Source organism: Ochotona princeps, chromosome 6 (assembly GCF_030435755.1).
Source record: "Ochotona princeps isolate mOchPri1 chromosome 6, mOchPri1.hap1, whole genome shotgun sequence".
Lineage (NCBI taxonomy): Eukaryota > Metazoa > Chordata > Mammalia > Lagomorpha > Ochotonidae > Ochotona > Ochotona princeps.
Window position 1 is genome coordinate 66,184,814 of NC_080837.1, and position 72,089 is coordinate 66,256,902.

The 72,089-nt window shown below is 37.4% G+C and overlaps 1 pseudogene; it reads left to right on the forward strand.

Moving 5' to 3' along the window:
* The first annotated feature begins 26,776 nt into the window (after nucleotides 1-26,776).
* Nucleotides 26,777-27,295, forward strand: LOC101528313 (dihydrofolate reductase-like; annotated as a pseudogene).
* The last annotated feature ends 44,794 nt before the right edge of the window (nucleotides 27,296-72,089 follow it).

Consider the following 72,089-nt stretch of genomic DNA (forward strand, 5'->3'; position numbering starts at 1 on the left):
GATGTCATCCTCCCTAGGTTTTCATTTCACTCTGTCACCTATTAGTTGTGCCATCTTTAACTTGTCATATCCTTTGGCTTCAAGTTCTATTACATGCATAATTGAATAATAAGGTCTCTGATATTTAGGGTATCACATATATAAACACACCCTTTAGCACTTTGTCAGATAAATAGTGGTGGTTTAGTGCATACTAGCTCAAAATGGAAAGTGAACATAAATTTTTACCCCAAATATGCTCTTATAATTAACCTGAAGATTTTAAAAAAATTCTATCACTTTATGTGAAGAGCAGAATTACAGAGATATGGAGAGACACAAAGAGATCTTTCATCCACTGGTTCACTCTGAAAATGGCTGCAATGACCAGTGCTGGGTCAGTAAGATACCAGGAGTCAGGAGCTTCTTCCAGGCTTCCCGCATGGGTGCAATAGTCCAAGGATTTTAGCCATTCTTTACTGCTTTCCCAGGCAATAAGCAGGGGGTTGAGTTGGAAGTGGATCAGCCAGGACATGAACAGGCACCCAGCATCCTATATGGGATATAGGAGGCTTAGCCTACTAAGCCATGACACTGGTCCCAATTCACCTGAATTTAAACCAATAGCCAATTTATATCACTATTCTAAAGATGTATCAGTGTAATATTGTCTGTATTTAAAACCACAATAGGCACATTTTATGAAGTATCTAAGATTATAACATTTAAATTTCTTTTTTATCCATTAAAACCTTTTATTGTTTTTTTTAAACTTATATTTCCTGACTTTCATGTTTTATTTGTAAGACACAGAGTCAGAGAGACAGGCAAACACCACCAATCTTCCATTCACTTTTCAAATGCCAACAGCAGGAAATGACACACTCCAAAACGAGAATCTTGGAAACCCACTGTAGTCTCTCACATGGGTAGCAAAGACCTAGTATTTGAGCCATCACCTGTTGACTCCCATTGTGCACATTAGAAAGAAGCTGGGATTAAAAGTCAGAGCCAGGGCATTACTGATATAAGCAAGTGTGTGAAGCATCAGCTTAACTACTATGCCAAACATTCCAACATCTTGATTTTTAAATATAGTAAGGACAAGGAAATATGGTTGAGATTTTATTCTGAATAGTTTTTAGTTTGTTCACAAAAATTCTGACTTAAAGGCATCAGTGTCAGATACGAAGCAGCTGTGCGAAAAATGACAATGAGAAAGACACTCTGTGTGACAGAGTGTCTTTATCACATTTGAACCACATGCTTCAGGCCGTGATCAACACAGCTGTCCATCCTCCTCACATTCAGTGTGGCATGAAGTAAGGAGAGTCCGATCTTTCTGACATGCCATGTTTCATTTACAGCATGAAATATTTTTTTCTGAAGTCAACCAGTAGACAATGGTATAGAAACTTAGTGTGCTATTTTTCAGCAATAACTATCACAGCTGCTATTGGTCTAAAAAATCATCAATGGCTGGTGCACATCAAAGCATGAACTCCACAATGGGGGAAGGTCTTTTTGACAATAATGAGGCTTGTAGTGTTAGCGTCTAGAAACAAAAACCAGGGAAAGCAGTATGAAGGTGTTGTTTTGTGCAGTGGGTGTGAAGATGTCCTTGTGCAATGATAGACAGCCAAAAGGGAAAATGAAACCCAGAGCACTGATTTCTAGTGTTGACAAAAGATGGATCTCTAAAAGTGACTTTGAAGAGTTAGTTCCAGAGTGGAGGGAAACCAGATTCCTGGAGATTGTGCCTGTCTCTGCAACAATGAAACCTCTGTGTAAATGGGGAAAATGTTAAAAACAATAATTACCCCATGTTTATAACTGCTATACAGTTATATACAGAGCTCAATTTTTAAAATCACAATGCTGAATTATCCATTGTAAATAAATAAAACTATAAGTAGACAAAATGGAGAACATTTCAGCAGTACATAATTATCACTAGGCAACTTACTTTCGCCCCAAGATAGTTGATCGTATACAAAGCAACTAATTTAAAAGTATGATGATGGTTACCAGGACAAGAAAGGGCACAAAATGCTTAACTAACAGTTCCTTCCTAAATGATACCCAGATAGGAATAAGAGGTTTGAGAATCTAATGCACAGTAAATAATGTCCTTGCATTACATATTTCTCTATTAAAAAGACAAACTTGCAGATAGAATTTGAGATGTTTTCAACATAAAAAGTTTGATGTTTGAAGCCAGATGCATTTACCCTGACTGGACATTATTTCATATATCAAAACAGTATACAACATGTGCAATTTTATGTTACTTAAAAATCTTAGTAAAAATATTTTACTGTGATCTTAAAAAATTGTTAATCTGCTCAGAGCCCCACTCATACCTCCCTGGCACACCTAAACTAATCTGAATGACTCTCCATATTGCACTGCACAACCTGACCTGGTCCAGAGCTTAATCTGCCTCACTAAGTTCACACCAATCTTCCCCTGGCTCAATCGGCTCCAGCCCAGAACATGCACAGCTGTCGGTTGGTTCAGAATGTTCTTTGACCAGTTACTCACTTTCAGATCTCTGCTCTAACATCTCCTCCCAAAGGTCCTTCCTAACAACCCCATTGAAAACTTTACCCTTCCACCAACTTCTGTTGCTTTTTCTCTCACCTCTATTTGATCCTATAATACCACAGCCAGAACAGGACTCACCTGAAGCCAGGAGCTTCTTCCAAGTCCCCTAGTTGGGTGCAGGGGTCAAAGCACTTAGGCCTTCCTCTGGTGCTTTCCCAGACATATTAGCAGGGAGCTGGATCAGAAGTGAAGCAGCCAGGATGCAAGCTGGTGCCCTTATGGTATACCAGCCGTGCAGACAGAGGATTCACATACTACACCACTACAAGACTTGTTTACTTGGGGCAATATCTCTAAAATTCACATATGCTTATTTTCCGCAAACTCCTAGGGCACATTATAAATTGTATATGGCTAATTAGGTTCATTATGAATGTTCTCTCTGAATACAGTGGGGCTTGGGTAGCCTGGCCTGGGTCCCGGGGCCCACCTACGAGGTGGGTGTCGAGTTCATGAGCCCTGGGAGCAGGGAATTTGGCAGGACTCAAGTTGCCTGGTCTGGATTCTGAGGCCCACCTGCAAGGAGGCTGCTGGGTTCATGAGCCCTGGGGGCAGGGGATATGGTGGGCCTCAGGTTGGCTGGCCCAGGCTCTGGAGTCTGCTTGCAAGGGGGGTGCCAGGTATGTGAGCGCCAGGGACAGGGGATCCAGCAGGGTTCAAGTTGCCTGGCCTGGGTCCTCAGTCCTGGTCCCCACCTACAAGGGAAGGGGGGAATGCCGATTCCATGAGCCCCAGAGGTGGATGATCCAGTGGGGCTCAGGTCACCTGGCCTGGGTCCTTGGGCCCACCAGTGAGGTGGGTGCTGGGTTTGTAAGTCCTGGGGTTGGGGGTCCGGTGGGAATTGGGTCACCTGACCTAAGTCCTGGGGCCCACCTGAGAGGTGGGTGCCAGGTTCGTGAGCCCTGGGTGCAGCGGATCTGGCAGGGCTCGGTTCACCTGGCCCTGGTCCTCGGGCCTGCCTGTGAGTAAAAAGGCAGAGCAGTGGACACAAACCCTGATGCACAATAAGAATATGGCAGCCCATTTGGTACCATAGCAGAGGAAGAAGAACAGAGCAAATTGGACAACTATCCCAGCAAACAATGACAGCAAAAATCTGGATGAATGGAGAATTAAGGTCGACTATGTCAGCCAATAGACTTTGGGAAGACTTCCTTATCCTTGGATCAGCAAAATTGACAACATTTCAGAATTATCAAAACCACTTGGTCAAAACCTTCAGAACATGCACCACATCTGGACACTGGGTTGACATCAAGTGGCAGTTCCCCATCCTTGGGTATTGGGACATTTGGGAGGCTGGGTGTGGCTTCCACTTTTCCACCTCTCCCTTCCTCCAGAGTAAAAAAAAAAAAATAGGGAACTTGGAAACAATGATTTCACCCACTTTTAACTAACCCTTGATTTTTCCACCCTGGCCAAATATATAATCATCACCAAATATAAATTTTTTTGAAAAAGAAAAGAAATAAAGGGAACCATAAAAAAAAGTGGGGAGGGGAAAGCAAAGAAAGTTCTTCCTGAGTTGCAGCCTCTGTCATAAAGTAAAGCCAATGTAAGTGACATTTAAAAGTTTCTGGCCAGGTTAAGCATTCGGATGGAAACTGTTAGACTGCAGCTTCGAACATCAACATCCCATATCAGAGTGCCAGTTCAAGTTCCAGCTAACTCACTTCCAATCCAGCTTTCTGCTCATTGATCTTGGAAGGCAGAGGAAAGTGCCTGAGCCATCCACGTGTCAGCCTGGCCCAGACACATTATCAAGATTTAGGGAAGTGAATCAGTGCAAAGAAGATTCTTACCTCTTTTTCTCTTTCCCTCACCTCATAACCCCCTTCCTCCCCTCTGCTGCTGGCTCCGCCTTCCAAAGAAATAAATATAGAGAGAACTTTAAAAGGAAAAGTTTATGCCCACAAGAAGTCCTTAGTATTGACTAGCAACATTACAATTAACGCTCAGTGTACTGGTTCAATCAGGAAAGCTGATAGTCATTTCTGCTCTACATGGTACTAAATGAAGGAAAGGGTCATGGCGTATGCTTTCTGATGTGCTGAGTGATACACAGGCTTTCCTAAGTTACTAAATTGGAAAGGTTACATGTTTAGTGAGTCAACACTGCCAGGTCACACAGGAGGAGAAGGGACAAATTTAACATATGTTACACCAGCAAGGGACGGGACAAGATGAATTTATTCCAGCACACCTCAGTAATTAAAGTGAGACATACAGTAATATCTTTAAATATCTATTATCAACTGGACAACCATAAAAAGAATGATTTTTTAAATTCTCAGGTTACTCACTATAAGTGGATTTAGTAATACTTTCACCACAATGGTTTAAGGTAACCGCTGGCTAATATATTTTGACTAATATGTTGACAGGGTAGAAAATCAAATCCTAGAAGACCACTAGTTAATGCACTTCTTTCTAGAATTTTCAGGGCTGATTAGAAGAAAATCTTCTTCAAAGGAAGCCATTATGACCAAAGTCAGGTGACAAATGGTTGTTCCTGTATATTCTTCACCTCTAAGAATAAGCCATGTATTTTCTGACAAGAAACATCGTTTCTTCTGTACACAAATTAACTAGAAAAGACAAAAGGAACTCTGAGCCCCACAGCTGTCATTTACTCCTGTGTATCTAGGATGAGCAAATCACATTTCTGTAATTAAAACGTTGATGTTTGTGTTCTGATAAGCAAATTTCTTCTGCTCTACAATTCAAATCATTGTTCCAATTTTTAAAACATGCAAGATGGATTAAATATTAAAATAGAAAAGGCCCCTGGGTGGATCCTCCACAGTTGGGTCTGGACCCTTGCAGAAGGGTTGTCAGTAGCTGGATTTGCACCATCAGCTTCCCCTCAGCTGAGGGTTCTGAGTTTGTTCCCCACAGAGAATGCAAACCAAAGGGGCATCCTGAAAACGGACAATATACTAGACACTAAAGCTGCTAGTACCTTGAGCTAAGACCTTCTACTCTCCAGAACACTAAGAAATCCTTTCTGGAATTTAGAATTTCCCCCAACCTGTGTGATTTTATTACAGCAACATGAATGGACTATAATACTATTGCCCATGTGTCAGCCCAACCCCTCAGAGCCTCACTTTTCTCACTCATAAAATAAAAATGAAAACAACATCCATTCCTCCTTCTTTCACATTATTGCTATTACGGTGATTAATAACGAATGACTCATAAAAATGTACGCATGAATATAAAGCATCAGTAAACTGCTTTGTCCCACCTTTTCCTTCTTTCATAACACCCAACTCTGAAGTAGCACCTATTAAATGACATCTTTCTACCAAACATATATGTAAAGAAAGGAAAACAAAAACAAGGGATCTTGAGTCATAAGTGAATCATAGCTAACAGGAAAGGGGGCAGCATACAACAACTCAAAGTAATATCCTGAGATGATGGAAATGGAGGGAAATCCTGAAAGCACAATCACAAATACACTGTTTTACATCTTGACCTTTGTTTTGGTCAGCTAGTTTTTACATTTTTTTTTCAGTATAAAATGGTACACTTCAATATCTTAATAATCTGCAAGGGCTGCCTGATACTTCATTGAATCAGTGCATGAAAATGAATTATTAGCTACCTTTTTGACAGATAGCAAGGTAGTTCCAAAGCTGCACCATGTCTTAGTTTGTTCTCAGTTGTAGCAACAGAAAACATAAAATTGAGTAATTGTGGAGAACAAGCCTTCATTTTCATTCATTGTTCTGGAGGACAGGAAGTTCAAATTCGGGCACCGACAACCACCCAGCTTGTGGTAAAGGCCTCCTAACATTGACACACATGGTGGAAAAGCTGAAAAAGGATGTAGATATGAGCAAAAGGAAGACAAACGAGGCCACACCTTTGAAATGGTTAACCCTCTCCAATGATGAGAACATCTATGACAGCAGATCACCAGAACACCAAATGCCTCTTAAAAACTTTGCAGTGTCGGTATTACAGCAGGAATCAAGGTTTAACATGAGTGCTTTGGGGAAAAAACATAGATGCAATCCACAGCAAATTAGGAGTCCTTCCATTAAGATTGCAATCTATATTTTACCCTAGACCATGCACTACAATCTGGACAACCAGAACCCCTATCTTAAACCTAACTGAACAAAGCTCTTTTTACTGGTTCTGCTGCAATGCGTCACAGCCGTATACCACGAGCAGGAAGGAAGCCCAGAATCAAGGAATATGCCCATGTACAATGTAGTCAGGATTATCTGAGGGCCAAAATCTGGGGGACTCCCTGTCCGAGAACCCTACACTTCTTTATAGGAAGTGAAAGAGCCTCCTCAAACACACACACACACACACACACACACGACTCATGCATGTAAATCTATATCAAGGGAAACAAAAAAATAAGTAATTATTTTTAATTAATTCATTTATTTAAAAGCCAGAGTTATGGAGAGAGAGAGAGACAACAAATCTCCCATCCACTGAATAACTACCAGGATGGCTTAAACAGTCAGGTCTGTGTCAATCTGAAGCCAGGGGCTAGGAGCTTCTTCCAAGTCTCCCATATGAGTTACAGGGCCCAAACACTTGGGCCATCTCCTACCACCATTCCCAGGCCATGAGTACGCAGCCAGAGTAGCTGAGATGCAGAGCAGTTTCCAAACAGGATGCAGGCATTTCAGGTTGTGACTGTTCTCACCATGCCACAGCCAGCCATCTGAACTAGCTTAAGTGGGTCTGTCCTTTCTGTGGTTAAGAGAAAAGCCAGGGTTGCAGAGTGGCCAAGGAGAATTGTGAACGAGGATCTGTGGTTGAACAGAGTTGTGATGTTCCCTCTGATGCAGGATTATATTAGGATATGAGAAGAAAAGGTACAAATGAAAACTGACAGCTTCTCTTTATACTGTTGTCTTGTGCCCTATAAATTTTGAAGTTCATCTACTTGCACTAATGAGATCTTGGATTTTTTTTCCTTGCTGTCATTTGCTTTAAAATTTCTTTTTCAGCTTTGTCCCTCATAAAGTTCTTTAAAAATCCTGTTATTTGCTTTTATGCATTTCATATTTTACATCCTGATTGACTGCCACATTTTTTCTACTCTACTATTTTATTGCTTTATCTATTTTAAAATCAAATTAATAGTCACTAATCTATTCTGTTTTTGTCATTTTGAAAATGTCATGAATTCATATCACACACGACCTTTTGAGACTGGCTATTTTCATTCAGCAAAATGGCTTTGAAATCCAGCCAACCAGTAGCAGTAATTTCTGCCTTCTTATTGCTGGGTAGTATTCCATGTTACTTGTGCACAATTAATTTGTTTCCTCAATTTCCTACTGAAGGAAGTATGTATGTATGTACGTATTTATTTATTTATTTATTTATCTTTTCAGTTTCTGACTATTGTAAATAAAGCTTTCAAGAACACCCACGGGCAGGGCCTTCTGCAGACTATAGAAGTAACATGAGAGACTTCTACAATCATGTTAAGTGGAGTGACGATTTCAAGAACATACACATAGAATAAAACGGCTTACAACTATCCCCGTGCATTGGGCCAACATCAGTATCACAGTTCTCTTATCTTACTAGAGGTATGTGAGATGTAACTATTGGCATGAACTTTGTGATATGTACATGGGATGTGAAGGGTACATGGGACTTCTTGGAGCATTCTTTGAAACATCCATGCATATATAATTATCAAATTTAAAACATTTTTGGGCCCAGCATGGTAGCCTAGTTGCTAAAATCCTTCCTTGAATGTGCCAGGATCCCACACGGGCGCCGGTTCTAATCCCGGCAGCCCCGCTTCCCATTCAGCTCCCTGTTTGTGACCTGGAAAGCAGTCAAAGATGGCCCAAAGCCTTGGGATCCTGCACCCGCATGGGAGACCCGGAATATGCTCCTGGCTCCTGGCATTGGATTGGCTCAGCTCCGGCCATTGTAGCCACTTGGGGGAGTGAATCATCTTATGGAAGATCTTCCTCTCTGTGTCTCCTCTTCTCTGTATACCTGACTTTCCAATATAAAATAAATAAATCTTTTTTTTAAAAAAAGTTGTGTTTAATTTTATTTTTTAGCTACAGTGGTGATGATTTGGTGGCAAATGTTTTGTTGATGGTAAAATTTTCAGACTTTTCAGTGTTTTCATAACATGGAAATAATACTGCCTATTTTCTCACTGGCAGGCTTTGGAGGAATTTAATTGAGAAATTAACTTAGCCAGGTACGTCGTTCTCAGGGGGACTAGTTGACTACCCTCTCCATTTCCTCTGTGCTTAGATTCTCTGTCTTTCAGAGATAAATTTTGCCTAGAAAGCAGTGAGTTACATTAAGCTTTTCAAATAAATCCATCAGCTGTAAGGCGTCACAGAATGATTTCCAAGATTTTGACCTCAAAGAGGCTTTTATCAAGGACAAAATACATGATAAAATTTTACAAATATCCTATTGTTGTCCAAAAAAACCAAATTACCTTATTTTAAGCTATATAAACACACACATACACACACATATATATAAATATGAGGTGTCAATCAGTAAATTTCTAAGAAACTCACCCACTCACAGTGACCTATTTCTGTTGCAGTAACTTCAATAACAATAAACTAAGTGATATTGCCAAAAGAAATAAAGACTTCTGCTACAAATGTGCTTTCTTTTCTTTCTTTTTTTTTTAATCTCTTCCAGTTCAATAATTACTTATCTTGGTCATAGTTTCAATCTATAACTTAATGCCAAAAGATAAGTACTACAAAATCTTCAGTGTGAAATGTAATCTCTTGTAATATTATGTATTTTTAAAACAAAGCTTATTATGTGTATTTGAAGCTTACAACATAACATTAGAGGGCATATTCAAATGCTTAAAAGTAAAATGCTTACTTGTTAAAACAGATGGAAATATCTCTCATAGAATACACCTCTGCAGAAATGAAGAGAAAAAGCAAACATACAGAGATAGACAAAACAATGATTCCCACACCTGGGTGAGTTGATAAAAGGAAAGGGCAGAAGTGCCCCCAAAGAGTGGAAAGTCGAGCCTTGGCATGTTGGTTAAGCACTTCACCTGTGACACTGGCATCCCAGGCAGGCTGTAGTTCATGTCTCATTTGCCAATCCAGCTCCCTGCTAGTGTGCCTGGCAAAACGGTTGGGTCCCTGTGCCCATGTGACAGACCTGGGGGAAGTTCCTGGCCCCTGGTTTCAGACCAGCCCAGCTTCTGCTAGGCCACTGCAGCCATGTGGGGAGAGAGCCAGCTGATGGAAGTTCCCCATTTCCTCGGTCTCTCCCTCTTTTACTCCGCCTTTCAAATAAATCATTGTTTTTTTTTAAGTATCAGATATATAGGATGAACAAGTACCGAAATGTCAAGTACAACGTAACATAAACACTACAGTTAATAACAGGATTTTGCTAAAGTGACCTCTTCGCAACGCTTTCAACCTCCTGATAGCCTGACATCCTGGCCTCTGACTTCTGGCATCTATCTTAGTATAAAATTATTCTTTCAATATTTTCTACAACTAATTTTGTTTTGGATTTGATTATTTTATGTAGGACATAGTTAAGTTTTGAGAATTCTTAAATCTTATGGCTTTTGACTTTTCAAATTTTTATATTTACATATTCTTAACTTATAAGCAGCCATTCTTAGAGTCACAGCAAATACATAATTACTACAACACAATTATTTTTTTTTTTTATTCATTGGTTACATTGTATTATGTGATACAGTTTCGTTGGAACTGGGAATCACCCCACCCCTCCCCCCGCCCTCCCCCCATGTGGAATATTCCACCTTTTACAACACAATTCTTATCAGTTCTTATGTTCATATGGCACACAAATAGAACAGATTCCATGTAGCTCACACATACAATTCTAAAGATATAATGGTCCTCCCCATCCTGTTTTCCTCTCTTCCTTTTCCCTCGTTACACCTCCTACCATTCTCCTTCTGTTTCTCTCATCCCTGATTCTAGCTTCCTGCTAGTACAGACCATGGGGGCATAGGCATAGCTGCCACTCACATAGGGAGCTATGGATTGAATTTCAGGCTCCTGGCTTCATTCACCATGCAGGCACTTGGGGAGCAAGTCAGAGGATGGGAGCACTCACTTACTCACTCCTTCAGGCTCTCTCTCTCCTTCCCTCCCTTTCTGCAATGTACTGCACCGCTTAGAACTCCAGACTGCATAATCATTCCATTTAATAGTAAATGCTACCGTGCCACACATTCTCCCCTCCAAGTTCCACTACAGCTCCACTGGACAATCACATGTGGATTCAGTTTCACCCAATACGTCCACATCCAAGTCTGAACGGTGGCCTTCCTGCTCCAGAGCCTTTGCCTTCCTGGAAGCCTGTTATCAGACGACTTGCCAGACAGGGCAGCTAGCACCCTCAGAGCAATCCCCAATAAGCGGACCCTATGGATACTGCCCTGTGCCCTGCTCTTCAAGTGGGCAATTCTGAGAGGTAATCAGTGTGTTTCTAAGAGCCATAAGCAGAATAAAGTACAACTTCTCACAGCAACTTTGACAACACATCTATACACATACTTGCTCTTCTCCTGCCCTCCCTGCTCCCTAACCCCTATTTCTGGAATCACCTTTTAAATAATTTCTTTACACCAAAATCCTCATTTCATAGTCTTCCCTGAAAAATTAAGACAGCTATCTACATAACGTCAGAAAATATTTCCAAACTTCCTGGAAACCTATTCTTGTCTCAACTCTTTGGGATTTAGAATATTAGTCCATTGCCAACTCTGGATCAAATAGAATCAAATAACCAAAGACATATGCATCTGAGATTTACAGTTATATATGGCTTTGTGTTATACAAAAGGAAAATTGCTCATCTTTTTACAATTTTCATCAAAGGCAAAAAGTCCCCTTCATCTGGAATTTTCATAAAATTTTTGTAATTAGAGAAATAAGTGATCTAAAAATCAGCTCATCAAAGGAGAAGGGGATTTACCCTTAGTTCCTAATTACCTGAACTCGGTAGTCGGGGAGCTGGGCTGCATGAATAAGCTATATATACAAATAGCTGTAAGTCCCATTTGAATAATCATCGAAAGTTACATTTCCATATAATTATAACTAAAACTATAAATAAATACAGCCAATTGCAATTTTACCTAGTTTCCTTTCCTTTGAAAATGTACTTATGGTTGATATTTGCATACTTTGCACTGAAGTATAAGAAAAAGTTCCAAAATAACATTGTCAATTGTAACAAATATAAGCAGTGATTTACAACAAAGAATTTTGCTTTCAGCATCAGTATCACATGATGCTAAAACCATACATTTTATTGGCCATAACGAGTCTTGAACTTTGGGGGCCAGCATTGTGGTGCAGTGGGTAAAGTTACCACCTGCAATGCTAGTATTCCATGCAGGCGCCAGTTCAAGTGCTAGATGTTCCATTTCCAAAACAGTTCCCTGATAATGTCCTGGGAAACAGTGGAGGATGCCCATATGTTTAGGCCCCTGCCATCCATGTGAGGGATGAGTATGATCCTAGTCCCTGTCTTTGGACTGTCCCAAACCCTGGCCATTGTAGACATCTGGACAGTGAACTATGAGTCTGTTTGGCTCACTCACTAGCACCAACATTTAACAATGGTTATATGCAAAAAAATAAAATAGTTCACTATAATTTGAAACAAAACAACCTATTGATTTGATACTATCCATATAATCAACTTACACAAGCATGTTTTATTTTTTAAAGATTTAATTAATTAATTTGAAAGAGTTACAGAAAGACAGGGGTATACACACACACAGAGTTATCTTCCACTTATTACTTCATTCTCCAGATGGTCTCAATGACCAGGACTGGGCCAGGCCAAAGCAAGAAGCTCCATTCAAGTCTCCCTCCCAGTTGGCAGGGTCCCAAATCCTTGGACCATTCTTTGTTACTTTTCTTTACTATTTTTAGGCAGCTGAATTGGAAGCGAAATATCTGGGACTCAAACTGGTGCCCACAGAGGACTGCAGTGTCACAGGTCACAGATTAACCTGCTAATTATGACACAATGCTGGTCAATGTAAGCATATTTTAAAGCAATTAATTCATGCAGTGGCACATTTCATATTTCTTTTTTTTTTTTTCTTTTTGAGAGGGATGGAGAAAAAGAGAAAGAAAAAAAAAGTGTATGTGGGGGGGACATCCTATCTATCTCTTAAATGCTCCCAGTAGTTTGGCAAGGACTGAAGCTAGGAGTTAGCAATAAAATAAAATTCTCCCACATGGGTGGTGGGAACATAATTACTTGTGTTATCAACACTGCCTTCCAGGATTTTCCAGGGAAGATCCTCCAGGAAGGTGGAGTCAAGAATCAGAACTGGGTATCAAACTTGGATGCTCCAACACAGGACAAAGCATTTGTAACCACTGTGGTAAATGTCTTTTTCAGTGACATCTTTTTGAGTATCTTCAGTCTTCCAGACTGTTCAGCAGAAGGAAAGAGAAGATGTCCTTGACCATAACAGGCAGCCAAGGAGATACCAATATTTGGAAAGTAATTCCAATCCAGAATGGGCAGCTCTATTATAAAAGAAAAAAGAGGGAGCTACTGGAGTATGAAAGACAGTTGTACAACACAGATGGATACGATAAGAACAGTCTCTCAAAAGAAATTCTAATTGTCAAATAATTCAAATAAAAGCTTTTCTACTACAAAGCTGATTTCCCTCAAAGAGATCAAAAGAGACTATTTACCTGAAAATTTTCATGCAAGTTAGACTTGATAGCTTGACTTTCCCTGTGTTTAAATCAGCAAAGTGAAACAATGCTCTCAATATAAACTTGTCTTTGAATAGACTTCTTCTGAAACTGATTTATTGGCTATTATTATTTCTTTGTAAACAGCCTAAAAGAACAAAGTTTCTAATACTTGAGATTATTCAGGAGAAAATAACCCAAACACCTTCATTATTTGTACTTTGATAAAGGCAGAATACTGTGGTTAATCCTAATTAAAGCTTTTTTATTAATGTTCTAAAGGACAAAGAACAGGAAATAATGATCTAAGACAGAGACATTGTGTCTGCATCAATGCATTATCTTGGTTCTTTGGAAGACAAATGTTATATGACAGTCGAGTAATATTAGAAAAAATAGCATTAGCCCACTTAACTGTACTAATATTTAATATTTATTGAGTACTAACAATATATTAGAAAAACTGCTAAAAATATCAAGTTAGTCATGGTATACGGCCAAAACATGGTTATTTTATTCCTAATTACATTTGAGTTTCAGCCATTATTCTTATAAAATAATGATTCCTTTTTAAATTGCTGCCTATTAAACTTTTCACAGGCAACTTTAGACAAAGTGACTACTGCTTGTTCATGGCCCCAGGAAACACAGTATCAGATCAAATAATTAATATAAAGTTATTGACATTCATAAAATCTCAAAATAATCTATTTTTAAAAGCATTTCGAATGGATATGGGACAGAAGACCAAAACGGAAAATCAGTTTCATTTTAAAATAATGATAACAAATAATTTGAAATGCCAATTTTATGACAAGTACCACTTCTAATGATCAAAAAAAGTGACCTTAACAGGTTTAAATCTAACAAAGTAGGTACAAATTCTAAACATTAAAAATGGTGCTAAGGAAGACTTTAAAGATGAAATGAGTGGGGAGATAAACCATGTTTATAAGTCAAAGGATCACCGTATGATCAAGAACTCAATACTGCCAAACTGCTCTGCAAATTCAACAAAACCCAAACTAAATATCAGTGAGGTTCTGACAAAATAATTCTAAAATCTGTATGGGAATGTAAAGGACACATATGACAAATTGCAAAAGAAGAACAAAGTTCAGACTTTCAAGTCTGCTAAATTTAGATTATTCAACATACTGTAGTATTTTTGCATTAAAGATAAACAGAAAAAAGTAGAACACAATGGAGAGTCTAGAAATATGCCTCACATATGCATAATCAATCTTCTTGAAATTTGTAAAGAAAAAAAAGTCTTTCATCAAACAGCATTGGAAAAAACTGAATTACCATGAACAAACTACCAGCTTATTCACATCTTATACAAATTCTAACTCAAATGGGTTACATGCATAAATGTAAAAAATCTGCAATCATTTTCAAGAAAATATGAAGGATCTTAAAAATGTCATGAAAATGCATATTATGGAAAAATTTTCATGTATTCCAAAACTTTTCCACTAAAATAGATACATTCTTAGTCTATTTTTTCCATCAACTTTTTGAAGTATCCATGTATAGAAAAGACTGTGTAATACTGGAATTGTATTAACAGAACAGATTTCAAGTATTTCATAGGAACAGTTATAAAAGAAAATCATACTTCCCTCCTTACCCCACTCCCTCCCTCAAGCTTCATCCTTCCTTTCTTTCCCACCCCCTCTTTACTTTTTGGAAAAACATACTTTCAAATCTCTTTGTAACTGCAGGCTTAATTCACTACTAACCATAATATTCAACAAATAAAATTGAAAGACTGTAAGAGCATAAACAAGAGCATAAACAGGGACTAAATACAACAGTTACCGCACAATTGTTTTATTCCTATACATTATTATATTATTATATTAACTGCCATATGTTAGAGCAAACATATGATATTTATCTTTTTCGGACTGGTTTATTCACTAACAATAATGATTTCCAACTGTATCCATTTTGTAGCAGCAGAAAAAGAAAAATTATAGAAGAAAAACAAATAACTGGGTTTCATCAAAAACAAAGATTTTGAAAGACATCATTAAGAGAAGGAAAACCATAAAGCATAAAAAAATTCACAAATACTTTATACATTCAATATTTAGATATCTATGTATGAAATATTCTTAGATGACATGTTTTGTATCAGTTGTATGTTAACAAAACTGTTTTAATCTTAAAGAGTTTCACTTAATTAGGTAAATGATACTTCACTAAGTCACCTTCCACTTTTACAGTATGGGAAGTTCCCAGCATTAACCTGGAAAAAAAAAACCGTAAAGCAGCTTGCCAAAATCATTCTAAGCAGTGTTCAGATAATTCTTTGCATTATGAGGAATTTTACATACAGGAATAAAAATCTGGCTTGTCTTTATGAATTACTTCAGAGTTGCATTTATCCTGAAGTGAATATTAACTTGGAACAGCGCAATAAACACACCCAGTTTTTAACCACATTCTAGAACTTTCCCTTAACTCATTTTCTTCAGTAAATTTAGCTCAACATATCTGTTATAATTTCCACACAGTCATCCTTTCTCTTATCAATACTACATTTTAAGTATCGGCTTTACTTATCCTATCTGGTGAATAATAAAAGATTTCATTATGAAAAACAAGAGCTTCCATTGAGTCAGCAAAACCATTCTATTGCATCAATTATTATACCAACCAAAGGAAATACACATAATTTTAAATTGAAAAATCTTTTTTTAGTCAATCATGAGAAATACTAAGGTACCGACAGAGCACCAGTGAATTATAGAGCAAATTCAGCTACATTTAAATTATCAACATAGCTATAAATCTAATAAAACCAAAGGAAAAACCATGCAATAAATTTAGGAGACAACTTAAGTGTGATTTTCCAGATACAAAGAGCATACTTTAGATGCTCATACATAGAAAGAAACTTTTTACTAAAGGAAAAAGTTCCAATGTGAGTGTGGAATATTTAGCCAACTTTTATCTCTATACAGTTTCTAAGAAATGCAGCTTTTCTTTTTTTAATATGAATGTGATTGAACCATTTCACATGCTAAACATGATAAATCCTGAATATGCTTACTCAGTATAATTTGCAATATATTTACAATACTCAAATTATCACTCAGTATTGGTCTTCAAAAATAAAATGCAGGCAAGATGATTAAGAAAAAGAAGTTTGATAAATGTGGATTTTGATATGCATTTAAACCACCATTATAATAAAAATGTCAGTACATTCTCAAACAGCACCTATTATCAGTGCGGTGAGACAAGGAATTAGGCCAGCAGCTGTCATCACAGAAGTCAGACTGAGAAAATTCTGCCCACTCTCCCAAAAGCTGGATCAGTGAGGAAACAGAACTGCCTGGAGAGTGGGAGACCTCCCAGTCAGAACCTCAGACCCTGTTGGCCTTAAACTAAGGAATCTCTTTGTTCCACCTGTTCCCCAAATTAACCATCTCTGCTAAAGAGATGGAGCCTAAATACACTGTTGATATAGCTGCTAGGAACATGGTTTTTCTACCACACACAAGAGCCACCTACTACATGATAACTCACTGGTTTGGCCAGCCCTCTTCCCAGTCCAGCTGGGAAATGGGAGCCCATTACATTTGTTCTCTATGGAGATTCACATCTCCCTTGTAATGTCTTTTGTATTACCCCATGTGAAGAAATTTATAGCACAGTCAACAGGTCTGACTGAGTCTCACACACAAAGTGAATCTCAGTAGTTCATCCAATTATTATTAGCCTGAAAATCATTCCTGTCACTTCCTATTTGCCTTTAAATGTGTTAGCAAATAGGAAGTAGAGTTACAGCTAATACAGACAATGCTGTAACTGCATCTATACACAGAACCCAATCAGTCAGGACAGGCCCTTGTAGAGGATCTAAAGCACAAACTTTTGATGTGTGTGTTGGGGGAGGGGAAGACAGAGATGCACTCTAACATGTAGATGGTTGGCTAGTCTGTTACTCAACTGCAGATTCCAGTTTGGGGCATTTGATAGCACCCTTAACTTCCCAACAGAATGCAGTTACCAGAAATCCTAGGCAAAGCACAATTGCTTTGATAGGCGATAAACTGCTCAGAGCTCATCTTCACCTAGGGACCAGAGGTTGACATCAAATAAAATAGGCTGTATGGCAAATTCATGCCCTTAGAAAGTTAACACATCTCTGGCATTTCCTGGACTAATAAGTTATGAATCCCTAATTAAGGAAATATAGTAAAGCACCTATACCAGTGTCTTAGGAGAAAACCAGACCAAACTCCCTCCACTCCACCTCTCTTTTTGGCAAATAGAGCAAAACACAGTGCTCGCACAAAGGCTGCCATCCTTAGGCCGCTGCACCAGGATTGCCAAACCCAGACTTTCAGAAGAAGAAGGACCTAGCAATGCTAACTGCTGACCACAGGATATCTGTGCCATGCTTTGTGAAGAACATTGCTTTGTGGTTACCCAGACTAGATGGGTACAAAACCATATTCACGATCTCTTGGGTAAGGGCAGACAATTCCAGAAATAGGCTAAACACAGCCTAATCTAACATTGGATTGTGATCATTCTGGTTGTCGCTTCTCCTTAGGCTTGTTATGTCCAAGCTCTATTTCTTTGGAAAGGTGTTGCTAATGTACTCACCCATTTTGTTTCTAGCAGAATATAATCCACACATCCTCAGATAGTAATGTGGTAATCAGGCAGGGATTCTAGCCTATCCCACAGTACAATATTACCACCCCTTGGGATCATGTATGACGAGGGACTATCCAGAATCAGCTTATTCCCATATGGCAATTCAAATAAGCTATAAAAGGCAAACTTTCAAAAATACGTTCCCATAATATCATGGGTGACATCTCTCCATGGAAAAATGTCAGATTGTAAAGCATACTTTAGCACAACTGAGTATTTTGTGAGTATGAATGAAGGAAGCTTAGAAGGACACCTTGGAAGCCGATCAGCATCTGAACACCAAGTTTTGCTGTGTGAGATGGTTCTCAGTCTTGAAAGTTTAACAGAATTTTCCTCCACTTTGTGAAGGTGGGGTGAGAAGCTAATAAATCCAAAGACAGTGTGTTGATCAAAGCCATGGGAGGAATTCAAGGAATTCCATGTTCCCAAATTCCCAGGAATAATCTAGAAAACAAAGGAGAAAGGAGAAAATAGGGCAAGAAATAATCGTATCTATAAAAACTCCTAAATGTACACCTTTCTCACAGTTCTTTGCTAAACTGCAATCCTGGCCTGTCAGGTATTAACCTTGGCTAGCATGAACATTCCTAAAGAAATTGAAATGAGAAAGTTACTACACTACTTCATCCGATGTTGCTCCAAGACCAAAACTTAATTTATAAACACACTATCATAAGGCAGATAAGAAAAAGTGCATTGGGCCTGGCGGCGTGGCCTAGCAGCTAAAGTCCTCGCCTTGAAAGCCCCGGGATCCCATATGGGCACCGGTTCTAATCCCGGCTGCTCCACTTCCCATCCAGCTCCCTGCTTGTGGCCTGGGAAAGCAGTCGAGGACGGCCCAATGCATTAGGACCCTGCACCCGCGTGGGAGACCCGGAAGAGGTTCCAGGTTCCTGGCTCCGGATTGGCACACACCGGCCATTGCGGCTCACTTGGGGAGTGAATCATCGGACGGAAGATCTTCCTCTCTGTCTCTCCTCCTCTCTGTATATCTGACTTTGTAATAAAATGAATAAATCTTTTAAAAAAAAAAGAAAGAAAAAGTGCATTAACATTTCAAATCCAAATATATACAGTGAACACTTTATTTGAAACATTTGACAGACAAAAAATTGACAAAAAAATCAACGTTCATTTCAAAGAGTGGCAGCAAAAAAGAAAAAAAAATAGTCAATGTCAACATCATTAGAAATTCCCAGACCTCAGCTGAAGCTCCTTGCATTTATGTGATTTGCTTAACCCATCTATGTTGCTTTTCTGAAATTGGCAATAAAAATATCCTTGTACAATTTCTTTCCTCATTACAAGACCCATGTTCTTCTTGTGTACCCTGAGGTGTTCCAAATAACTATCAAATAATGTAAAATTCCCTGAAACAACAAGTAAGTACCAGTATATTAACACAACTGCTTCATTTTCAGTGGTAAACCTCGGCTCACAACCTCAAGAGCTACCAGGTGGCTATGGCAACCAAAAGGTGAATGGGAAGAAATTGCTAAAAGTTGTTATTCAAAAATATTACTCTCTGTAGACACCAACATTTTTTCTTTCATTTAGTAAATTAGGAAAAAAAATGCCAGTCAATTTTCCTTTGTGGAAAATGCTTACCCAAAAGCATTTAACCCTGAGCTAGCAACAACTGTATAACTTTTTTACAAAGATTTATTTCCCTGAAAGGCAGAGTTAAAGGGACAGAAAAACAGAGATCTTGTATTTGCTGTTTCACTCCCCAAATAGCCGCAAACTGCAGGGCTGGAAGAGGCTGAAGCCAGAGCCAGATGCTGGAGGCCAGGAGTTTCATAAAGTCCTGTCACATGGGTGCAGGGGTGCAAGTACTTATGTCATCCTCCACTGATTTCCCAGGCACATAACCAGTAAAGCAGCTGGAACTCAAACCAGTGCACATAAGGGATGCTGACATCCCAGACAGCAGCTTAATCCATGATGCCACAAACGCCAGCTCCAACATTTAAAATATGTCTTGCAGTTATCAAGGTCATCATCATCCTTTCTCCACCACTGACCCCTTTGGAAAATTCTCATGCATTCAATGAGAACTTTCAAGTTTGGAGCATAAAACAGGTTTTTCTGGGTTTTTGGTTTTTGTTTGTTTTTCACCAGGCGATGTTAAATTAGTTAAATTAGTTCACTTTCATAAAGACAAAATTTTTAAAAATCCAATCTGTAATGTTTATCTCCATAATTTTTCCTGAATATATAGATCCATTATAAAATACGATTTCAATACAGCTCACACTCACAAAAAAAACCCGTATACGACAAGCTGGAATTTAATATATAAATGCCTTTATTAACAATTCATACAGAATTAGGCATTAACAGTTGAAACTCAAAATAACCTACTGGAAAGTTCTTTAAAAGCCCTGGCATTTTTTTTAAGATTTATTTTATTTTTATTGCAAAGTCAGATACAGAGAGGAGATCTTCCATCCAATGATTCACTCCCCAAGTGACTGCAATGGCCGGTGCTGCACCGATCCGGAGCCAGGAGCCTCTTCCAGCACACATGGGTGCAGGGTCCCAAAGCTTTGGGCTGTCCTCGACTGCTTTCCCAGGCCACAAGCAGGGAGCTGGATGGGAAGTGGAGCTGCCGGGATTAGGACCGGCATACATATGGGATCCCGGCGCGTTTAAGGCAAGGACTTTAGCCACTAGGCCATGGCGCACTGGGTCCAAAGCCCTAGTATTTTATTATTCTACAAATCCCTGATTGTCTTATTTAAATTATTCAGTATGCAATATAAGTATTCTTTCAGTTTAGAAAAAATATAGGACCCAATATGTAGAGTGAAATGTTACAAGCAGAACACCCAGGTCAGTTTTCTGAGAACTCTCTGAAGTTACGTCTTTAGTCACTATTTAATTGAAAAATTAAATGTTTTGAAATAAAAATTAGTAATACATTATCAGCAAAACATTTATTAGGATCAGAAAGAAAACTGCAACAATGCTAATTACATCCATTCTTTAATGTTCTAAAACAACTTTACTTTAAAAACTATGCCTCACAGAGAATACTTCCCATTCCCCAGTCATTATTCTTGGATTTTTAATTGTTTTAATTGGTTTTAATTGCTTGTTTATTAATATTTGAAAGGCATAGACAAATATAAGGAAAGAGTTTTCATCCACTGGTTCATTCCCAAAGTGCCCACAAGAACTGAGACTGGGTCAAGCCAATGACAGAAGCCAGACACTTACTCTAAGGCTCCTGTGGGAACAGCACAGACCCATCTTCTGCCTCCAGGGGTACAGTAACAGGGACCTGGAAGAGGAACTGGAATAGACTTGACCTTTGGTATTCTGGTATGGAATGAAGGCCAAGCTAGCCAAGGTAGCATTATATGCACTGTGTCAAATGCATAACTGTCCTGGGTGATTTTAACGGAGAACTAGACTTTCATGTTCTCGCTAGGATGACTTCCTCTTTTAAAATCTATTCCAAGCATTTTATAGAGAAATATTTCCGACAGTTCCTAGAAAACTGGAATTAAAAGATAAGTCTATTTTGGTACAAAAAATTTTAAAATTCATGAACAGCTTTTCCATAAGACACATTTACATGAGTATTCTGAAGATGCTGCACGTGTGTCGATTTTTATAATTTCTGTATCAATATAAACCTAACTTGTAATTCTGTTTTCTATGAACTTTAGAAGTAATCTGAAGTAACTGGAAGAATATTGATTTGCTAACTTGTGCAAAGGCATACAAAATTTTCTGGAAAGTCTTGAGTAAGAATTTCATAACGTTATATAGAAGCTGACCTCTCCTAAGTTCAATGTTTGGTATGGAGACTTGAGGGGACTCGTGTGTGTGTGTGTGTGTGTGTGTGTGTGTGTGTGTGTGTGGTGTCCGTGAAGCTCTAGTTCTTTTCCCATTCTTTTAGTCCAAAGCAGGGAGGAAGAATGCACTATGGTTTCTTGCATAATGATTCTAGGAATCTCATCTAGAGGGAAGACTCACAGAGACTCTAAAAGCCATTCTTGAGAGGCAAGTGGTAAAGACAGAGGGACTCAAAAGCAGAGGTGAGCACTGAGCAGTAACTGGAGAACAGGTGCAGTAAGAAAACACAGCAGAAGCCGCCATAGAAGAGGGAATGGATGCCGCAGCAGTGGGTTTTCCACTTGGACTGACTTGATCTGGGTACCTGTTTTATCATCTGAGCCCTCTGACCTTCTGAGGCCTTCATGCAACAGTAGATCCTACATGCAACCACAGTGAAAAGAGTTATCCGTTATAGGGAAGAATACTGCAACAAATGTAAGGGACTTAAAATCTGGTCGTTCATATCTCAGGGTCAAAAGTCCACAGTGGAGACATTTAGATCCACACTCCAAGGAATTACATGGCTAAAATTAAGGTGCTTTTGCATTGCCTTTTTGTGTGGAGTCTCAAGAAAAACCTTCATCTAAGCTCATGAAGGTGGTTGTCAGAATTCAGTGGGGTTTGCCTTCAGGACTGATTCCTTGCTTCTGGCTGGTGTCAGATGGTGACTACCTTTCCCTATACACTTTGCTGTATGGTGCCCTTCATCCTAAATGCAATCTGTACCTCATCTCCTTAACACTATGTAACTTTCAACCTTCATCTTTTTGACATCCCTTTCCAGATCCAGGCATAAAAGGTTGATGTGATTAAGTCAGTTTCATGCAAATGATCATAAGATCACCTGTTTTGATAGCTTAATCATATCTTCTAAATCCTGCATAATCTATCCATAACGATACCTGCATTACTGTTTGACAAAAATTTTAGGAAAAAGTACTGAACTTCAAAGGCCAGAAATTTTTTTTTTAAAGATTTACTTTTTATTGTTGTTGTTGTAAAGTCAGATATACAGCAAGGAAGAGAGACAGAGAGGAAGATCTGTCTGTTGATTCACTCCCCAAGTAGCCACAATGGCTGGAGCTGTGCTGATCCGAAGTCAGGAGCCAGGAGCCTCTTCCAGGTCTCCCATGCAGGTTGCAGGGTCCCAAGGCTTTGGACCATCCTCGACCAAAGGCCAAAAATCTTAAGTGTTCTTCTTGTATAATTCTATCTACCATGGAGGAGGTGAAGGGCTGGCCTACGAAAAATATTACTGATGTTTTCAGCCCCATTGAATGTGTTTTTGTAAAAGCATTATTTATATCTTGGAATTTCTTTCACCTAAATTGGGAGCTACCAAATGTTGCCTTTTTTTTTTTTTGGATCATACCTAAAGCTGGTGGGAAGTAGGTATGAACAGCAGGAAAGGTCCAAGAACATATGTTAGAGTCAGAGGGGAGCAAGGAATATTATTTCTCTCTCCCTGACCAGCCTCTTTACCACCTGGGTGATCAAACCCAAGTGAGACCCAAGTCTCAGTGTCAGAAGTGCACCTTGGGAAAGTTCAAAGAAGCAGCAGGGTCCTTAACATTCTTTAGAAGCTAAGGAGGGATAAGAAAGACTAGAAGGTGCTTTGAAGGGTACTGTTGAATTCCACTTCCTGTAAGAGTACTCTAATCCCTCTGATCTGTGCAAACCAACAGGGTTTCACTGTGAAATTGTTGCTGTAAAAGAATCCTCCACTTTGACTGGAGGTTGAGAATCAGTTCTCCGAGACTTAATTTTCCCTATGAAACAAAGCAGCAAAATGTTGACGGTCTCTACACTACAACCATACCGTCCTGAGAACTCAACACACCCACCTCATTTACATGAAAGTAGGATTTGTAAGCAGTAATACGCTGAATTGCACAGGTGACGGTTGCTTTCACCTTATAAGCACACAATAAATCAGATTTTCAGTATTGTCTTTTCCTGGCTCTGGTTATGCCCAACTATTGCTTGTAATAATTATTCTAGCTCTTTCCATAATGCCAAGTGCATTTTCTGTGAACCGTAACAGCTAGTGTCCTTTAGGAATAAAGGGGACTGAATAAATTGAGGAAAGATACTCTTCGATCAGCATCAGGAGCACCAGGCAGCTCCTAAATTTATTCAATTCATACTTCGTTTTTAAGGAAGACAGAGATATTTATTTCTATCCTATAGGCAAACTCTGAATATAATGGACAAAATGTCAGCTAGAATGAAGAAAAATGAGGATATTCCCCAACAGAATAAATACATCTTTTGCAAAAATAAAGTTACCAAAGTCACTAAGCCCCAAGTGATTAACTGCTGTGAGACATAAGACAGCTGAAAACATTGTGCAAGAAAGTTGGGTAACTTAGGATTTATATTTAGATTGAAACTGCATTGGTAAAGATTGATAATCTTTCAAGAGTAGAAGCTCTACTTCTCAAATCCCTAGGTGTTACCTCAATTTTCCTAAAGGTGTTTTCAACATTTGGACAACTTTTCTCTGGTGAGGCCTTGAGAGGTTCCTTATTGAAAAATGCATGTGTTGAGCCCTAATACAAGGAAACAAATGGCTGTTCAATGTGCATACGGAGGAACGTTTGGGATTTCTGAACCACTGTTTTCACATCTGCCAAAGAATGGAGTTTTACTGTAGAATACTTCCTTGATTTCAACAATTTAGAATTTTCAAAATATAATTCTTTGCTATTAATCATGTGATGATATATAAATTTTTGTTGCCCTAAATAATACTGACAAAGTTCTATCCAAAAAACATTCCAATTTAAGCCAGAATTTATCTTGGCTATTCCAGCTCGATGTCTCTTCTCACTTTTTCTCAAAAATAACCTATACACTCTTCCTTGTTCAGTGTGAATCTTACTTTCAAAAAGCTTTCTCTTGAACTCCAAATATCCAACTAAGCTATTGAAAAAAATGTATTCCTTTCCTCTACAATACCTGTAGCTCCCTCTTGAGAAATTCCTGTAGTAAAAAATAATGATCAACAGAAGATACGACATTTTAATCCCTGAAATCTGTAAATGTTATCTTATTTGGGTAAAAGTTATGTATAGATATAATTCAATTAAGCAGTTTTAAAATCAGTGGAATCCATTTTTTAAGTGTTGATGTATTTACTTGAAAGGGTGACAGAAAGGAGGGATGGCAGGAGGGAGGGAGAAAAAATGTAGGGAGGGATGGAGGGAGAGGGAAAAAGAGAGAGAGAGGGAGGGAGAGAAAGAATCTTTTTTCTACCCATTGGCTCACTCATTAAATGCCCCCAACAAGTAGGGAAGAACTAATGCCAGGAATTTCAGTCACAACCTTCCTGTGAGTAGCAAAGGTCAAAGCATTTGGGCCTTCCCTTCTGCCTCTCAGCATTCACATTAACAGGAAACTATATCAGAGACAGAGTCAGAACTCAAACTCAGGGACTTCAGTACAGGTTGAAGGTTCCCAAGAGGCAACTGAAGCAGTGGATCAGACACCTGCCACAGATTAAAGATTTTGAAATAAAGAGATTGTCTTGGATTATCTTGTGGAATCAAAAGTAAATAGTATCACAAGTGTTTTGTTAAAAAAAATAAGTATTTGTGCACACACACACACACACACACGCAATGAGAGAATGAAGTCTCTCTGAGAGCCTTCAGAGGAAACAGCACACTCCGTTGCCAGACATGATTTCAGATTCTAGCCTCCACAACCAGAAGAGAATAAGCATCTGCTGGTTTAAGGCACCACTTTGTAGTAATTTGTTCACCATACGAGTTCATTAATTAACTCATTACCTTTTGCAGAGATTATCAAAGGCACCATGGAGCTGAGCTCAGCCCATCTTCAGCCTGTCTTGATCAGACATTCAAATTTCTGCACCTCCATAATTACAGAAAGCTAATTCTGTTAAAATCTGCTTTCCAAGTCTCATGGCCTTTGTAAGAAAACACAATCCTTCCTTTGCAAGATTATTCATGTTCTGTTGTTTCCAGGTACAATAGTGATGCAGTCCATAATTATTTTAAAAACCAAGGCATAAATGAATGTTTTTCCAGATCCTGACTCTTGCTAGCTTTATTCAACTTTTTAAAGGCAATTTATTTAACCTCCATTCACTTCTTAATAAAAAATAGATACTTTCATAGATTTGCTGAATGGATAAAAAAATTTTCAGGTATAACACAGTGACTAGTGGCGTCTAATCACCAAGTAAATAGCTGATTTTACTATTGGGATTCCTATCATTTATTTGCTTAACACATATTTCCTAAAACCTCTCAGAGCTAAACACTCCATTAGGAGCTGAGATTCTAAAACTAACTAACTAAATTCCTATGGTCATGGAATTTATATGGTATGGCCTGGATTTCTAAAAATGCCTTTAAATATATTTTGAGATAAATACTTGATTCCTCAATTTGTTATTTTTTTCGGTCAGAAATGTTCTAATGATACAGAGAATCCCTTGCATTTGTCCTTTTTATTTTCCATGTGTATGAAGTGCTCTCCTTTCCCCTATTTTTGCATATATTGTAATCTTTTCAAAAGTTTTCAGTGACACATGTGTAGTACAGGATGTATTTTCCAACTTTAAGTAGTATAAACATGTTGTTCCATTTATAATTGTTTCAATTCTGCTGGTTTAAGAGCAGGATTGTCCACTTAAGCTTTACAAAAGCTTTCTTTGTAACTATATACCTTTCCTATGTATCTCATTCAAAATTAGGCATTTTTAGTAATAGGAATGACTGCTTTTCTTATTTAGTGCTGTTAATCTTACACTTAATCATGGTTTTTGTCATCTCTGTTTTATTTAGGTTGCATCTGTCCAACACTGTTAGCTCAGTCAAGACATCTTGATTGTCAACCTGTCTTCAAATTTTTTACACGTGGGCCCATGAGGGATAAAAGTGTTTGATGCCACATTCATGATTCACCCACCGAACTCATTATCATGCATTGGCAAGAATGGAGGAGAACTGCTCTGGTCCTCACTCAGGAATGCATTCAAGTACTTCCAAAGAATATCCACAACCTCTTCTACAGAAGGTAGAGAAAACCTGGTGGTTATGCGTAGGAAGACTGGGTTATCTGTTCTCAAGAAGGATTGATCTTTACAGGAGAGAATCAATGCATTTCTCAGGAGAAAACTCCAGGAATTTGCCAAGTTTGAATGAGACCTTCAAAGTAACTGAGGGACCAGAATTAACAAATAGGCACAGTTCAGATAGTGGGCAGCTCTATTTATAAAGAAGCCATTAATCAGCCAGGCCATCTCAATGTATTTGTGACCAGGATCGTGAAAGTATTTAAAAGTGATGCAATTATCCCAGAAATTGATTTGGAGAAGTATAAATGCATCCCAGAATACTCAAATGTTCTTTATGATATCCAGGAGGAAAAAGGGCATCAAATACAAGTTTAAAGTGCATGAAAAGAATGATTAAGATATCAAGTTGTACCTACTCCTTCCAAACGCATGGATTTTGACATCAAAAATAAAAAATATTTTTAGTGACATTAGATGTATGGATGATTATTTCAAAGCAATGTTTTTTCATTTATTTTTATTGGAAAGGCAGATTTACAGAGGAGAGACAGAAAAAGACATTCCATCCACTGATTCACTCCCCAAATGGTCACAACAGCCAGAGCAGGAACTAGGAGGCTCTTTCAGTTCTTGCAAGTGGGCACAGGGTCTGAAAGGCTTTGGGCCATTTTCCACTGTTTCCCAGGCCATCCCCGAAGAGCTGAATGGTAAGTGGAGCAGCCAGGACAGGAACCAGCACCCATACGGGACGCCGGTGCTTGCAGGTAGAGGATTGGCCAATTAAGCCATCATGCCAACCCCTTAAGTAGTGTTTTTATTCTCTGTTTTCCTAAAATAGACTTCTTCTAATTGCATTTAGGAAACATTTCTTTCTCTGTTTGTCTCAGCTCTTCTCCTGAACAGCCAGGAGTCCTAGGCTAGTACATGCACAAGACAAGCCAAAGTAGGAGAGTCCTCTAGCACGTCCTCTAGCACGTGGCATAGGTACAAATCCACGGTTCAACTGATGATGTTCAGCAGCTTCTAAAAGGCCTTTCAAAGTAGGGAAGATCACCACGAAACCTGAGCCACACTACTTAGGTAGAACAGGACTCAGTCCGGCTTTGGACTGGCTGAGCCTTAGATTTTGTAGCCATTGGAAAAGTGAATCAGCAGATGGAAAACAGATCTCTCTTTCCTTCTCTCTCTCTGTCACTTTGCCTCTCAAGAACAAGTAATCAAATCTTAGAAAAAAGAATTAAAGTTGATTTCTTATAAATAGTATACAGAGAAATTTGATTTTAACTCCATTTATATATTATTGGAAATAATAAGTCCACTCACATATTTTTCCTTTTACTTCTCCCATCTATTTTTCTTAATCTCTTTGTAATATTGTTTGCCCTATATATTTTTCTCAATTTTTTAGTTTTTTTCTTTTTTAAATTTTTAGACTAAATTCTCCCTTGTTTAACATTCAAGTGCATTTTTCACACTATTAATTCACCTTTTATATGGGTTAGTGCAGCTGCTGTAAGACTCCATCTCTTTTGCAATTATTTTATTTTGACAAACTTTACAAAGTTGATTAGGGCACAAAGGGTCAAGGGCTACAGGAAAGCAGGTAAGGCCTTTGTTTGCACATTTTTTCCCTGTATCTGGGGCAAGGGGGAAGATAAAGGGAGAAACCCCACCCAACCTCCTACCCATCCCAGGTCCCCAAGGTGGGGCATGCTCCGAGGGCACTGCTCAAGTGGTTTTGATAGTTCCACAGTTCTGCATTGCTGCCAGTTTCGTCATTTCAAGCACGATGAAATCTCTCCAGAATCAGCTAGCTGACATAGTTCACCTTAGAGTCTCTGTTTGCCCAGATTTTCACTGCCAACACATGGATGGGGTAGTGGATTGATTTGTTCTGCCCTCCACCCTCTGTTGTGGTACCAGGTGTCCTCTGCAGGTTTGGATGGACTGTCATATCATCCATGTGCACCTGGATATGCTGTCCACTGTTCCATGTGAGCTTCTGAGGGGGCTCAGCTTTGACACATGCACTCCATGGTCAGTCCATGGAACCTGCACTTCTCTTCATGGTTGAGGTTCTGAGATCAGCAGTTCAGTTGGAGGGCTCTCCAAAGAAACTTCGCCCGAGGTGATCCCAGACCTGGTTCTTGTGTATGCATGTCAGCATAGCCTCCAGCACAGTCCATCGCCCAATCAGCTTATGTATATAGTGGTGGTTGCAATTGCTGGGTCAGTTCTGTTTCCAGCCCTGTATTCTACATGAAACAACGGATGCTGCAGCCCAGCCTTATTCTGCCCACCACACACTTGGCCCTCACACAAGCCAGTGGGAGCTGCAGCCTAGTCAGAGTGACCTGCAATAACCCCATCAGGCCAGCCCCCTGCGCTTGTTCCCGTGCTTGCCAGTATGTACAGCAGACTTGTCCAGACTGTCCCAAGAGACTCCATGTTAGAATGTGATATACAATTAATTATTAACTCATTATAGCTAACGCGATAGTTCCAGACAAAAGGTTCTGCTCTACCTAATAAGTTTGGAACCCATGATGAAATAATCACTGCACTTAACCCTATACCTTCACCTGAGTGTTAACATCAAATTGGCAGAGAGAGAGAGTACACAGAGGATGGTGCCTTAAAGTGGAACATTTAAGTAATGTACAGGAGAATCTGAGAAGTGGGATACAGTCACATTGTAACCTCACTTATCATCAGGAGTGACTCTCCTCTATTTAACAAGTCATCAACTGCATAGACCACAAGACTTCCCATGTCTATCACAGAAACACTATACACACACACACACACACACACACACACACATATTCTTTTCAGATTTTCAAAAGTACAGTTAGGAGCAAAACTGAAATAGCAACTGGTACATATGCCAGTTGCCTTTACCTGTTTTTATGTCATGTAATTCTACGTTCTGAGAAATCTAATGCATCATTCTGAATATTTGCCAGTTTGGTTCTCCGAAATGTCCACATCACCCAGAAAATAACTATTTACTCTTAACCAACTCTGCTTCCTCAAGAACTACATAATCCATGAAGCAAGGTCAAGGTCAAGAAGGCATAGATTTTTCCTGCAAAAGTGCTAAGCACTCTTACAGCATTGTTTCACATCATCTCAAAATGCCCACTACTCTATTTTCTCTTTTCTAAAGACTTCTTTATCAAAATATTGACAAATTTGCTAAGATCGAGCTTTCTGGTAGACATTAACAAGTATTGTGTACTATTTATTTGAGAAAGGGAAAGTTAATAAAAAAAAAAAGGAACCAAAAATGTGAAACATTCTAAGCTCATACAGTTTCTTTATCGTTCATTTCTCTCTACAGTCCCTGGAAGGAGAAAAGTCCTGGAATTAGCAAGCGCACATCATTCAATTCAGTGACCCACTGCTGAACAGGATCATAACTCTGCAGCAGTTCCCCTAGGGTTGAGGATTAGGCTGAGGGTTTGGTGACAAAGGTTAATTAAAGCACCTAAAGAAGAATTTGGAAGACAATTAGAATGCATCACCAAGCATCAGCACTACCTGGAGTTTCATGAGATTTTTTTCACAAGTGGTTTTTGCTAAATGGAGAATTCATTTCACGTCACTATAAATTATACTTAATTGCAGTTTTTTATTCCATAATTTACTGCATCCTTGTCTTCTCAAGGTTTCTATTTCAGCTCTACTTTTTGAGAGCATGACTTCCTTATATTTTTAAATATATTTTTGTTTTGAATTCTGAATTATATGATACAATTTCATATAGGTTGAGATTCCCCTCCAAACTTCCACCCCCCAATAGATTTTCCCCATTTTACTACAATAGTGTAGTCCTTGATAAGGAATCATAGTTCTATTAGTCTCTTATTTAAGTGTACCCCAACGTTGTTGGTACAGACAATGTCAGACAGTCCAGCCTCCCAGTCTCTACACACGTCCAACAGTTTCATTGGGAATCTCTCTTTCATTAGCTGCATGCCCATTCTTCTCTCTATCAAAGTCTAATATTGCCTAAGCCATAGGGATTTGAAATTTTTGGACAGAGTTCTATATTCTTCATTAAGAGTCAGCTTTTATTTCACTTTTAAAAAAATATTTGTTTTGTTTATTTGAAAGGCAGAGTTATAAATACAGAGAGAGGTCTTCCATTCACTGGGTCACTACCTAGATGACTGCAATGACAAGGGACAGGCCAGGTAAAGCCAGGAGTCAGGAATTATTTCCATGTCTTCAACATGAGTACCGAGGCCCAAGGACATGGACCATTCTCTGATGCATTTCCAGGGTCATTAGCAGTCAGAGAGTTTAATCTAAAGTGGGTAAGTTGGGACTTGGACCAGTGAAAATATAGGATGCCAGCAATACATGTGGCAGCTTTACCTGCAACACAACAGCAGTTCCCACTAGGTGTATTCATGGAGCTGCTCATCTTAGGCATTCATAGGAATATCAAAAAAAGCCCTCATCCTGGAAAACCTATTATAACACCTTAAAATAGTCCGTGGTGTCTCTTTAGTACAACCCTGTTATTTGAAATATGGTACAGGACAAGATTATCCTAAACTCCATAAAAAATGCTGATTATCAGCCATTCGGAAAAAAAGCTCATTATAGTATTTGATCTCCAAAATTTCACAGAATGCATTAAAGTATTTTGTCATAATTGGTAAAAAGAGATAATAAATTTTATTTTATTGCCATGCAAATAAAAATTGAATCTAGTGTTAAATGTATTCAACTCAATATATTAAGACTTAATGTTCTTTCAAGGATTTTCACTAATACAAGTATAAAATAATATAACAAATATGTTAAAAGAGAAAAAAAAGAATGCAAGTTCTGAACCACATCCTGTGACTTCTACATTGACATTTCAATTATTAGTTTATATACAACCAGGTTCTATACACATTAAAATGGCTATAGATTACTATTCAGCTGTCTCATGTTTATTTTAATTTTAGTATTTAGCAGTTTATAGTATTGAAGCATGATTTTGCTGAACCTGGCTGTTTTTCAGGTAGTCTAACTCTATAACTCTAATAAGACATATATCAGCAGTTTAGGTGCAGAACAGTTTTAGGAGGGGTGTGCAGAGAAATCTTCAATACCCCAGTGAGGAGTAACTAATCTTTGCGTCCAGTGCCTATAAAACTGTGTCACATAATGCAATGTAATCAATAAAAAAAAAAGAAAAAATAATATAACCAATATGGAGAACTTCAAAAAACACAAAATTTTTCTTAGTTATTTCTATTAGAAATTAGATCACAGATATATGTTTGCACTTATCAGAGGTTATCACATGACCAAAATGACAGTTTGACCTTGTTTATATATCCTAGTCTATGGGGAAACTGCAACCCATATTAAAAAAATTTCACCTCAAACTCCAGCAGCAGAAACTGGGCCAGGCTGAAACCAGGAGTCTGGAAATCCATTCAGTTCTCCCACCTGAAGGGCAACAACCCAACTACCTGATCCATCACCTGCAGTCCCTAAGAGCACACATTAACAGGAAGCTTGACTAGAGACACATGGAAACGTGAATCCAGGAACTCCAACACAAAAAACATGCATGCCAGCATCACATGCCTATTGGAGGTATAGGTATATATACCTGTGGGTACACATACACTTAATATATGCAAAACTACACCAACACATACATACAAATAAATACATACTATCTTGATCGGATCACCTGAAAAAAGGAGGTAATATGAATACCTGGAGTGTTGTGAAGATAAATGGAGAGTTCAATCTGTGCAGTATCTAATACATGCATGCTCAGCAAAATGAACAACTATTTTAACATCAATTATTCTTATTTTCTTACACATTTTTATTGTGTTACTCTAATTTTCACAGACAACATAGCTCGAGATAATCATACCATTTCTCCTTCCATTAGTAAGCACTTAGCCACATTACACTAAATATAAAATTGACCATTCTTTAAAATGTTTCACACATAACTCATGGGAAAGACATCAAAATTTTTCCCTGAATTTTTATCTTTGTTTTGAACAACAATCTCAGTGTTAAGGATCTGTCTTTTCTAAGGAATAAACTGGATAGAAATAAAATGAAACAGCAAAGAGATTCAGAAAGGAATAAGAAATGTTTAGTTCATCTGATCCTAAGTACCAGTTTCAGCAATTATAGAGACAGAAATAACAGAGTCAGAGATAGAGATTATATCGCAAAGTTTCCAAAACAACTCTACCTCAAGGTATAGAATTATATCATTATAACCTCCTTTTGTTTATTTTATATGTTTTAATATTCTTGTTATTGTCATAAGCCAACTGCAATCATATAATCAAAATTCTATTGATACAGCACAAATCAAAGGATGTGTTTGATTCATTCTAAAATTTAATTAGAAAAGTGTATTTATGACCTTTCTGTTGTAGAATGTTGAATGTTTTTCTTAACAAATGTCCCAGGCAAGAAATAATTATCACAAAATGTGAGAAGGATACACTAAGGTACAGAGCAATGAGGTTATTTATCAGCTAATAGGGTATTTCGCTGTTTGATATCATGTGCATTTTTTATCATTATGGAAATTTAATTTGCACCTTTGATTCCTTTGTGCTCACCTTAAACCCAGTTCAGCTATTAAGAGTTACCTTTTATCACAATAATTGTAGCTCTGATTTATTCCTGATCTTCAGACCATCAAAATAGTCAAGGAGATAGCTACCATTTAATGATCTGGAGAACACACAGCAGTTCAAGGCTCCCTTAGTACTCAAAAGCAGTTTAATTGTGCTTTCAATTGTGGTCACAGTCATTTGCAAGCACTTGGCTTGGTACTCAGTGTGGGTACACTCTGAGAAGTAGTGGCAGTTGCTCGGATATGCTAATTCTTCATCCTAATCATCTGACCATTCTTTCAGCTTAATAGCTCATGCAAATTATCATCTTATTCTACAGTAAAACCACAAAAGTAAGGAATAGCATTGTTCGTTAGAGTTTAATTTATGATCTGAGCCAGATTTCTATTTAAGGTAATTCCCTGGATCAGCTTAGTTTGGGTGACATGTTTTGATATTTTCATTCATTGTCTGACATGAACAATTTTTTTTTAAGATTTGAGTATTTTTTTCAAAAGGCAGTATTACAAAAAATATGAGAAAGGCAGAGAGAAGGTGCTTTACTGTCTGCTGGTTCATCCCCCAAATGACCACAATGGCTGGAGCTTGAACCGGTCAGAAGCAAGGAGCTAGGAACTTTCTCTGGGTTTCCCACATAGGTGCAGGGGCCTAAGCATTTTTGCCATCCTCTATTGCTCTCCTAGGTATGTTAGCAGGGAGCTGGATTGGAAGTGAAGCAGCTAGGACACAAATCAACTCCCATATGACATGCCTGAATGACTATGCTACTGCGTGGGTAAATTTTTATGAAGGGCACAAAGTGCAACACAAAAGTTAGAGAAAAAAAGTAATTCCATTAAGACTTCAAAGTTGTAATCTATGATATGATTTTACTAAGGCCATGATGATAGTATACAAGTGGTAATTGCCATGTCTACACAATATTACTAAGAAAAAATAGAATTCTCAGGTAGCATGGGAGTGTAAAGACTTATCCTTGGCCTGCTAGTGTCAGCAGCCCATATGGGCACCAATTCATGTCTAGGTTGTTCCACTTCTGATCCAGCTCTCTGCCTATGGTCTAGGAAAGCAGCAGAGGATGGCCTGTACCCATGTGGGAAACCAGGAAGTGGCTCCTGACTCCCAGCTTCAAATTGTCTCAGCAATGGCCATTGCAGCCAGTTGGGGAGTGAATCAGTGGATGGGAGACCTCTCTGTCTCTTCTTGGTCTGACAAAATCTGCCTTTCAAACAAAAACAAATAAATATCTTTTTAACACAAGAAAGGAAAATACAGAATTCTTAATCTCAATGCTGCACAAAGTATACTTTATGCCTCATTCAATAAATGTTATGGGAAATCAATCTTCAAAAATCAGGATGAAATAGAAGCTTGATTGAAAGCTAACTAGTTTCATTCAGTATTGGTAAATGTTTCATGCCAATGTAATCATTTCATTATGTCTGCTTTACTCACAGAAATCTATACTGTTCAAAAGAAACCAAGTATATTCTAACTGAAGTGAGTAAGACAAGTTCATTTTTTTTTTCATTTAAGTTTCCAAACTTATGGGAGGTAAGTAAATATTTGAACAGTTCAAGTGATTCTCCCAGTGCTACATGCTAAATGTAGACAGTAATACCAACTGATTTTTATTTGTTTATATAGAAAGACATGTACCTTTTTGCTGATTGTTATTTCTAATTGATCAATTTCTATTCTGTCTTAAATTAAGTCTAACTAGGACTTATTTTAAAATGCATCTTTTTGCACTGGCACATTTTACATTTAGAACACTTTAAATATTTTAGTTTAAAGCTCTCTTAAAGATTTGTGATCTTGTTAAAAGGACATCATTACACAGTAGCACTCTGTAATTTAGCCTCCAAAGGCATTAAGACATAAAATAATTATTGGGCACTCACTTCCAATCTCCAAGTGGAGACATTGCAGGAGTATGCTGAAGACCTGCAGAATGTGGGACTTCAATATAACCATCAGGCCTGAATTTTATCATCTTCAACTACCGAGGCAACATAGAATAGATAACCATGTCTATTAAACTGTCCTACTCCAAGCAGCATTCTTCATGAGAATCATCCCCCAAATAAGGAGCAGGTGAAAAAGCTTTCAAGGTAAAATAAGCTGTCAGAAGCAAATAATTGCCAGGCTTCTTCAGATTCATGATCATGTATGATGAGCAGACAGCTACTAGGAAGCAGCACAGCAACTTCTGTGTTGTTTTCCAATGTTTTTTGCAGGGGTGGGTCGGGGGACTGCTTTGTGACACTCTATTTTTAAACAATATTTCTTCTCAGCAATAATTTTAAAACATATTCATAATGAGATTATAATGGATATTCTGGAATGCTGAAACAGCAAGAAGACCCTTTAGAATGGGCAGCCTAATTCTTTAGCAAGTAAGAAAAATTCATGGCTGGTATTGTGGTGAAGCAAGTTAAGCTTCCCTTTGCAATACAGGCATCATATACTGTAATGCCAGCTGCTGCCCCAACAGTTCTTCACATACAGCTCCCTGCTAATGATTCTAAGAAAGTAGAAGGCTTAGGGCTCTGCCATCCATGGGTAAGACTTTGTAAACTCCAAGATCCTGGCTTCTGCTTGGTTCAGTCCTGGTTATTGTAGCCATTTAGGGAAATGAATCAGCAATTGGAAAATTTTCTCTCTTCTTTTCTTTGTTTCCCTCTCTGTGTGTCACTTTGTCTTTAAAATAAAGAAACAGAAAGAATTTTAAGAATGAAAAGGAGCACAAATCGGAGAATGTATTAAGCAGGAAAGGTAGCATAAGCAAGTTCTGCAAATCTTCCCTGAATTTAATTGTTTTTCTAATTCATGTGAATTCGGTCACATATTTCTTATTAACAAGGGGCTAAACTGTAGCCCATCTATTCCAGTAGACTGATTAATATTTTATACTGGAATTTATACCTGTTGTCACATAAGAATACACACATATACTGGAATTTATACCTGTTGTCACATAAGAATACACACATACTTCTAGATACATAATAAATATTACATTCCAGGAAAACTTTACCTTATACTTACATATAAACTTTCTGGCAATATCCAGGGTACTTACCCAATAAAACTTCCTACATACATGTAGAAGTAACTAAATTTATTACTATTAAGAACAAAATGTTTGAATAAACTTCACTATGCTGAACAAAAATATTAAGGGACTTAAGCCTTAACCAATAATTGTAATATTACACCAAGTAATCATGTGAAATGTCATATTTATTGTATGACATTGAAAAGAAGATCTTCTGTCCAAGTTATCTGATAAGCTCTGAAATTGTTATTTCATATTCTCTGGGTTCTAAACAATGCTGAAAAGACCAACTTTTTTCTGATAAAGTAGAATAATATTTTATATTGTTCTATTGCATTAAAGCGAATAAGGCATTACTCAATTTTATAATATAACAAAAAGTCATCTCTGGGGATACCTACATTTGTGTGGGGTAAGGAGAACATACAGAGGATTATCTCCTTTTCAAAAATCTTAAGGATGAAAAGAAAGTCTCTGAACAAATAACAATAATATGGAAAATTAAACCAAAAATCACCATATACAAGTCATTGCAATACCAAAACACAGTAATTCACATTTCCAAGTAACATTACCAGAGATTATATGCAAGGTAGAAAAAACATAATTAAAACATTCACAGCATTAACTACTGAAGCCACCACCTGCAATGCTGACCTACTATTTGGGTGGGGTTCCAACTGCTCCACTTCTGATCTAGTTCCCTGCTAATGCGCCTGGGAAAGAAATGGAAAAATGGCAGACATCCTTGGGCCCTAGTATTCACATGGGAGATCAAAATGAATCTCTTGACTCTTGGCTTTGGTCAGGCCAGCCCTGACCCTTGCAGCCATCTGGGGAGTGAATAAGCAGAAAGAAGATTCTCTCTCCCCTTCTCTCATTCTAACTCTTCTTTTAAATAAAGAAATTATAAAAAAAATAAGGAGGGGGGAAAAGAGAGAATCCACAAGTTAAATTTTATCAAATTTCTCCCTCCCAGGATAACACTCAACGTACTCCAGAATATCTTAGCATTAAACATACCATCTTTGAAAATATAAAGACCCTAGAATGGGAAAGCAAGCTATTACTATCATTTCCAGGATCTGTTTTCTTTTTCTCCCCCAAGATTTATGTATTTATTTGAAAGATAGAGTTACACAGCAAGTGACAGAGTAAAAAAAATATCTATCTACTGGTTCACTGCTCAAATGGTTGAAGTGGCTGGGACAAAGCCAGTAGCCTAAAACACTGCTGAGGGTCTCCCAAGTGGGTGGCAGATTCTAAAGTCCATTGCTTTAGAAAGAACCATAGCAGGAGTAGGAGTGGAGTGGCTGTTACTGGAATCAGCACACACACAGGATACCATCATCACAGAGGGTGACTTAACCTGCTGTGCCAGTGACCTCTCAAGGACCTAATTTTTACTTTGCAGTGTGAGATTCTCACAGTAAGTTCCATTGGATATGGCATACAGAATTCTTTCTGGAATCAGATCACGCAGAAAACCTAAATTAATATTTATTTTCTTATCAGAGAATAACAATTACAGAGCATTTCTCAGTCAATTCTTATATAGCAACTGAGAAATACTAGCAGTATTCAACTAATACTTAATAAGAACCTTCTACTCATCCACAAGATGGCCATTATGAGTTTAGAAATGTGCTATTGTATTTATTTATGGGAAAAGTGTTGACATTGTGAATACCCACCAAGATATCCTGTACCTTTTTATTATACTGGCTTTCTAAAGTAGTTATTAGCTACACGTCAATTGGCAAGTTTTTGGAAGAAATATAAAACAAAGCAAAGGAACCAAATGAGGTCTTGAAATAATAATATTTTAAAATCTAAAGCTAATTTAAAATTAGCAATCATTATTGAAGTAATTCACAAAACAGAAATTAAAACATAAATCATAGCACAATACATATAAATCAAAACATTCTGAAAATGCATTAAGTTTCTAAAGGTGATTTGTGTAGAAAATAAGGAGAGTAATTATTCTGCTTTTGAGTGAAAATGTATTGTAATCCATTCTTCCTGCAAGCTTCTAAACGGCACATTGAGTTGGTGCTACTATTTATCAATTAAAATGTCTGTTTCTAGGAATTTTTAACTGTTTTGGCAACAGTTAAATGTAGCACATATCGTTTCTTTGTTAGCTTAAATTAGTCTTTAACTTTATTTGTAATTAATTACATGAGCTCTTTAGAAGAGGGACTGTGCCTTTTCTACCCTGCTCTTCATATCTCATGTTATGTACAGTGGACACTTGGTAAATAGTTGCTGAATTAATGTATTCATTTTAATGTTTGATCAGTACAGTGCCAAACCACATAATAAACACAGAATGTAGGCTATACAGCAGAAAACACAATAGAATCTATGTGTTCAGAAAACAGCTTTCACTAAAGCAGCTGGTTAACATACTGAATTCTTAATATTAAAGGGATTCAAAAAGAGCCTTCACATACACTTGCACCTTGTATGTGAATGTTTAGGATGATGCCTTTGTTTTGGGATCAAAGCAAAATTGCCTTTGCATTATAATTACATTTGAAACAGCACTGCAAAGTTATCATCAAGGCACAGATCATGGCTAAAGTAGAACTTACAGTGATACCACTGCAAAAGCAACACACCATAGAGCACTCCCTTTGGAGATCAGCACAGTCCCTTGCCCCAGAGAAAGAGATTAGTGTCCTCTATAGCACACATCAAAGTATTCTATGAACTCTTTGAAAATCAAACATTGTTGAAATGTTTCCCACTACTCAATATCATCCAACCACAGACACATATTGTGGGGCTCAGGGGCAAAGAGGTCACTAAGTCAACAAGATGGCGACTAACAGTCAAAGTCCCTGGGTTACTTGTGGTGAGCAAGATGGTGGCCAAGGACAGAGCCCTGGGCTTGAACCAGGGCAGGGGTCAAGTCATTTCAAAGAAAGGCTGATTGGCCAGGGCCATTTTGCTCATCTGCCCCTGGCCTGTGGGAGGTAGCTTTTGCAGTTGTGCAGGTAACAATAGGCTCTTAGTTCTCCCCTCCTGGAATTCCTGGCTATATAAGAAACTGATTTCCCAGAGAAATCAGAACTGCTTAGAACTCTGTCCGTCTGTTTGTCTCTTGCTGTGTGCAGTTAGGCTGGATGGTAGGAGGCAGGCTCACCCCCTCCAGCAACGGGGTACTAGAGGAATCTGTGGGGGAGACCCTGCAATATATGGGAAATATTAAATCTCTTTGTCTAACTCTCTTCATTAAAAAATAATCTAACATGGACAGCACCATGGCATAGCATTCTAAGCCTCTGCCTATGGAGCTAGTACCCAGTCCAAATCCTAGCCATTCCACTTCTGTTTCAGCTACCTGATAATTGCCAGGGAAAGCTGTGGAGAATGGTTAAAGTATTGGGCACCCACACCCACAGGGGGAACTCAGAGGAAGCTCCAAGCTTATGGCTTCAGCTTGGCCCAACCCTGGTCATTGCAGCCATTTGTGGAACGAAATAATAGATGGAAATACTCGTTTTCTCTCTCTCGCTCGCTCTCTCTCACACACACACACAACCCTTTCTATCTATCTCCCTACCTCTCTCTCTGTGTAACCCTGCCTTTCAAATAGAAACACGTAAATCTTAAATAAAATTATCTTTACATATTTGTTAAATACAGAATTTAATGCTAGATAGGCAGCACTATAACAGTGGCTACGGAGAGTTCCCAAGAAGTTCAAAGCCTGACTTCTGCCTCAACAATTTTTAATTGTAACCAGAGAAATAAGATTTTTTTTTACATAAGATGATCATCTTATCAAATTATTTACTATGGAAGATTATGCTGAGAGTTTTTTCTTGTATGTATTCATTTCATTCTTAACAATAAGATGGATTCTATTATTGCCTTTCCACTAGAACATCTTTCTGGTAAATTAAATAATTTGGCCAAGACCACACACCTAGAAGTGATAAAATTCATCACAGTTCTGTCTGTTTCAAAAGATAATGCTAGGGAACAGAACTGTCCCTATAACACTGTGGATCAAAGTTGAGAACAAGAGCACACAGCTTAGGGACCCACTGAGACATGTCAAGAAACGATTTAGACAAGCATCGAGGGCACATTAATAAAACACTCTGAGTGCTGACTGACCAGAGAAATCCGATTGAATTATATACGAAATGGAAAGAAAACAAATAATTCTAGGAGAAGGAGCATGATATAAAACTTGGTTTAAAATCCTATCTTGATAACTGTAGTAAGCTTGGTAATACTTTCGAAAAGTTAAAAGAAATTTATGGAAATCAAAAGAAATTGCAAGAAAGGAATTAAATAGAGCTGAGCAATTAACCTGGAAAGGAACCAAAATAGTACAGAAATAGAAAGATTATAAATCCAAGGGATAATGTTTAAGAGGCACATTATACCATTTATGCTCTGGAGGGGAATGACAATATTATAGTGGAGGATTGAGTTGGAAACTTCAGAAGTTACTTTCCAACTTTAGGAGTTAAATATTTTAATGTTGATGTTCTCTTCAGGAAATTTCACATTTATTTTTACCAAAACCTCAAAGGAGTAAGTGGCCAAAACCAATTGGCAACTTATCAGACTAAATGCCCTTAGAATTATCATGTATTTTTCCATTATGATAGTCTTTAAAATGCTGCTTTTAGCACTAAATTATAAATTTAAAAAATCCCCCAAACATATGTGAGTCATTAAGGAAAGTGTGCTACATGCATATAACGAAATATTATGTATTCTCCAAACTGTTAAAGAATCAGTGCCAAAATAAAGTATTCAAAACATAATTAGGTAAAGCTGCTGCCTGTTATGGTCCAATTGTTTCAAGTTTGATCCAGCTCTCTCCTAATGGCCTAGGAAAAGAAGTGTAAGATGGCTCAAGGGTTTTGCCAATGTCATCCAAGCAGGAGATCCAGATGAAACTCTTGGCTCCTGCTCTTACCCTGGCCCTGTGCTGGCTTTGTTAATCTCTCTTTTTCTCTCTGTCTCTCTTTTTTTCTAGCTCTTTCAAACACTGTATCTTTTACTTCCAAAATAAATAAAAAATCTTAAAAAAAAATACATTACCTGAATGCAAGTCGTACTAATGTGTTTTAATATTGATATGACTTCATTTCTCACATGACTTCATCTTTAAATGATCATATAGAAGAAAATGTTGAAACATGCATAAATTTAAGAAGAACGTATATACATCAAAATGTTAAAACCAAATTCTCTTGGTATTGGCTTTTTGGGGTGCCTTAGTACTTTTTTTTTTAAAAAAACAAGATTTATTAATTTTTATTGTGAAGTCAGATGTACAGAGAGGAGGAGGAGAGACAGAGAATAAGATCTTCTGTCTCTTGATTCACTCCCCAAATGGCCTCACTGGCCAGAACTGTGCCAATCTGCCACTCAGAAGCCAGGAATCTCCTCCAGATCTCCCACACAGTTAGGGGTCCCAAGGCTTTGGATTGTCCTCAACTGCTTTCCCAGGCCACAAACACCAGCACATGCAATGTGAGAACTTTAGCCACTATGCTACCACACCAAGCCCGCCTTATTATTTATAATTTTTCAAAATTTTTGCAATGAACATATTTCTTTCAGAGTCAATTGTAAAGTATCATTTGGAATTTAAAGACTGAATCCAAGACTTTCTGTTTCATTTCTCAGACATTTATCAGGAAATAGTGATTTTAATGAGCTGTCAGAAGTGAAGAACATGACCCTAACTTCAATCAACCCTTAAAGACAGTCTGTCAAGAGAAACAATCTTTTAAACAGAACTTAAATAGTAGAAAGTGAAAAATAAACTCCCTTTGTGGTTAACTCACATGAGGTTGCATCCCTCTGCTTTGGAAATAGCAGAAACACCACACCCATTAAGCAAATTCAAAAAAGGAAACATGGTGATTTTAAGTTATGTTTTGTACAGTTTGGTAGTGTCCTGCTTCTATTTGCCAAATATTACATTAGCCACGAGTTTTTCAGCAGGCATCAGCCAGCCTTGCTTTTCCAAATGCAATGCAATGAGCATAGCCCACGTTATTTTAAAAAGTGACACTAAAACATTTACAAATGGAAAGAAGTGTACATGAGAGCACTTCTAAAAGTTTACAGACAATGAAACTGAAATACATTTACTTGGATGCAAAAAAAATCTTTGTCATACATGCACAGCTTTTTTTCATAACATAAATTCTCCGTAAGCTTTCTGAGGACTGACCACCTTTGTATATATCTCTGTGAGTACACATGTTAGGAGAAATAGGAGCTGTTCTACCTGCTATGACGAAGTATTGCTGGAATTACAAGTGTAAGAAGAATAATGACTAAAATTTTAATAGATTTTTAAATTGAGGACAGATGACACAGGCTTAGATAAAAATCTGAAGCCACAAACTGTAAGCTATAGTATACTGCAAAAACATAGGAGTCCCTCAACTTTAGATACAAAAAGAAGCTGTGGACATTTTTAGCAGCAGTAAGTTTGTGAGTAAGTTTGTGTTACTTGGCTGTTCTAGAAAAGTTCATGGTTGAAATGTCATTTGAACTGTAAGTGCAATAATATCCTCTACAAAGTCAGCAAAGACACATCATAACAAAGGAATGTTGAGTAGGCAAACACACAAGTTCATTGCTGTAGGCCTGTCCTCCATCCACATAAATCACAGGATCTTTCCACATTGGACTTTTGAACTATTGCAACCAGAGTGAGGTGCCTCCGAGCCCTCTTTTGCCTAGACCTTGACTTTGGCATCAGTATCTCTGGCTTGACTGGCTCAGTCTTAGCAAGAATTCTCTCAAGTCACAGGGTAGTAGCAATCTTTCCCAATTTGGCTTTTGTTCATGCTTGATATCTAATCAATGTCCTTGTTCTCTACCCTTGAGGTCCTCTAAGACAAAGTTCTAAGTGAGACGACTTAGAATGAACCCTTTTGCCCTTGATGCCTCCTGGTATTAATTTCCCATCTGCCAAACTCCTCACTCTTCTCAGTGATACAAATTTCCAACTACCTGTATTTTATTTGGAGTTGAACTCCAAATCTCTCTCACTATTATAGTTTTGTAACAGGCATCAATAAAATCTAGCTTACATTTTAACAAGTATCAGAAAAATATTTTCATTAATGGTTCCAAGGGAGAACTGGATATACCTTAATTGTCCCAGTATATACATTTTTAATTGCAGTAAATCAAGTTCTATTAATTGCTCAAGACTAGTGATTGGTTACTCAGTAAGTATTTCTTAAATCCTAAGAATATAAGAATATAAGAATATAAGAATATAAGAATATAAAGGGTCAAAACATCCACAAATTAGCCTACCACTTTGGTGTAAACTACAAGAAGACAAGAAACTCCTGGTTAGAAACAACAGATTTTTACTGTTTGTAGCACAGCAAGAAGCCTGGTCATGAGCACACTTGTACCAGTTCCCTTTTCCTACCAGCTTCATGGGGGTGACATGGACAGATTCAGATGAAAACCTGAAATTGCAAATGCAGTAAATTGTACTACAATAGTGAATACATGGAGATATCCAAGAAGGCTGAAGAGGGTACAGCCACAGTAACTTGAGCTGCTCTATACGGGACATGAGAACAAAGGAAAAGACTATGTTTCCAGAAGTCTGATAGAAATTTTCACAAAGTAGAAAGAAAAAGAAAAAACAAAAAGACAATGAGACACAAGGAGAGAAGTCACACCACTGCAGCCATCTTCATAGGGTTGCCTGCAGCTGGCTCTGAGCATATATGCTTTCATCTCAAGGTAGGAAATTTCAGCTGAATTCCAGCCGAATTCAATTGAGTTCCACAGTCACCCGCTGACTTCCATTCCGTCCTGGAGAGTTGACTGGGTTCTGAGTTGTGCCATGTAATCTTCCTTTGCTCCCCGTTCTCACCCGGACATACATTGTGCTTCTGTTCTGCTCCTACCTGCATGGTAGTCACAGTCAGGGAACATGTTCAGCAAAGATCCCTGGGTGATATGGATAATGATCCCACTAACCATGCAATATCAGAGCTGTAACAATTTGATCTACCAGGTGAACACAGGGAAGAACCTATCCACAATCCATCTCTCTGGACTCAGATCCTCCAGAGTAAAATCTCCTGTACATCTGTTGTCACCCTGTAGGACTAAAATAGGGTTCAGTTCACATCCTCTGGCCCTAGGACTAGCACTGTTGGTTATTAGAGTTCCTAGCACCAATTGGATTCATCCATATCACACAGTATACAGCCACAGAACTGGGTGCCACAAATCATGGCATCACTAGGGCTTATGAGTAGGATAACGTGGCAACCATCAAATAGCCATAACCATCAGACCTGAGCTGATCTGAAGCCAGGAGCCTTTTCTAGTTCTCCCTCATGGGTGCAGTGTCCCAAGGTTTTGGGTCATCTTTACTGCTTTCTCAAGTTATAAATAGGGAGCTGGATGAAAAGTGGAGCAGCTGAAACATGAAGCAGCCCACATGTGGGACCCCGGTGCTGGCAAGGTAAGGATTTAGCCACCTTGCTAGACCCTCTCCCTTAACTGTTAAACTGTATTAATGAACTCAGTGAGAATGCTAATAATTAATATTTCATTGTCTTGAGTTGTAGAAGCAAAAATTTTAAATGTGAGTGAATTTATAAAAGCAACTTACTTGAACAGACAAGAGTTCATTAACAAGAGTAGGTATAACATGTTGAAACATACTACTAACTTTTTCATTCTCTTTTTCTAAGTCTGTTTTCCAAATTTAGGATAATATATATTTTCTAGTAATTTATTTTAGAGAAGTCAAAAGTAGTAAGTTTGAAGCAATTACTATAAAAGCAGATTAATTATCCAATCTACATGCTTAAGTTTTAAAATCAAATCACTTAATTTGTATTTTTAGCATTGTTTTGACAGATCTGTAAATACCATCTTTAAAATTTCTAAATATTATGTAAATGCTTTTATTTAAATGTATGTGCTTTTTTTTCCTTTGTCTGAATTCAGTCATTGTAGAGGAACTAATTTTGTTCAGCACGTGTGGTCTTTGTTGTTTTCTTTTGATATCACGCTCTGGGAATTACAACGAGCTTAGCTGTCAAGTTTACAAGATTTTAACAACCACATATGCACATGTTATTAAAACAAAAATAAAAAAATATGCACCTGCCCCAGGCAAAACCAGTGATGTTTTAAAAATAAATTCTAATTGCATAATTTCTGGATTCATCTTAACATAAGAGAATGAAAGAGTGTAGAACACACTGTCTTTGCCAGAAACCATCAGGAACACTGGACATAAGCAAAATTTGCCAAAGTCCATCCTTCCCAGTTGTGGACTTTTAAATGCCCCTGTTGCTTCATGATACTAGGCCCCCAGCACTTCTTAGGAAGCTAGTGTCACCTCAAAAGCACAAACAGAAGTGTCAAGTGGGAGAATCAGTAAGCAAGGCATAAGAAATGCCTAAGTAAGAGACAGTTTGGTTCTAAAGATCCAATTTCAAGGTTTAAACATCCTTGGTGAGGCTGCGATGCACAGCTGCTTAGAACAGCCCAGGCTGTGAAGTTAGACTGCTCTGGGTTTGACTCTCCACTTGTTTTGCCACTATGGTCAGACATCGGAAAGCCACTTGATATTGCTTAGCACACTTTTTTCTATGCAAAATGGACATGGGGCTACTAATAGAATTCATTAACATAATATATAATATCACATATTTCAATATTTCACCAACATTAGCTATTGTAAAACTTGAGCCAACAATAATATGTCACTCATGTTTTCTGGTCAAGTTAGGGTCCAGGTAATCAAGTCCTTGCCTGTGAAACATGACATAGGACACCGGACATTCAGCTTCCGTATGCCACTAATCTAATGACGACTTAATCCACGCTATATTTGTGCTGAATTTAATCCAAGTAGGTCTGATACATCCTAAAATAGATTTTTTGAAGCTTTTCTTATGTAGGGTTCATGTGATTATCAACAACTCAGACTTCCTATTCGGTGTAAGGAAATAATAAGCGATGGTCAGAAAGAATTATGCTCAAGAATATTCACTGCAATGTTTTCTTTAAAATATTTATTTATTTATTTATTTATTTATTTATTTATTTATTTAAAAAGCAGAGAGAGAAAGAGAGATCTATCCACTAGTGCATTTCTCAAATGGCTGACCAGAAACCAAGAGTTGGGAGATTCTTCTGTGTCTCCCACATGGATAAAGGGGCTCAAGGATGTGGGCCATCTCCCTCTGCTTTCCCAGAGACTACGGCAGGGAGCTGGAAAGGAATCGGAACAGCCAGGGAGTTAACTGGCTCTGCCAGGGGATGGTAGGCATTGCAAGTGGTAGCTTTACTCACTATGCCACAGAAGTGGCCCCACTGAAGTGGTTTCTAATGTTTTCAGACAAGGAAGGCACAAGTAGAGATTGCTTAATAAATCATAAAACTTGAAAACATAGACATTTATCTGTTGTGGCATATTTTTAAAATGTTGTCTAAAATCAAAATATAAAAAGTTTATAGAAGCTAAAGCAAAGGGCAATGCATAGACTTACTTCATGTTTCATTCTGTACTGTTAACAGCTGTGTTGCAGTCTTTACACTTTGCAGCTGATCTACCTGTAATCAAACTCCAGAGCTAGTACTTACTGACTCTGTGAAATTACAAAGTCATCTTTGGAGTTCCACTGGTGCAATTGAAAGTATGCCCTACCTATATGACAAATTAACTCAATTTTTTGGAATTGATTTCTCTGATTTGCAAAATGAGTACAATAATAGGTTAACTTCATCAGGCAGTTGTGAGACATGAATTCATGAAACACATTTAAGGCAGTTTCTTACAGCATATACTAACCTTATAAGATTTTCAGTTATTTACAATTAAAAAAAATAGCAGAGAGAACACAGGATATTTCTGAGTTTGGAGAAAAAAATAAATTTAGTTTTTTTTTTTAAAAAATTGCTAACTCATGCAATTTGTTCAAAACATGCTACTTTCTGTACCTTTTAATTTTTAATTTAATTAACAAATTCAAACATGGTTTGTAGAGCTAATTATAAAGGAAGTGATTATTCTCTGTCCATTTTTAGGTCCTTATATACACATGGATTTCACACTTCTATACAAAATAAAATTTAATTCCATTTTGTGAAATTCTTCAATTATATATTCACTGCAAAAAGCAGCCATCAGTACCTGAATTAGATCTCTTTATTCAAATGAAGTAAAAATATTAACCCAGTTTGTATAGAAGGCATTGATTTAAAAATTTAAAGTCATATTCTTTTGGTTCCTTTTGTGTAAAAAAACAAAAAGTAGCAATGGGTTTGACGTGAGAGCCTAGTGGTTAAAGTCCCAGCCTTGCATGTTTCACATGCCAGTTTGTGTCAGAGTGGCCCCATTTCCCATCCAGTTCCCTGCTTGTGGCCTGGGAAAACAGTTGAAGATGGTCCAAAATCTAATGACCCTACACCCACATAGCAGACGCAGAAGAAGCTGCTGACTCCTGGCTTTGGATTGGCTCAGCTTCAGTAGTTGCAGTCTTTTGGGAAGTGAATCAGCAGACAGAAGATCTTTCTCTCAGTCTCTCCTTCTCTCTGCATATCTGATTTTCCAATAAAAATAAATAATTATTGTTTTAAAAATGTAGCAATCCTTGTTGGAGTTATTTCATCATTGCCTACTGGCTGGATATGCATGCCATTATTAAAGTATGTGAAATACATTTGCCATACACCAATATATCATTTCTAAAAATAATCAATATATTGTTTTCCTGAAAAACATGTACATTTCTCAAGGAAATAATACCTGGAATAGATGAAGAGTTAATTAAAAACCTTTATTTTACTGAAGCACAAAAGGTCTCAGCCAATACAAACTCTGACGAGAAGAGCAAAGATCAGATCATACAGCCTGGTTCAAGACATACTGCAGAGCTCTAGTAACAAAAGCAACATGATACTGGCATTACAACAAACAGGCCAAGAGATCAGAAGGTACAGGAACAAACCATAGAGAAAACATTACAAGACACTTGTGTGGCCAATGATTTCTTTTCTTTAAAAAGGCCTCAAAAGTACATGTAATAGAACCAAAATTAGACAGATAGGATTAAATCTAATTAAGAAGCTCCCATGGAGAAAAAGAACCAATCAAGAGTGAAGATATAACTGACAGACTGGGGAAAATACTTATAAACTATTCACCTGATGAAGCAGTAATATAGAGGGTACCTAAGGAATTAAAAAAAAGTCACTAACCAAAAAAGTAATCCAATTAGACAGTGGGCAAAAATTCTGAATACAATTCTCAAGAAACAATACAAACTGCCAAACAAATGCATGAAATGTTATGCAATATCATTAACTGGCAGGGAAATGCAGATCAAAACAACAATGAGATATCATTTCACTCTACAGAGAATGACTTACCAAAAAGTTTAAAAAATGCACATGAGGATTTGGATAAAAAAAATAAGCACACAACATTGATGACTATGCAAACTAGTATAGTCACAATGAACAACACACAATTTCTTCACAGAAATTAAAATTATATCAGCCTTGTTTCCTTGCTATTCCTTTTCTGGAAACATATTTTAAAAATGGAATCAACATATCAAAAAGACACCTGTACTACCCAAGTTAACTGAAGCACTACTCACAATAGCTTATACAGGGTAACACCCTAAGCGTTCATCGGTAAACAATGGAAAATGAAATTGTGGGCTACATACACAATTGGATGGTATTAAGCCATGAAAAAAGAAAGTCTATCATACGCAGCAAAATGGGTGCAATTGTGCCTCTTATTTTAAATAAGCCAAAACAAAAAGCTAAATACTGCATGTTCTCTCTCATGAAACTTTGAATAGTGATAACTGCAAGTTATTGAAGGGTAGGAGGTGAAACGAGGGAGGTTGCATGCAGACACCAAAGCAGTCAGCTAGAAGCAATAAGTTCCAGTGTTGCACAGCAGAGGGAGTAACTATAGGTCACAAGAATGTACCATATATTGGGAAGAAATCAAAAATGGGGGAGGAGTGTACAGACAGACCGGTAAAGGAAAGGAAATGGAGATGTTGATCTTCCTATGAGTTGTAGCATGCTAGTTTTCAAATTAATGATTTATTACACCAAAATTATGGCCGAAGCTTACTTTGTTCTGACATAATCAGCTACATGTGTACACAAAAGCAATTTTTAACACTGAGGAGCCGCTAATTCAATAAGCAAACAGTTCAGTATATACTCTTTAAGGGCTTTTTATGCACCAAACAGTCAGCTACACACTGATTCATCAGCTAGTCCTGTCTTAGTGAAATGTTTAGTCTAATTAAACACAGCAAAGTAAACAGGAAATTGAAATATGTTGGAACAAGCAACCTGACTACAGCAAGCTCAAAAGATTATAGGATGGATGACATATAACCCCAGCATTATCAGTCCAGAGGTAGCTATAGGAAGAAAGCCCTACCTGAATTGAGGTGGTTAAGGCTAATAGGGTAGGATTTAAGCCAAGTATACAATGGCAGACCTGCAATGAGACACAATTACATTAGAATTTCTTGGTTTGCTAAACCCCATAGAAGAGAGTGTTGGTCTAGAGAGTGTTGGTCTGGAAATTTTCCAAAGGGTTCAGATGGAAAGGAGTGTGAAAGAGATGAGACTGAGAGGGTAAACCACAGCGAAGTTCTTGAAGGGCATTGCCACCCATTTTACACATTTTGATCTTTATTTCAAAAGTAAATATGAACCCATAGAGTGATTTCGCAAATAAAATAGAAAAGGGTCATACTAGAAGTATAGAAGACATTTAATCCTTCATTATCTCCCTTACTTTTTACCTTAAACAATTACAGAAATTGAGAAAAGCTGCTGAATATCTTCTTCAGTAATATAAATATCTAGGAGAAATGATAATGAAATAGGAGGAGTATATATAATTTATCAATCCCAAATAGTCGTGTCAGAATAACAAGCATAAATTGGAACACATGGTCACCCCAAATTTAAATATTGTAACAAATTTAACAAGTCTCCTCCAAGCCCTTTTTTCAAATACATTTAAAATGCAAAAATGAAAACACAGGCTTTATTTTAATAATCAGCAAGACTATGCTCCCTGGTAAGGCTAGAGGATTATTATTCTCTGTAATTAATTATATCCTCTTTTCAGAATTAACCCTGTTTTGTTGGTTCCTTTATGGTTTCTATCTTCTTAAAATTCCTACATATTTTGTGCTATACTTGGGCTTGGAAATCTCCACTTTCCTTGCACTTATCCTGCCTCGGAATTTTTCTGATTATAATGTATCTCAGTTCCAATGCATCATTTCTCTAATGTAGAGTGATCACTGCCAATTATTCCCATCTTTGGGTTGCTGGTCACAGAATTATCTCACATTAGGTCGTAAAAGACAGGAACTATGCCAACCTTGAAGGATTAAGGTACATATTCCAGTATTTTCTAGATAACAGAACCATATTATGCTATTTCATTGCTGTTTTTCTGAATTCTGTAACATCTACAGGTGCTGTTACAGCTACACTGCCCAAGAGGAAAATGAAGAATTGAACATTGGTAGAAGTACTGGAATTCTAATTTATTTATGAATTATGCTTCATTATTTTTAATTACCAAATGAAGATGCTATTTCATAATGGTTAACTTATATTTATTTAAAAATAGCATGTCAACAATATACAGGACTTTTATTGCCAAAGCTGATTTAAAATACAAGTTTCTTTAGGTTATCAAAAGTTTCTAACGAAAAAGAATGGTTTAATTGCAAATTAAAAAGTTATGTTCACATTGAGGTATAAATTAGGTCAGCAGAAAGGAGATTTGTTTTTGCAAAAAACATGTAGTCATGGAACAAAATATTAGTTACATTAGGATTAAAACACCATTCCCCGAGATTGGCAGCAATTCAGAAGTGTTAAACTATCAAAACCACTTGAGCAGAACCCTCAGAGCATCCCCCTCATCAGGGACCTGGGATGGGTGGGAGACTGTGGGGCTTCTCCCTTTATCTCTCCATTACCCCAGATACAAGAAAAAAAATAATGTGGAAACAATGGTCTTACCTACTTTCCTGAAGCCCTTGACCCTTTGTGCTCAAATTGACTATATAAAAATTATCAAAATAAAATAATTACCAAAAAATATTGGGGAAAACACCATTCCCAATTTTGTTTAATTTCCAAATTAAATATATACCCACAGTCTGAAGTTCAGTGTCCATCAACACTGAAATGATAAATGCAAACGTCCTTCCAAGTTTAGCATCTTCTTCCAGTTCTCTGACCTGGTCACCTATGCTTTGCTTATTAAGTCTCTAACAGATCTCCTCTGAGTCTCAGTATACTGATTGCTTTATTGCTTGACATGGTTTGGGCTATGGGGTGTGTGTGTGTGTGTGTGCGCATATGTGTAACTCCATGCACCCACATATGTATGCCCATTCTGTCAGGTTTTCTATAGACAAACATAGGCATACTAGGACAAGCAGTTCTCTTAGCATAAACACTCTCCATTACTCATCCAGTTCAGTCCAAGTCTCAGAAGGATATAGGCCAGATTCTTCCTGCAGCTGTTAACATGGATGGCAACCCAAGGGAAAAGGTCAGTAATAGACAGTCACTGACCCAAACTCTGAGTTTATCTTATGTCCAAAGTGAAACTGAGCCACCCAAGGTCATTCTGGTAGCCCAATCCCCCATGTTCCTCACTAAAAAAAAAAAAAAAATGTAGCACTAGCCAGAAAGAAAAGTTGTTCATCAAGCTACCCTCATAAGAACTGGACTCAGTCATAGTCACAGAGCTCCTAGATAATTTCACAAGCATGACTCCCTGAGTTTCTGGTCAGATAGGATCAATTCCAGCTTGAGTTATCATATTAACTTATTTGGACTGCTATAACTAAATACCATAAATGGAATGGCTTAACAATAACAGAACCTTGTTAGAGTTCTGAAATCTGGAAAGGACAAGATCAGGGTGTTTAGAGGACTCAGCATCTGTTGGGCACCCAGAATGCCAAAAAAAGTGCGTGACTGCTAGGTCCTGACATGGTGGAAGGACCAAACATGCTCCCGGGAGTTTCTTTTACAAAAGTTCTATCACCCATTTTAAGGCTCCATTCTCATGATCTATTCATCTCCCAGTGGACTCGCACCTCCACACATTGATTACTGCCAACTTCAGCCAGTCCTGTCACCAGAGGAAAGTCTCAGAAAATGATATAGAAGGCATTCTTAAGTGCAGGGACACTCAGAGGCACAGAATGCCTCATTGTCCTAGGAAAGGCCAAGTACAGTTGTTTCAAAGAGGGAACAGTCTAACAAGCATCCAAGACACAAGGGTTCTAAGAGTTGGAGGCATAAGTTGTCATTTTTAGGCTGACTTAGCCTCAGAAATAATGGAGCATCACTTCCACTTACACAATTTGATCATATCAACTCACTGTGGCCACACCAGAATCTAGGGTAAGAGTAAATTTTATCTCTTGATAGGAGAGGTCAATGTCACATTGCAAATGAGCATGAACGATGGAAAACACTGGTGAAGCCTTCTTTGAAAACTGCATCTACCACAACCACTACCATTGTATTTCTGCATAGCACTTTCAGAATTTTTTGTAATTGCCTATTTGTTTTTGTCTATTTTTATCAGACTTTCCAATAATCTAATAACTGAACACTGACAGTTGTGACCTTTATGCTCCTTAAGTCTTTGGCTAGAGGCAATTCGTACAAGAACAGAGAAACAGGGTCTGGGATGGTAGCCTAGCCTTCAGCGGTTCTAATCCAGGCAGCCCCACTTCCCATCCAGCTCCCTGCTTGTGGTCTGGAAAAACAGCCAAGGAAGGCCCAAAACCTTGAGACCCAGAAGAGGCTCTGGGCTCTTGGCTTTGGATTGTCTCAGTTCCAGCCTTTGCGGCCACTTGGGGAGTGAATCAACAGATGGAAGATCTTCTTCTCTGTCTCTCCTCCTCTCTGTATATCTGACTTTGCAATAAAAATAAATAAATCTAAAAAAACCCAGAGAAACAAAAAGTATAAAACTGAGAAGGAAGAGCAACCATAAACATCTTACTAGTTAAAAACTAATTCATTACATTCATATTAAATAGCTGAAAGGCACCTGGCAAACTATATTTTTGCTTTTATGACACAAATTAACTTTTGCAAACAGCTGTATCAAAATTGTCAAATGACAATTCAACCTTTTCTCATAAATATTGTGATTAATATGTGAAACTCAACTGTTCTTAGCGCCATGTGACACGGTAAGGAGCAGCACCAGTGCCAGAGGTGCATCAGAGTGGCACGAACGCCAGAGGTGGTGCTTCTTTCCAGGGCCAACAGTGAGAATGAGAAAGCACTGTAAGGAAAAGGACTGAACTGCCTAAACAGCAAAGGTGAAAGCAATAGCTCTAACATGTTTACCTATTTCCATTCCAGTCTGTTTCAACCCACAATGTCTGGAAAATTTTACCCTCAGAAAAAGTGCAATACTTTGAAAGTCTGTCTTTTTTTTTTTTTTTGGCTAATCTTCAGATGCTGAAAATCATTTTAAATCCATTCCTGTCATTTTGGATTTGCATAAGCATTTCAAAAGAAGTCTAAAGAGGCAAAGGCTGATTTAGTGTGAATGAACATGCCATAAAACATTTCAAACCTTACATCATTCATGTAAATCTTTTATGATTCGAAAATTTTCAACTTGCCAATAACAAGTATTCCAGTGTCAGACTCGATGCAATCATTGGGGCTGGGAAAGCACTTTCTTTAAAATGCTCCTTCCTGAAGCACTTAAAAGTTTGGGGGGAAATGGGAAAAATATGCTTCACTTCAGGCTAGGATTTGCAATCTTCACCTAAACACATTATGATTTAATAGTGCAAGGAATAGGAAACTTTTACAGGAATCTGTTGAAGTACCAAAAGGGAAAACAGCAAGCATATGGGGAATGTGATTGATGTTCATACTCTTTTATATTCAAATCAGTTTAGTTTCAAGAAGGTGTTTAATTTAGTCAAGTAATTGAAATAAAAAAATCACATGAATTTAAAATTTGCCTCTTTTAAACCTACCTTGTTTTTCTATGTAAACTTTTGAAGATTCATGCAGACAATGGTTTTCAATACTGAAGGGGAGAGCTGGCAAATTTCCTAAGCCATCTATCAATGCATGGTACAAAAAAATGTATCTGTACTCCAAAGAGTAATTTTATCAAACACAAGTACATAAGTCACCCATTCACAATCTAATTTAAGCCATACTAATATCTTTAACTTAGGCCATAGAACACTTTAGAATTTCTATTTAATATCTCAAAATCTCAAACTGATAATAATTAAAATACATCACTTTGAAAGTCACACTATTTACAAATCAATACTTATTCAACCTTTCTTTAAAAAAATAAATTTCATGAAAGGAATAACTAAATTCAAAAGTTCTTAAATTGTTTGCAGATATCAAAAAGCTAATAATCTCTAGATCTCATATGTGAGTAAAGTTTTTCATATTCAGAACAGAGAGTAAGGTTTCAGTTCTTTTTTTCAAGTTGATAATTTTATTGTCACTAAGCAGCTAGCACCATTTAAACACAACAAGACAAAAGCAGAAATGTCTAGGTACTTCTCTCACTATGTTCCTTGTCCAAACAGGGGCCACATTTAATCGCTCTGTGTTAGAACTGTTTCAGAAATGGATTTAATAAGTCTACGTTTTTAACTCTAATGACCTAAGACAGCATTTTGCTGTGCTTTCAGAGTTTTTATTGATGGAAGTTGTTCAGTTCCTTTGGTGAGGATACTGTTAGTCAATATTTTATGCCTGTCTACAGAAAACGTGGTTAGTTTATGAGAAACGTACCTAATGAGGTCCCTCTTCACCTCTGTCAATAGTAACAGACCCCTTCACAGTTTCTATGAAGAACTGCAAAAAGGAACCTGCCCAAAGCTATGCTATTGCTTTAAAACTGCAGGGACACCCACAGAAGTAGGCTGTTTTGGTAGATAATTTTAAATAAAATTCATTCATTCATTCATTCATTCATTCATTTGAAAGGCAGAGCCACAGAGAGAGGGAGAGAGAGGAGGTCTTCCATCTGCTGGTTTACTTCCCCAATGGCCCCAATGGCCAGAGGTGAGCTGATGCAAAGCCAGGAGCCAGAAGCCTCTTCTTCTGGTCTCTCAAGTGTGTACAAGATCCAAGACCCTAACCTCCCTTTCAGTCCCCCCTACTCCCTCGCCACTGCTTTTCCAGATCATTAGCAGAGTCTGGATAAGAAGGGGAGCAGGTAAGACTAGAACCAGTGCCCATAAGGGATGCTGACACCACAGAGTAGAGAATTAGCTTGTTGAGCCACCACATCAGCCCCTGATGAATCATTTTTGTAACAAGATTTTCAATCTAGACACAACAAAGATATCACACTGAGTCCTAACTCTTCTTGTGAATTTGGAACATTGCCATTTGCCCTTACTTCCAACCCCTCTGTGTACCATCTCCACAAAGAAACCTTAGATGGTGCTACTTAAAGTCATGAGCCCACACATTATCTAAGAAAGCATTTGAAATCCTGCTCAAAGGGCTAAGACTTTCAATTCCTTGTTTACTGACTCCTCAACAGAATTGAATTTCTCCACAGCACCTTCCTCAAACCTCTTTGCAGATTACACAGCCTTATGAATGGTCTAAATATCACTGAACTGTATATTTTAATGTGGTGTGTGAATCATACTTTGATATTTACACAGAGAGGTAAGAACCTAAGATGCCAACTAGGAACCATCAACACATTCCTGAGAAAGCATACAACACACTTCAATGCCTCTTCCACAAAAATGCCTAAGAATCTCTGGTATGGCAGGTTTGGCAGGTCTTCCAGCAGTGGTGTTTTAGCAAGAGCCAGAGGTGATTAAGTAGGTGGTCTGCAGGCCATCTCTAACAAATAGTAACTATTTCACAGGAACAGAAAAGAATGTACAAAGAAAGACTAGAACAGAAGGTGTGAATAACCAGAGATGAAATTCTTTAGTACACCACACTTCTATGAACTTGTGTTTATCAGTTAATACAATCACATGATTTGAAGTTCAATGTCTATATTAAACGATCTATACAGAAAGAGTATTCTAATTTAAAACAAATGTTACTGAATGAGCAATTTTAGACAACAGCTTACACTCATGGGATCATGTATATTGCTTGGTAGGTACCTTTTAACCCTCAAAACCTGTCACCTAGCTATCATCCTACTTTCCCAAGGCTAGGTCCAGTCTTCCTTTTGAGGTCTCAGAGTTACAAATCTGACATTCCAATTTCTGAGGAATAATAATTCTAAATCCTTCACCAAGCAATTAAGAAAGTCATTACATGATTACTAGACTTTAGTCATTCAGTCTTCATTCTCTGAAGAAAAAGTAAATGATCTATACAGATTAATGCACACTGGAGTGTGCAGATTTGATGCCAGTAAGAAGACTCTTGTTGAAAGCCTGGTATAAGTGGACTTATTTGAATTATATGCTATGTAAATTTGTCTTATGAGACTTTTAAACAAGTAATAGGGCTGCTTTCTTCTAATTCGTCCACCATGGAGGTGAATTGCAATTTATTCTTCTAATAACATTGCCAAAGAAATGGAGAACAATACATAACCCTGCTGAAATTAATGGTAGGGCCATTCAGTTATTAACTACATACCCAAAGTGTACTTAACTTGTCACTAACTTGCTTACAGATGAAAATATATAATTCTGTATAAAATGTTTTATAGTAATTAATATAAAAGTAGGGTATAATTTGTAACCTCCCTTAACAGATTTTGATTATGAAACAAACCCCACCATGATTCTCTGTCTTTTGATATTACAATGATTAAAAAACACTCAGGGAATGATTTCAATAAGAGAACAAGGCATGCTTCCTAAAAGTACCAGGAGCTAACTTAGAGCCAGAAATAATATTCTAGTGTAAATCATCATTAATTTATTATTTCTAAAAAAAGTGGGTTGTTACTGATTAAAAAGTATTTGGAGTGCAAATTTTAATATTGTTATCTACTCACTTTGTTATATTGTTATTTCATACACCTTTTTTATATTATTTCAAACACCTTTTTCACTGTTACTAATTGTCCCACTGCTTTTTAGTTTTTAAAACACCAATTTTTATTCAAAAGGCAGACTTACAGGAAGGAGGAGAAACAAAGAGAGAGAATCTTCCAGCTGCTGGCTCACTCCCTAGATCTGCTGGATTGGCCAGAGCTGGAGCAGCCAGAGTTGAACTTATCAAAAGCTAGAAGCTAAGAACTTCTTCCATGTCTCCCAGAAGGTTACAGAGGCCCAAGGACTTGAATCATCCTCCGGTGATTTACCAGGTTTTTTAAGGATTCTAGAGATGACATTTGAGATAAGACTTGTCTTACCAACTAAATGGCATTCTGGGAAAGCCAGAACTTTGGAGACAGTAAGCACTTTTGTGGCAGGAGGGTAAGCATTGAGGTATAACAAGTCAAGCCACTGCTTGGGATGGATCCCATATTGGAGTGTCAGGCTCAAACCCTGCACCCAATTCTGAGTCGGCTCCATGATAACGCACCTTGAGAAGCTCAAGTACTTGGCTCTGTGCCGCCCACATGGGAGATACAGATAGAAGTCCTAACTCCTGGTTTCAGCTTGACACAGTTCCAGCTGTTGCCAGTATTTGGAAAGTGAACCAAAGTATGGGAGCTCACAATGGACATACAGGTATAGATGCAGACATAGATATATAGACATAGAACTAGATTAATATATTGTTCACTCTGTCTCTCAAATAAAAATAAACCTTGCATTGAAAAAACTGACACCAGTCATCAGTGGAAGGGGAAAAGATGGCTGAGTAGGCAGAGCAGGGAGGATTTTCAGGGTGGTAGAATGACTCCACATGATGCCAAGATGGTGGACAGGATGGTAGACAGCAGCCATTCTACTGCTGTTCAAACCTACAAAAGGTGCAACAGTAACAGTGAACAAGAACAGAAACTATGAACCTCAGGCAATGATGATATGTTGATTACAAATTCACAGTTGTATCAAAAGTACCACTCTTGTGGGAGCTGTTGAAAATGGAGGAGACTATATTGCTTTGTTATGGATCTAAAATTACTGTGAGAAATAAATCCTACCAAGATTTTTTTTAAATCTGATCATCTGGTTTTACAACAGGGCTCAATTAAATTTCTTAAGGCTAAAGTTAAAAAGGTATTTTGAAACCCTAATGTATTAGCCATGTGGTAAGAATTGCTTCTAGTTAACCTGTAAGTACAGGGACTGTCTAAAATGGACTCATCTGCTTAGAAAATTGGAACAACATATCGGTACTCAGCGATTATTTTGAGAAAAGTGTAATTGCCACACTTTCAAACTAAGAAACATCTTGAGGGATGGATTGAGACAAGATGGATACAGAATGAAACGACATAAAAGGTAGAAAATTAGAGGGAATTAGCAATTGAAACTCATGTGAGTAAAAGCAAAGGTAATTTTAGTTCCTCGTGAACCATTAAGTTAGCTTTGAATGTCACTGGTTACTATAGGAACTCGGCTAATGGAAAATGAAAACAGCTGGATTTATGACTGCCCTAAATGCGTTATACAGCTGTCTATTCACTGCCAATGAAAACTATTAAGACTAGTTCTCAAAAATGGTGAAACTTTCACATAGGAAGAAAATGAGCAAGTTAGTAAATCTTCAGATTTCAAGTTCTAGGTTAAGTATGCTTTAATTATTTTACTTCCTCTCCTCCACCTCAACAGGCCATTGGTTCATCCTAATTATTAAAAGTCATAAATAGTTTGTGTATAATAAAATCTGAACCAAAGTTCAGAATTGAAACTAGTTTGGTTTTCTATAAAATAAATGGGCAAAATTTACCTGCAGTTAGTCACACTGAAAGGAACATATCAACTGGAGGAGCTCAAAAGTTTCAGTTGTCTATAAGCTTAATTTAAGTAATTTTAAAACACAAAAGCATTCATTTCAAGTCACAATATAGCACATATATTTTTATAATGCTATAACAATGCAGTGTGGTCTCATATTTATCATACTCTTTATTTCCACTATTTAAAGATTTCTTTATTTACTTTAAAAAGCAGAATTAAAGCAGAAAGAGAGAATGGGAAAGAGAGAGAGAGAGAATGTGTGATCTTCTATCTACTAGTTCACTCCCCAAGAGGGCTGGGGCTATGTCAAATGAAAGTCAGAATCCAGGAGCTTCTTCTAGAACTCCAATAAGGGCTAAGGGTTCAAGCATGACTTCTTTTCCCAGATCATCAGCAGGGAGCTAGATCAGAAGTCAGGACTCAAATTGGCACCCATAGGGGCACAGCTACTACATGCAGAAGCTTAATTCACTAGGCCACACCAGCTCCTGCTTCCATTTTTATATCTCTAAGGTTATTCTCTCAGTTCAGGCTCTCTCTGACCTGTGGAAAATTCCAATTGCCATTCTTGATTCATTCACACCAGTGCTACCTGAGCTATCTCTGAAACATCACTTCCTGCTGAAACCCAGGATTCCGTAATTATAAAATGCATTCAAATTGCTCATCTGGGTACACACATGTTTTGACAACCTAAATACAACCAACATTTCAGTTTTATTCTTTTAAGAGTAGAAAGATTTTACAATTCAACTTTCATATCAGGAAACTTTTGATAGAAAAAGAGGGAGCTATTAGTAATTACCCTGAGACAACCAGCTCAAATCCAGCTCCTGAGGCAAATCAGAATATATGACTATCATATGTAAGAGGCAACAATTTCTTTATGGCTCAAAGATAAATGCATTATTTCTTGCTATGTGCTCCACAGCACTGGGAACGTTCTACTGAATAACCTATGTGGCACTGAAGAAATGACAATAAAAACAAGAACATCGCTACCCCTGAGATGTAGCAAAAACAGTGTTGATGGGGATATTTACAACCTCAGGTGTGCTCTTAGGAGTTCTTTAACAGCTATGGAATCATTTCTGTATTCAAATGCTATTGTTGGTTTTATATCTGGCAACATTTCCAAACTGAGTTAAAATAATTTCTTCTTCTACTTAGGCCTATCATCTTTGGCTTCAATAGTTAGTAATTAATCATCAGAAAACTTTTGATACATGCCTGGTGCTGTAGTTGGTATTCTTGATGCAAGGTGTATCTTTGACTTGTTGGATATCTAGTGGAAGAATGATGTATATGTTTATGCTGAAGATACTCATACTCCTAGTTAAAATTGCTAACTAAAAGCTAAGAACATTCGGATGTGAAGACATAGTGCAGTATGTCTCTCTGCGTTCAGACCAAAGTTGGACTCCGAGTGACAACAGTTGAATATGTCACAACAGCAGGATGCTGAACTCTCTGACACTGTCCATATTACAATGTCAGGAAACACTTCAGTGGAGGCATGATGAACGTATGACTTTTACAGTTCCATAGGCCCTGGAAAGTCCCATCCCCCTCCCCAAATTTAATCCCTCCCCTATTGATGGGGTCGCATATGGGTGTTGGTTTGTGTCCTAACTGCTCCACTGCCTGCTTGTGGCCTGGGAAAGCAATAGAGGATGGCCCAAAGCCTGGGATTCTGCACCCATGTGAGAGACCTGGAAGAAAGTCCTGACTTCTGGCTTCAGATCGGCTCAGTTTCAGCTATTGTGACCACTGTGTTCCAGCTGTTGTGGGACTGAACCAGCAAATGGAAGAGCTTTTTCTCTCTCTCCTTTTCTCTATAAATCTGTCTTTCCAATAAAAAAAAATCTTAAAAAATCCGTATGGAATCAAAACAGACACTGAATAGATAAAGCAATCCTTAGTGATAAAAATAAAGCTGGAGACATCACAACACCAGATTTCAAGGCACATTACAGGGCAGTTATAATCAAAATACCCTGACAGTGGCTCATGTACACACACACACACACACACACACAGAGAAGACATATGGAATAGAGACTCCGTAAATTACTATATGTTTCTACAATCAGTTAATGTTCAACACATGAGCTAAAAATCTCTCCCTGGTCAAAGGACAGTTTCTTCAACACATGGTGTTGGGGAACTGGATCTCTACATGTAGCAATATGAATCAAGATCCCTACTCTACACTCTACCCAGTAAACAAAGCACAATGGATTAGTAACTAAATCTAAGCCCTAAAACCATCAAATTACTAGAGGAAACTACAGGAAAAATTTTGCAGGACATTGGCATAGGCAGGCTTCTTGGATAAACACAGGCAACAAAGGCAAAATTAGACAAACAGGATTACATCAAGCTCAGAAGCCTCTGCACAGCAAAAGAAACACTCATCAAAGAGGCTTTTGACATAATGGGAGAAAACATCTGCAAACGATGCATTGACGGTGGAATGATAGCCAGAATACATAAAGAACTCAAGAAACTCAACAACAACAAATAATCCAGTTATAAATGGACAAATGAATTGGCATTTTTCAAAGAAGGAGATAAAAATGGGCCATAGACACATGAAAAAAAATGTTTAAGATCATTAACCATCGGGGAAAGCAGAAAAAAAAGCACAGTAAAATATGACTTCACCCTAGTTAAAAAGATTGTCATTCAAAATCAAATAAAAAAAATAGAGATGCTATCGAGAATGTGGAGGAAAATGTACTCTAACACACTGTTAGTGGGATTGCAAATTGGTATGGCCATTATGGAAGACAGTATGGAGATTCCACGGAAAATTACAAATAAATCTGCTGTATGAGCCAACTCTCCCACTCTTTGGCCTACAGCCAAAGGAAATGAAAACACAGTGTAAAGAGTTATCTGCACTCCAATGTCTACAGCATCCCAGTTCACAATATCAAAGACATGGAATCAACCTAGATGTTCATCAACAAATGATCAGATAAAGAAAATGTGGTGTGTCTAGGACGGAAGAATGCTCAACCATAAAAAAATACTGACATTTGCGACAGAATGGATTCAACTGAGAACATTATGCTAAATGAAATAAAACTAATCCTAAAACCAATTTTTTTTCTCTTCTTTGTGATGGCTAAAATATGGAGAATATAAAAACTGTGTGGACATATCATTTGGCATAGCATTATAAATAGTGCTTCATTGAATCACACCACATAAATGACAATATAATCTTATTTCACATGTTTAAAAAAAAGGAAAGGGATAATAGTGAGGACTCTTAGTTGTACTACAACCATTTATCTATACACTTATGTGCATTTCTTGGCATATATTCTGTATTTCAACAAAAAGGAAGAAACATAATTTTTTTAAATTCTGATTTAAAACCGTTCACAACATGTTTAAAGGTATTTATTATGATTCTAAAAGTGCCTCATCCTGTTCATACCAGGACAGTAGCATTCATTCTCAAATTATCATCAAGAAATGATTCTGCAATTATTCCGCTCTGTTTGCTTTAGTTCCCACTTCACTGGTTACAAATGCACCAATCCTGTGTGATGTTTCCCACACAGCATTACCACGATGGATTCTGTGTAATCACCACAGTGAAAATAAGGAAGTAGAAGATATCACTCCAGTGAAAACATCTACAGCCTCAAATAGTGCATCATCAGGGATTCCGATTAAAAACACTCACACTTTCAAGCCTATTTTAATATTTTTAAAAAGCATCTTTTATTTTTAAAGTACCTGATTTATAATGATACAGAATGTTTTAAAATTACATGTGCTGAGGCAAGCCTTTCTGAGTTTCAGGAGCATTAGCAATCATCATGTGACACATAGTCTTTGACTTGTAACACATAACACATTTAACACTCTCTGTTAAACTCCTACAAACTCTTTCTTAAGTAGACCCTAGTCACTCTTTAGAAATCTCAAGGCAGCTTTATCAGCATCCAGGGACTCCATTAAACATTACTTGGAATCTTCAGTCAATGATTCACAAACATACTTGAAGCTAAACATACAAACAAATGGAATCCAATTATTTCTAATCCAGTTTCATCACCAACATTCTTTGTCACATATACTTATTGCTCTGTCCCTATGTAACATTGACCATCTTGTAACTTTTGTTACCAGATAAACATAGAAATTTATTACTCTTTCTTTAACTACCAAGTTGTACATTTTATCTCTTAAAAATTTCTCTAATAAATACCCTTCTGATAATTCCTAGTATAAGATACTGCCTCAACACAAAAATTCTTAAAATAAGTAGTTTCCTACAAGCTTTCCTCCAAACAGCTGTCACATTTCTAATTAAAATGAAAATTTACCATGAGATAGCTATAACTCCTTTGAATGTACCACGAAGTTCACAGATAAAGCTCAGGCTCCCTTACCAGGATAGCACCCAACTCTACTTTGCCTGGGCCCTAGGCTATCCCATCTCTGGCAGTTTCATTTCTCAAAAGGTTGCCTTGCGCACACCATGCAATGCCTGACTTCCAATTGTTGGTTTATGTTTCCCTTTTTTTCCTGCCCATTCTATTCCCATGTCTTCACAAACCAGGTCCAACCTGTCCCATATGAGTAGCTTGATTTTCCCTTTTCCTAGAAGTTCCTGTTGTCCTGGAACCTGTTTAAGTAGATAAACTACTTTGTATAATGTTTAATAGGTAATGCTGCATTTGCATGTAAAAATATGAGTGTTTTGTGTATTTACCAATGAATTCCAAATGAGAACTTCATCTTTTCCATTTCTGTCCTCTCAGCAAACAGCACAATGCCTAATATATAGTAGAGGTGTAATAATTGTTTCTCAAAGTGATTCCATAAATAAAAAATATCTTAGACTGGGCTACTACAACATAATACTGCAGACTGGGTTTAAAAACAGCAGAGATATATTTTTCATTTTTCTAGAAGCTAGCAAGCTCAAGATCAAGGTGCTAAAAAATCCAGTGACTGGTGAGGGACCATTTCCCAGCTGACATACGCTGTGTCCTCATGTAGTAGAAGGGGCAATCTTGCCTAGGCCTTTTAATGAGGATGCTAATTCTATTCAACAGGATTCTGCTTTCACAACCTAACCACCTCCCAACAGTTCTCACCTCTTAACACTACATCATCTTGGGAGTTACAATGGTAACTAATCAATTTTGAGGAAACTCTAGAATTCACACCACAGCAACAAACATAAACAAGGAGACAGATGGCACAGGCATCCATTCACACTTACAGTGAAGTTAGTACATCTATATGCTACAAATACACGCATTTATTAATAGAATAAAATTATTTTAAAACCTGTAAGTTTAATGAACTCTAAGCTCTCTGGCTTTTAAACACAGCTATAGTTTGAATATGGTTTATCTCTTATGAAATTAATGTTCAAAATTAATCCCCATTGCAAGTTGTCAGTAGAGCAGAAACTTAGTCTATGATATTTTGAAGCGGGGTCTTTCAGCGTTAAATAGGATTACAGACAGTTATCAGGTTGGAGCTCCTATGATGAAATACTGTTAGAGAAACTAGAGAATACACCCTCACCCCATGAACAGGACTTCACTCTTCTAATTTATGCAGACAGTTAACACCCCCAAATCTTATTTTAACAGTTAATAGATAATATTATTCATTGATAGAGTGGAAACTGGATCTAACTATAGCAACTGGGAAGTGGGGTCACTGAGAGTTCTGTATTTCACTGGGGGCACTGAAATACTTGTACAAAAATCAGCTAGTTAAACTTAGTGTAGCCCAGCTTCTCTCTTGGCCTCCTGGCTCACCATGTTCCTTTGCAGCCACTCAGTCATTGCCAAGCTACACCAATATCAGACCAATATCAGGGTTAGCTGGTCTTGCACTCTAAAGCTCCAAACTTTAAGTCGATATAAACCTTTCACTTTTCATGACACTTCTCTCAGATATTTGAGTTAACACAAAGCTAACTAATGGGACTGGCAACCTGGAACAGCAGGCTAAGCCACTACCTGCAGGTATCCTAAGTGGGTGCCAGTTTCAGTCTTGCAATCCTGGCTGCTCCACTTCCAATCCAGCTCCCAGGTGATAACCTGGGAAAGCGGCAGAGGATGATCCAAGTCCTTGGACCTGTACAACCAAGTGGAAGACCTGGAAAAACTTCCTGGCCCAGTTCTGGCCATTGTGGCCATCTGGGGAGTGAACCAGTGAATGAAAGATCTCCGTCTCTCCTTTGCTCTCTGTAACTCTGCCTTTAAATAAAAACAAACATTTCTTTTTAAAAAATCAGACTAATATACCATGTGATATCCTGAAGCAACTCTGGACCATCACGGTCCTCAACAAATGTGATGCAATGCCTTGACCTTGGACTACTACAATTATAATCCAAAATAAACTAATTTTCTTAAACCTTACCCAATCTAAAGCACTATATTATCAGCAATAGAAAATGGAATAATACCAGTGCTTTATCTTGGCTAGAGGACACATGTATAGAAATATTCTAGAGGCAGAATGCAATTAATCTGATGGCAAGCTCCAGGCAATGAGAATCCTCCAAAGTACTAACAGCACCACAGACCATTGAGAAGCAAGCTTTACGGGCCATTCGGAAAAATGAAGGCTAGATGGTTCACTACAATTTAATGACCTGCTCAGGCAAGGATGAAGAGTGTTGAAAATATTTGAGCTAATCAAATATTTTTAAACTGCAACTTTTACCCCCATAACTCATTTATGTCATCTAGTATGTTAATTAACAAAGCATTAGTTCTGCCCATGAAAATCCATTGCTAATGTGCTAATTGACTAATCCTTGGTGCTAAGGATAAAGAAAGTTAAAACACTAAGGATGGTATCTTTGCAGTGTGACCTTGCTAATTAAATGTTAGCTGACCAGCCCTGGACAACCTGCCCTTCCCCCAAATGTGAATACTGGATTAGGGTAACTGACTACCCCTTAGGCACAGACTAAAGTTGCACTTACAACATATTGTTTATGCTAAAGTACTGCAAAGCAGAATATAGAGGTCACAACACCCACCATCCAGCATACATACAACTTGATTGTGAATTAAAGAACTCCCAAACTCACATTTAGCCCATCCACAGAAGGCTAAATTGTGGTCTTAGATTTATTTTTCAACGGATTTCACATGCACTCTAAAAAACATGGTCGAGATGATCAATATTTAAGAAGAGAGAAAAGAAAACATATTTAATGTATCTGTCTAAATATTTTGCACTACACCCCAGAGGAAAATTCTTCTTCGTCTTCATTTTGTCATCAACTTCTGTCATCAACTTATGGCCTGAAGGATAAAGATAAATTCTTCCAAACTGCTTCTTTTTATTAACAAGATAGGAAATAAATAAGAACTTACAGTATTCTAAGATACAATGCTTACTCCTCAATATGATCACATTAATCTTTACCTCTGCAGTAGTGATGAAAAACCTATACCTTTATTGTTATTTAGTTCTGAATAAGATGTATTAGCAAGGTTAATCCAAGGGAGATTGCTGCATTATGCCCTGCAACTTGCAGAATTAATACAGTTCTCAAACCTGTAGGCTGAAGATATCATTTTTAGGAGGAGTCAAAACACATATAAAAATATACAAAACAGTTTATTAAAGTACTTTGATCTATTTCCCTGTCATGTTTCTTTGATATGAAGTAGTCAATTTCATGTCTCAAATATTGTCCTATGCATTATTGTGCAATATGCTTGAAATACTATAGATGACAAGGAAAAACTCCTGAATGTTAAATACTAAATGTTTGCTCAAGTCTTACAAAAGTAAAGTATTACCAGAAAAAATAAGTGGAGGTACACTAAAATAGTTATAATAATTATTCATGTCAATACAATGGTGGATAATTCATGCACACTTAATAAATTTTAATCTTGTTTTCCCTTTTATAAAATGGGTGTCAACATATTATGTTGATGACTTCATTTCAACTTTGTTTAAATAAAGCTTAATCAGCAACACAATTCTATTTTCACATTGCCTTAGGCTTTTCTTTTATGTGAAGTTCAATTTTATACTTCTGTGTAAGTTCATCAAGATGATAAATATTTTTCCGTGTTTTTTCACTATGCCAATGCTTCAAATGCAGCTCATGTAGCCAGTTGAAAATGTATTAAATGTTTGAGGAGATAGATATATTTACCCTGATTGGCCAATGCACAATATATACATTACAATATAGCATAGTACCCCATACATTGGTTTAACATTTATATATCTGCCAATTTTTAATATAAAATGAATTATCCAAGAACAATTATGCTATCTATGTAGTATTTAAACTAGATACATTTGTCAGGGACCTAGACCTATTCATAAATGCAAGAATTGCTGCTTTTGCATCCTCTTTGTTCTGACCATTCCACTGCCTTATTTTACAGCCATACAAGCACTGCTCTTGAATCCTCACAAGTGAAAGTTTTTTCATTCTCAAAATATGACAATGTCCAAGCCTTCCAATTCCTCATTTTACTAAAATATGCCCTTCTTTACACCTTTTCTTCTATGGTCTTGGATATCAACCAGGTAAGTATGCTATGTTACTAATACCAGCATTCAGGTAAATACTAGCTTAACATGGAATCTCCTAAGAAGTATATTTGGATATTAACATATTTATTATTCAGTTAACAAGCATTTAACATGTCCAACACACTAAGCGTTGTTCTAGTCTATGTCATCAGGAATATGTCAGTGAAGATCAGCTACAAAGGTGAACAAGATGCTTGCCCCATTCAGCTCACATTCCAGCAAGCAGAAAGAAAGAGGTAATAGACAATAGAGCATATTGGAAGGTAACCAGTATGAGTGAAACAAAAATAAAATAGAAGCAGCTAAGGGATGCCGCAGTGCAGTGACAAAGAAAAGAATTACAGTCATTGAGAACATGATAATGTGATAACGAAAATCATATTATTACTTACATTTTCACTTTACTAGTTACATATTATATTTCTCATATATATGTATTTCTGCATTACAGCACTATTTGCATGGATAAAGATCAGAGATTTGAAGGATTTAAACAACAAATCATCCAAGACACTCTGGGGAAAGTGACTTGTTGCCAGACAGAGCATCTGCTGTAAAGTCTATTTGGGAGGAGTATGTCCAGTATGCCTGAGGTGTAGCCACAAAGACCAGGGAGCTGAGCAGAGTGAGCCAGGTAGAAAGACGTAAGATGACATGAAGTCAGAAAGATAAGGAGGAAGGGAAAAAATAAGATTATCCAGGGTCCGTTAAACAAAAGCAATTATACTGGTTAGGCATGAACTGCTCTAATGAAGACGCAGATTAGGCAACGACACTCCACATCAGAGTGCCTGTTTCTGAGTCCTGGTTGCATTCTTGATTTCAGTTCCTTGCTGATATGTGCCCTGAGAACAGTTACTACATGGAAGTCATGCATTGAGTCCCCAGCTCCCAGCTTTGATCTGGAGCATTCCCAACTACTACGAGCACTGAAGAACGAGCCAGCAAATCAAAGATGCCTCTGTTATTATCAGTATCTCTGTACCTCTCTCCATCATGTCTTTTTCTCTCTCCTAAAAAAAAATAAAATAAATTATGCCATGACTCAGCAAGACTGACAGATTATAGAAGTTCCAATTACAACTGCACATGTATTTCCTTGTTTCATTTAATATTGTTGAGTACCCAGTGTCACACCTTATACAAAGTGCTGAAGATTCAAAAGTAGAATTTCTGTTTCTGGAGGGCTTAAAATTTAGAAGAAATACAAAGCAGACATTTATAGCATAAAAAAAAAGTTCTACAATGGTAATACTTAAAAGATACACTCAGACTACTAGGAAAAAAATTCCATATGGAGAGTAGCAGATAAGAGGAGAAGTGGCAAGTCAGGAAAAAGTAGGGAGTTTTTGAGCTAAGCTGAGCAGAAATGTACATTTCTCTTATATTCATACATGGGAAGGACATCCTATGCAAAAGAAATAGATAAGCAAAGTCAGAAAATAGCAAACTGCATAATGTTTCCTGGGTATAATAAATAGTTCAGTAACTTCACAGTATGAGAACATATCATCCAATAAGCACTGGATCAATGAGCTGTGCATTCTGCCATAGTGCCTAGTTGGAAAGGGTCGGTTGGGCAAGGGTCTTTAAAAGCAGCAATATAATTTTTAGCAATACACAAATGTATTCATTTCAGTTCAAGACCACACATCCACAGGGCTACTTCTGGGACTGTGAAATTTACACAGGCATCTCTGTCAAATGGAGACAGTCTGTAAAATACATCTGAGCTTACTCTGACTCCTAGGTGCTGACACCCCACTTTGACTGTTTTCCTCCTCAAGCTCCTTTGACTCATATTGCCATAACCTGAACAATAATGTCACTAGAATCTTACTTGCCTTTGTTTCATGTAACATTGATGGAAAAATATTTTTGAAATATCACAACAGCTTATTTCTTTAAGTGACCTTGCACATTTATCTCAAGAATAAAGACATGGAGGTCAAGAAAGTTCATGAATGGGCCACTTTCAGTATTTATCATAGGTAGCATTCTAGATCCTGATGTAGCAAAGGGACTGTTGAAGCAAAAACCCTGGAAACATTATCAGAGTGAGCCCAAAGAGAAGACACCCATGAAGAAACCCTCATGAACAAATAATCAAAGTCTCAACATACTGTGATAGCTAATATCCAGTTGTTGGTTGTTATCCTAAAATTTACGAGATCTCAATAAATAAAAGCTTGTATAAAAAAACTATGTGGATTTTCAAGTTGACATAAAGCAAAATACAGAAATGTCAATAAATCTGTGAGACTTAACTCTTCACACAACTAGTAATAAAACTACAAAAAATTAAGTGGCTCATAAAATCTTTTTTATCACACTTTTATTTGAAGAAATAAAAATACAGTCTGAAAACAGAGTCTTATAACTGAAAAAAGTATTAATGCTTCAGGGTTTCATAGTGGAAGCTTATGCTGAAAGTTGAAGTTTACAAGTCCAGACTTCAGTTTAAAACAAAATAAAGGACCATTATTTTGTTTCTATTTTCTGTAAGGAGGAAAGCAATCTTTAGAAGACAAAAAAAATGACTGAAAGGTACTAAAATATTACATTCTTGAAAATAAAGTAAGTTCTGAAGCTTACAAAAATTCTATCTTAGAAGATGCAAAGATTATCACATTTGTTATTGAGAAACTGTTTCCCATAATTTTGGGAAATTGTGATTAATGGAAGAGAGCAAATTTATAAAACAAGATTATATTGGAATTGCTCCTTTCTCTTTCTTGGAAGTGAAAATGGTTTTCTTCATTGTAATTTACTTTACTAAAGAAACACTGCCTACCAAAACACATTTTTTGAGATTCCATGCTATATGTGTGGTCAGCCACAACCAATGGTTTGTTTAGCTATGGATGCATGTTGTATCAGTGTTCTCAGATGCCTTAACTCAGGAAACTAGTACCCAGTGGAAACTTCCTTGGAAGATGTCTGGATTTGAACACTAACTTTGAAGGTGAAGTAAATAAACTGTCATGAAAAAGAAAACACAAATCAAGGATTTTTGATAGCTAAAAGCAAAAAGACCAAGAGACAATAAAGATTTGTTAGGCTAATAAAGAGAAATCTCAAGGTGTATTATAGAAGAAGGAGCTATATTTCACTTTATCCACTTTCATTTACACAAGGGCAGACTGCTTGACTTATCACCACAAAAATAAATGATTATTTCCACTGCCTTGATAGTTTTTCTTGCCACGGTCAGTCATGGTAGCGCTCTTCCTTTCTTTATGTGAGTCATGATGCTTTCTGTGTTTTTTTTCCCAAGGTATGAAGTCAGAATCTATGTGTTTGACAATATGTCTTTTCCATTGCCTTCCAAATTTTACAACCATCAGTGAAAGCGGATTTCTCCATGGTTTATGTTCCCTTTTCCAAAAATAGTAGAAACTTCTACAGAATAATCACCTCTGCCTTTTTTGGCAGAGTTGATGGAGTTTCAGTTTGAAAGAAGTAAGGAAAAGTGAAATGGTAAGAAGAAAATTTTGAATTAATACAGAAAAGAAATTCAGATTTTTTTTTTATTTATTATTTTTAATTCATTAATTACATTGTATTATGTGACACAGTTTCATAGGCACTTGGGTTCTCCCCACCCCTCCCCAAACCCTCCCACCATGGTGGATTCCTCCACCTTGTTGCATACAGATTTTCTTTACAAAAAGTTTTCATAGCATGTTTTATAAAGAACATGATGAATAGACACTAACTTGCTTACATCCAATGTATATTGGACTTGGCCTACTCTAGGCAACCAAGTATTTACTGAATGATTAAAGGATGCAGATAAGTCCTGAAGAAAGTATAAACCAAGTAAATACCACATGGAAGAATGTTTTCATCTGGGATTAACAGTCAAGAAACCATGTATAGGCTGCAATTAAAATAAATATATGATAAAGATAACTTTGTCCATAACATTTATAACCAAATTGTAATTAATCTTTAACTTCTGGTTTGTCATTATGATCAAAAAGAGAT